We start from the raw sequence: 72089 nt of genomic DNA, 5'->3' as shown, positions 1-72089 counted from the left end.
GGGAAGGATATTCACCAACCCTACATCTGATAGAGGGCTAATATCCAATATATACAAAGACTGCTGATTTTTTTTTTCTGAGACAGGGTTTCTCTGTGTAGCACTGGCTGTCCTGGAACTCACTCTGTAGACCAGGCTGTCCTCAAACTCAGAAATCTGCCTGCCTCTGCCTTCCAAGTACTGGGATTAAAGGCATGCACCACCACCACCCTGCTGATCTTTCTATAGTATTGCCCTCCTCCTCAGTTTCTTTCTGCCTTCCCTAATTCAACCACAGAGGTCTGCAACATCTGTCCATTGGTTGGCTACAAATACCTGCATTTGACACCTTCAGCTGCTTGTTGGGTCTTCCAGATTATGGTCATGATAGGTCCCTTTTGTGAGCATCCCATAGCCTCAGTAATAGTGTCAGGCCTTGGGACCTCCTTTTGACCTGGATCCTACTTTGGGCCTTTTCCTGAGGCGTCTCTTTATTTTCACCCTTGTAGTTCTTTCAGACAGGAATAATTATAGGTCAGAATATTAACTGTGAGATGGCTCACCTCTTTCTCATTTGAAGCCCTGACCTCCTGCTGCAGGTGGGGTCTATAAGTTGCCTCTTCTTACTGTCAGGGATTTTAACAAAGGCCCCTCCCTTTGAGTCATGAGAGTGTGCCAGGCCTCTGGTAAATTCTGGAGGGTGCCTGGAACCTCCTTCCTCCCGAGGTTGCCTGTTTCTATTCTTTCTCCTGGTCCCCAGGGCTTTAGTTCTTTTCTGTCACCCAATACCAGATCAGATTCCCCTCTCTCACCACCACCCGCACTCACTTTCCCTCCCAATTCCCTCCCTCCTTCCTCCATTCCCTCCCTACTTGTGGTTCCTTTCTTCTCCCTCCTAAGTGGGACTGAGACATCCTCACTTGGGCCCTTCAGCTTGTTGACCTTTTAGAGATCTGTGGGATGTATCTTGAGAATTCTGTAAAATTCTGAATTATTATTAGTAGTAGTAGTATTAGTATTTTTTAATTAATATCCACTTATCAGTCAGTACATCCTGTACCTGTCCTTGTGGGTCAGAGTTACCTCGCTCAGGATATTTTCTAGTTCCGTCCATTTGCCTGAAAAACTCAGGATGTTCTTGTCCTTAATAGCTGAGTAGACTCGGGACCCATCACTCAACAAATCCCCAGCACTCCCAAATACACTCCCCTTCTGCCCAGTCCTTTCAGCTCCAGCAGACTCCTAGCTAGTCTGCTCCTGTGAAGATACCACATCCTGATCCATCCTAGAGGATCCACTGCACTCAAAGCCATTGACAAGAAGCTCACACCCCCTCCACGTCCCAGAGTTGCCTCTGGGAGCCTGGTGAACTCAGGACCCATCACTTGCCAAAATCTCTGCCCTCCAGAATGCCACTCCCCTTAAGCCCTGTCTGCCCAGTCCTTTCTGCTAGGGCAGACTCCTAGAAAATCTGCTCATTTGAGCACACTATATCCTGACCAATCCTAGAGGATCCACTGTACTCAGAGCAGCTGAGGATTGGCTGCACTCAAAGCAGCTGACTACTAGCTAGTCTGCTCCCAGGAAGACACCATATATTGAGCCACTCTTTAGGATCTGCTGCACTCAGAGCAGTTGACACCATAGCTTGGAAGCATGCAGAGCAACTGATCTGACAGACTGAAAGCCTCCCTAGAGTTCTGTTGCACAGGGAAACGAAACCACAAACTGTACCGCCCATAGAATATCTTCACACAGGACAATAGCTTGACTGCTCCACTGAAGTCCCAAATGTCGGAAGGACTGCCCTCCCACCCCCTGGAGATCTACTGTAACAAAAGAGACAGACTCCAGATAGAGTCACCCAGACCAACAAACATGAGGGATATTCAGATGGCGAGAGGCAAGCACAAGAGCAGAAGCAACAGAAGGCCATATATGTGGGCATCTTCAGAACCCAGTTCTCCCACTACAACAAGTCCACTACAACAAGATACCAACACATCTAAAAATCAAGAATCTGTCCTAAAAATCCTATCTCATGAAGATAGTAGAGTCCTTTAAGGGAAATATCAATAACTTACCTAAAGAAATATAGGAAAACCCAGGTAAACATGGGAAGGAATTGAATAAAGCAATCCAATACTTAAAAGTGGAAATAGAAACAATAAAGAAAACACAAATGGAGGCAAATGTAGAAATGGAAAGCCTAGGGAAGAGATCAGGAATTACAGATGTAAATATCACCAACAGAATTTACGAGACAGAAGAGAGCATCTCAGTTGAAAATCTTTTAAGACTTAAAATTTTTCAGCCAGGTCAATGTAAACTGAAACTTGGCAGGTAGCATGTTAAATCTTTTACTACTTAGAGCTCCAAAATTGCATTTTGATTTTCTCAAAGCCAAGCCAAGTAGGAAATGAGGACTCTTTTCATGAACACACAGAAAATATTTACAAGCTATCCACAGGATCCTACTTTACCTAAACAATTACCTAAAACATAGGAGAGAACACAAAACAGATCATGTATTTCCCTTTGTGTCTATTACCAAGGAAGACACCTTTGTGTCTTCAACCAAATCCAAACTCACTTAGACTTTCAAATGTTTTACTAGATATTGTCATTTTCACATAGTGCATTTAGATCTATCATTCATTTTTCCTCTTTTTGCAAAAATTTCAATAATGTAATATTTTAGTTGAACTGTATTAGTGGCTTTTATACTTTACTTTTTGTCACATATACAATCTATATATGTATATAATTTAAAGTCCTGTGTATTAAATATGGGTATAGAGGAAAGTAAATGAATTTGTATATTGAAATATAATCTTTTGATCATATTGACACATGTAAAATTATAGATTTTATGTACATTTATATTTATATATAAAATTTGTGTATATTTAAATATATTACATGTAAATTTGTTTAAATTAAGATGTTTTCTTTATGTTTGTTTATTATATCATATATGTATGTGAGTGTTTTGCCTGCATGTATATAATATTTCTTATTATCTGTGGAGATTGGAGTTACAGCCAAGTGTGTGCCTTATGGGTGCTGGCAATCAAACCTGGGGTCTCTGTAAGTGCAAGGAGTAGTCTCAACCACCAAGTAATCTCTGTAGCCACAGATTATATGAGTTTTTATTCTTACTTTGTAATCTGTACACCTTCAACTGATTTCATTCTTGTTTATCATATCCTAGATATAATTTCCATATTCATTTGACTAGGAATGGTAAGAATTAACTCTTCTGTTACTAGTAGAAAATTTAGTTCATGGCAGAGTGTTTGCCTAACATACAAATATTCCTGGTCTGAATTCTCAGTACACACACACACACACACACACATACACACACACACATTCACAAATATACAGAAGGAGAGAGAAACACATTTTTGTAGATAACCCTTATCAAATATATAAAAAGTGCATTTTACTTCTAGTCTGCTGATAGATTTCATAGTGAAAGGTTATTAAATTGTACATTCTTATATTTAAGGATAGATTGATGTCACTGTACTTCTCTTCAAGCTTTCATGTTACATTTTTCATTTCTTTACAGTTTCATGTTTTTGAATAATGAATAATGTTTAGTTATTTTCATACACTGCCGCTTCCTCTCTGTCATCCTCTTCCCTTGCCATTTGAGCATTTCTTCCCAGGAAGTTCTTCTATTTTCATGTCATTTATGTGTGTGACCCCCCTAAGTTTAATAAGAATTATGAGCCTGAATATAGGTGGGGTGTTATTTAGCAGACTGAAAGAAACATATCCGTGGTACTGTGATACTCCTTTTCCAAAAACTACTATCCTTCAGTAGACTCTCCTCAGAGGGGGAGTCTGCCTGGACCTCTTCTTCATGACAGGATGATGACTAGTAAATATTGTTTATGTTTACTAACTGAGGTTAGTTCTTAGGTATAATGGCTATATTATGTCCAGAAAGATGATTTTCTTTAAAAGTTAATCAATTTTTATAACTGGAATGTTTTGATAATTTAATACCTCATACTTGATCATAATATTTATTTATCTATCTTCAGTGCTAGATTCAGTTTAATAATATCAAGTTTGATGTGCTCATTTTCATTGTTTGAATGAATCAGCATATTCGATGTTTTTGAACATTAGTTGCCAAAGCAGCAATACTAAAAGTGGTCTTTTGAGAATGATTGGATCACTAGAGCAATGCCCTTTGGGAAAGTATTAATGATGCTATGAAAGCAATAGGTTGGATATAAAAGTTCCTGATAAAAAGCTGACTTCTATCTCTTGTTCCTTTACTTCTTCTTCATGACCTTCTTCTACCTTAGCAAGAGTAAATGAAGCTCTTGCTAAGTACTGGTCCCATGATTTCTGATATCACAGCCCCCAGGACCTTGAGGCAAATAACTCTGTTGGACTTCTCCATATGGTACATAGAAAGATAGAAGAGGGATTAGAGACATACTGGTTTGTGCATTTTCTGCTCTTTCTCCACATGGATCAAGATTGTTGCTAAGATAGCACTGCCCCTGTAGAGTAATTTATCAAGTAATCCTTTTGTGCCAGTTTTCTAAAAAATATTCCTGAATGTCTGATATTATTTCTACTATCTTTTTTTTAGTGTTTGTTAGAGTTTGTCTGCCTGGTTATAAGTACCTGACGCTTTATTTTGTCAGAGTTTTGAAACTTAAACTTATTAACTGAATAACTTCTCCTTCTCCTCTTTTCTCCTTCTCCTTCTCTCTTCTTTCTCGTCCTCTTTCTTCTCCTCTTTCTTCTCCTCCTCCTCCTCTTCCTCTTTATTCTCCTTCCTCTCCCTCTTCTTCAATATAGGTTTATCTTTGTAGCTATGTCAGTTATAGAACTCCCCCTCCAGATGAGAATGGCTTCAAGGGCAGATATTCAACTGCCTTTGCCTCGCTTCTTAGAGAGAGATCAGTATATCATCTCTACATTTTTGTATGTGAACATAGTTGTATCTTGGGATTTGGAGAAATTAGTCAATATGATATAAAGTGTGAGACCGAAGACCATTCTTTTAAGTATTAATTTCTTATAGCCATTTTTTTGATTCATCAAATCACACAAAATACATTGTGCAGAAATAATTATTTCATAAAAAGGAAATAACTTTGACATGTACACTTTCAAAGTCAATTTATTGACATATGCAAGAAAAACTAAAACATAAGAATTATATATAGTTATAATTCCAGTGTTTTAGCATATTTCTATGTTTAATTAATACAGCAATTATTCAGGCATTCATTAATATACATAATTTTAATAACACCTAGAATATGCAATATAACAACATAATGCATTGCCCTCTGGAGCTTTCAAGAGATAAACATTGGAAATGACAGTTTTGCAAAGTATAGGAGAAACTTTCACTTAAAAATATAGGAGTTATGTAGAATTTGTTGCCTGGCCTCAGTGGACTAAAAGTAGAAATCAGTTTCAAAATGATAGCTAGAAAATGTCCCAAGATATTTAAAAACAAATCCACATATAAACATAACACAAATAAGGACATTTTCAAAGATATTTACAATATTGTATCGAAATGGAAATGAAAATGTCCATGTGGATTCCCTGTTTTTCTGAATTCCTGAGTTCTGTTGTTTTTAGATATTGCTTTGCAGACTGACTCTTTGTCTTGCAGTTTTTTTCAAGCGTAATATATTGTCATACCAGGACTTTACTGGTATCTACAGCAGATGTGATATAAGGAAAAGTCTCTGATTTTATCAGAGACCTTTTGGGAATCCTATTTTGAAGACCTACTGTTCTATACACAGTTTTTATCCACATACACATAGCAACCCCATCCCATTCATACTCCCATTTATAATGGCTTCATCCATTTGATTTAAAGCCTTGCTCCTCTTGCCTGATAATAACTTACTATTCTAGATTCTACATAATGGGACAGTGAAAAATTTGATAGATGAACAAACTAATGAAATCATGAGGTTTTCCTTATTCAGATTCCTGACAGTTCTTAACCTTAGACTGGTCTATTTTGATCTCCAATAATTATTAATTCATATCTTAAATGCTGGTGATTCCATCACTGTATTGATATTTCTAAGAACTACTTGCTTTTTAGGTATTTTTGACATTGTAAAGATGAAGCTGATGATTCTATTATTTTTAAGAGCATGATACTTGAAGTTGAACCTTACTTCAATATAAACATTTTACAGGAATGTATGTAAGTTTTTATTTATCCTTTTTATTTTTATACTTGTACATGCATGGATTTCTTATTTTTGTTATCTGTTTGTAGTAACATTTTGTTAAATACAGTAAATCAATGGGGTTATTCTAGTTCTGTTTTTGGTCTGTATTTTCTGCCCATATTGTCTAAATATGGTACTATATTTCATATATGTATATATTTTAAGTAACTTGTCAGATTTTAATACACTCTTTCCATTTATTCTTTCTCTTAAAATGTGTATGGCTTCTTTTGGACAGATAAAACATTATATTTCACTCATGTATTATTTGTGTTCTAGAGATTGTATTTTAGATATCTCAGTCATTCTGTAAAATTACTATACCACTAATCTACACTTTCAGATGGTAATACTTTATATGTATAATCATCAGAAAAGTAAAACTTAATGAATCTAAGTGTTTTGTTTCTTATAACTACACATATTCTTTAAAAATATTTTTCTCATAAATTCAGATTAGATACTTACAATTTTTAATTGTGGTAGTTCAAGTTATGATGACCCATCTGTAGACAAGTGCTTGCATATGTGTTCCCCAGTAACTACTTTGGAAGCTTTAAGTTGTGTGACCTTGTTTAAGAAGGTGTGTTACTAAAACAATGCTTTGAGCATTTAAAAGACTACTGAGATTCCTATTGTGTTATCTGCCTTCTGCTTGTGAGACATGAGCTCTCAGATGCTCTCCTCTTACATGCTGTCATGTCTTCTCATGATGTATATGAGAGAAGACTCATCATGGACTTTAACATTTGGGAATTTAAAACTCAAATAAACCATTTCTTTCATAAGTAGGCTTGGTCATCGTGTTTTCTCACAGAAATAGAAACTTAAGAAATACACTTATAGAAATAATATATATCCCATCTATATATCATTATACTTAAAATTTATTCCTTGTTTAATCATGAATGATGAAATTATTTTATTCATGTATAGTGATTTTCCTGTCCATAATCTACTTTAAGAGTTAAGTTTTAGTTACTCATATATAATGGACTATTTAGTAATTTCTTTTAAATTCATGGTTTTATCAGTGACTTGGTAACTTTTACATAGTATATCTGTGTCACATATCTTGGTCAGATGTATTTTTACATAAAATACAGAACTACTTGAGCTTGGATAGGCTTTGCACTGAAACAAATTTGTCTATGATGTGAATCAGTGTGTTCATCTCCAGTATGTCACAAAATATATGTTTTATTATCATGATAACAAAACATAGTTTCCCCATTATCTCTAGTCTTTCAGGATGTACTCAGTTTTTTGTCTTTCACCAGAAAAGAGAATCAGAGACCCACTTGTTCCGATACTCATGATTCCCACAAAAAGTAATATGTCATCGATTATAATACATATTCAAAGAACCTGATACATATTCATGTATGCTGCTTGGTCTCTCTAAGTTCTACAAGGCTTGCTCTGTTGATTCAGGGGGCCTTATACTCCTGGTGTTCTTCATCCACTCTCACTTTAACATTCTTTCTACCTCTTCTTTCACTGAGTTCTCTAAACTCTGAGAAGAAGAATTTGAAGATGACATGTTCTTTTCCCCCCCTCCCTCCCTTTCTCTCTCCATGAAGTGTCTTGTTGTGAGTCTATGCTCATTCTCCTCTGTGGCAGGAGAAAGCTTCTCTGATGGATATTAAATTAGGTACATATCTATGAGTCATAATTTTGACACATTTAAAAAAAAATCTAGTAGTGTTTGTTTTTATGCTAGGCCTCGGGGATGGCCCTTGGCTACTCAAACAGTGTTGAGTTTGTATTCCATCTAGTGGAAAGTCAATTCAGACATTTTTCAGATAGTCCCACAAATTATATGTTTGAGCACATCTAGGAGGCAAGACAGATTATAGATTGAAGTGGAAATCTCTGGTTTCTTTAGCAACTCAGTTGTGTCACATGATGTTTTTCCAGAAGCTGTCTTGTTAGAGGGCATGTGATGTTTTACTGAAAACAGACACTTGGGAGGATATGTGTTGTTCAGAAAGAAAATAAATAGAACCCCACAAATATAGAGAGTATGGTTCTGCAAAACTATGCCATGCAACACTTCACTGATCTTTTCTGGGTTTTACTAGTCTGCATTGGTCTTTACTTCATGCCAAAGAACGTCTCCCGGCATTCCTAATGGTTCTGGCTGCTTGTGCCGACTCCTGTGAATGTGGGGAAGCCTTGTTATTTCCTTTGGATTGAGCTACTGCTACTGATTCCTCTTTGGTGTTTGCTATTGAACTGAACTGCTAGTATTTTGACAATGAAGAGTGGACACACCCCCAAAACTACTGAACAGTTCCACAGTCAATCTCCTTTTCACATTAACTTTCTTTCTCCCCTATCTCTGGTTGGTGAACAGTAAGTTTTATAACAATCTAATCCTATAGTAGATTGAGTGGTTCATAGCCAGGGAGGTGCTCAGAGTTGATTTTCTGTTTCCTACAGAGTACCTTCTTGAATCCAAAAAACTAGAAGATAATGGTGAAATTTCCATGCAGGAACCAGCTCAATATCTATATGTTTAATGATATGTTTGGACAATATCCTCTCTAATGGGGCTCAGAGATAATTTTCTGAAGAAGAGCCTTTTGTGTTACCATCTGCTTAGGTTGTTTGGGGATTTCCATAGGAACACCTTGGCCAACAACTCAATTAAATGTACTCTAGACCCATCACTACCTACCACAAAGGGCTAGATGAGACAACCTATCCTCCAGTTTTAAAAGTCTTTATTAGGATTGCTTTCATAGAGCTGAGGATATTTTCACTGCACTAAGTTTCCAAAACTCATTCCAAGTGCCTCTGCCCATTCCATCTATCTTTCTCTGTACCTTTTCCCTCCATCATATCTCCCCATACCCCTGGTTCCCTCAATTCCTCTTTCCATCTGTTCCCCAGTCCACCTATATAATATATTCTACTTCCCCTTCTATGAATCCTCCAAGACTCTTCCTGTTTACCTATCCTCTTTAGGTCTTCAGATTATAGCTTGATTATCATTTACTTAACAATAATATCACTTATAAATTAATATATACCACATCAGTTTTTATGGGAGTGGGTTTTTACATTTGAAATGAATTATTTAGTTCTGTCCCCAATTTCTCTTCTATTAGATTCAGTAGATCTGGTTTTATGTTAAGGTCCTTAAACCACTTGGACTTGAGCTTTGTACAAGGTGATAAATATGGACCAATTTGCATTCTTCTACAGTCACACTACCTGTTAGACCAGCACTATTTGTTGAAGATGCACTTTCCCCCCCCCCCCCCGCTCTAAAATTTTGGCTTTTTTGTCAATGATCAAGTGTCCATAGGCGTGTCAGATTATTTCTGGCTCTTCAATTATATTCAAGTGACTGACCTGTCTGTCTCTGTACCAATACCATGCAGGTTTTTCATTGTTATTGGTCTGTAGTATAGCTTGAGGTCATGGAATGGTGATTCCCCCAGAAATTATTTTATTGTAGAGATTTTTTTCATAATCCAGTGATTATTGTTGGTCAATATGTAGTTGAAAATTGCTTTTCCCATGTCTGTGAAGAATTGTGTTGGAATTTTGATCAGGATTGCATTGAATCTGAAGATTCTTTTAGTAAGGTAACTACTTTTATTATGTTAATCCTACCAATCCAAGAACATTGGGGACCTTTTCATCTTCTGAGGTCTTCTTTGAATTCTTTCTTCTGGGACTTGAAGTTCTTATCATACAGGTCTTTTACTTGCTTCATTAGAGTTACAAGATATGAGTGGTTAATATCCAAAATATATGCAGAACTAAAATGTTAGTCTACAAAGTAAAAATTAACTCAATTATGAAGTGGAGTACACAGTTAAACAGAGAAATCACAACAATAGAATCTCAAATTGCCAAGAAGCAATTAAGGAAAAGTTCAACATCCTTAGTCATCAAGGAAATACACATCAAAAAACCCTGAGATTCCACTTGACACCAATCAGAATGTCTAAGATCAAAAACTCAGATGAAAGCACAGGATGGTGATAATGTGGAGAAAGAGGAATATTCCTCCATTGCTGGTGGAACTGAAAACTGGTAGAATTACTCTGGAAATTAATCTGGCAGTTCCTCAGAAAACTGGAAAGAGTTTCCCCTAGAGATCTGGCTAAACTCCTTCCAGGAGAACTGGAAGCCACCCATATGTTTCTCAATGGAAGAATAGATACAGAAAATGTGTTTCATTTATACAATTAAAGGCTATTCCATCTTTGTTGGATCTTTGTGTGGTTTTGGGATCAGCGTAATCGTGGCTTCATAGAACAAGTTGGATAGTGTTCCTTCTGTTTCTATTTTGTGAAACAGTTTGAAGAGTATTGGTGTTAGGTCTTCTATGAAGGTCTGATAGAATTCTGCACTGAAGCCATCTGGTCCCGTGCTTTTTTTGGTTGGGAGACATTCTATGAACCTTTTTATTTCTTCAGGTGTTATGGGACTGTTTAGATGATCTATTTGATCCTGATTTAGTTTTGGTGTTGGATATCTGTCTAGGAAACTGTCCATTTCCTCCAGATTCTCCAGTTGTGTTGAGTACAGGCTTTTGTAGTAGGATCTAATGATTTTTTTAATTTCCTCAGTTTCTGTTGTTATATCTCCCTTTTCATTTCTATGTTTGTTAATCTGTATACTGTCTCTGTGCCCTTTGGTTAGTCTGGCTAAGGATTTATCTATCTTGTTGATTTTCTCAAAGAACCAGCTCCTGGCTTTGTTGATTCTTTGTATGGTTCTCTTTGTTTCTACTTGATTGATTTCGGCCCTGAGTTTGATGATTTCATGCCTTCTACTCCTCCTGGGTGAAATAGCTTTTTTTTTTTTGTTCCAGGGCTTTCAGGTGTGTCATTAAGCTGTTAGTGTATGCTCTCTCCATTTTCTTTTTGGAGGCATTTAGGGCTATGAGATTTTTCTCTTCCATCATTTGTATTGTGTTGGTATAATCACACCTTGCAGAACAATGAAACTTCTTTCCCACTAAGGAAGAGGAAGGGGATACAATGGCAGACAAAAGAGTCAGAGACAATCCCTGCTCCAATTTTTTAGGGGCCCACATGAAGACCAAGCAAAACCATCAGACACAAATGTAGGGAAAGAAAGGGTAGGTCCACTTCCTGTATGCACCTTGGTAACTCGTGATTCTATTTCTTTGGACACTCATGGGCATAGGATAGCCAACTCTGTTCTTTATCCCTCCTAGCATGGCCGTCTCCTAAGAGGCTTCACTCTGTAAAGGATGGAGTTAGATCCTGAGATCCATAGCCAAATATCAGCAGAGCTTCGAGAGTATGGTAGAAGATTAGAGGAAGGAAGAATTTATTATTATATATTCTTTGTTTACCATCCAAAAGCTTTTTCCTTTCCCAGTTCTCCCCTCCCCATATGTCCCATAAGTCTTCTTCTCTCCATCCATTCCCCTATCTTTCCCCCTCCCTTTTCTCTGTCCTGGTACTCCCCTACAATGCTGGATCAAGCCTTTCCAGGATTAGGGCCTTCTTCTTCCTTCTTCATGGGAATCATTTGATATGCTAATTGTATCTTCAGTGTTCAGAGCTTCAAGGCTACTTAATATCCGCTTATCAATGATTCCATTCCATGTGTATTCTTTTGTGATTGTGTTACCTCACTTAGGATGATATTTTCCAGCTCCATCCATTTGCCTAAAAATTTCATGAATTCATTGTTTTTCATTGCTGAATAGTACTACATTGTATATATATATACCACATTTTCTGTATCCATTCCTCCACTGAGGGATATCTGGGTTCTTTCAAGCTTCTGGCTATTATAAATAAGACTGTTATGAACATATTGGAGCATATGTCCTTATTGCATGCTGGGGAATCCTCTGGGTATATGCCCAGGAGAGGTATAGCAGGGTCTTCTGGAAGTGTCATGTACAGTTTTCTTAGGAACCTCCAGACTGATTTCCATAGTGGTTGTACCATCTTACAATCCCACCAGCAGTGAAGGAGTGTTCCTCTTTCTCCACATCCTCACCAACACCTGCTGTCTCCTGAGTTTTTAACCTTAGCCATTCTGACTGGTGTAAGGTGAAATCTCAGGGTTGTTTTGATTTGCATTTCCCTAATGGCTAATGATGTTGAGCATTTCTTAAGGTGCTTCTCGGCCATCCGAATTTCTTCAGGTGAAAATTCTTTGTTTAGGTCTGTACCCCATTTTTAATAGGGTTATTTGGTTCCCTGGGGTCTAACTTCTTGAGTTCTTTGTATATATTGGATATTAGCCCTCTATCGGATGTAGGATTGGTGAAGATCTTTTCCCAATTTGTTGATTGCCGTTTTGTCCTTTTGACAGTGCACTTTGCCTTACACTTTGGTTTCTCTAAGAAAGGGAACAAAATGCTCACAGAGCAATAAGGGAGACAATGTGTGGAGCAGAGACTGAAGTAAAGGACACCCAGAAACTGCCCTACCTAGGGATTCATCCTATAAACAGTCAACAAACCCTGACACTACTATGGACTTCAAGAAGTGTATACCAAAAGGATCATGGTTGTCTCTGGAGGGGCCCTGCCAGAGCCTCACAAATACAGAGGCAGATGTTAACAACCAACTACTGGACTGTGCATGGAGTCCCCAATTGAGACGCTAAAGAATAGTCCAGAGGAGCTGAAGGGGTTTACAGCCCCATGGGAAGAACAATGATTTCGGCCACCCAAATGCCCCAAGACTCCCAGGGACTAAACCATCAACTAAGAGGCACACATGGTTCCAGTCAAAAATGTGGCAGAAGAAGTCCTTATTGGGCATCAGTAGGAAGAATGGTCCTTGGTCAGGTAAAGGCTCAACAGAGGCCCAAACAAAGGGAAACCAAGGTGGTGGAGGGAGTGTGTTGGGTGGAGAGACATATAAGTGGAGGCAGGGGGAAGGAAGAAGGGGGTAGGGGTTGGTGTCTTAGGGGAGGGGGAATATTGGGAAAGGTTTTACCATTGGCAATGTATATGAAGACGATATTCAATAAAAACATAAATTAAAAAAAGATAAGAGATAAGAAAATAAAGCAATATGTGGAAAAAATAATCTACAAAAATACCACTGAGTTCATTTTGTATTAGCCATCTACTTATGGCCATGGAGCCTACACCTAGGTGTGGTTTTTATACCCAGAGTGACTCCACTGGGGAAAACTAAGTTTTCCTTTGTAATCAATTGTCATTTTGAGATACCTTCTTAGTAATGCATGTGGACACATTTTCTATTCCCTGTCTCAGCACTAGAACGAAGTCAGGCTTGAACCTAACAGGCCCATTATTTCAACTGTTAGGATTTCTTTTCAAGGACAAGCAAATGGTTTGGTAGATAAGAGCACTTGCTATCTGTATACCTATAAAACCTCCCATGGTAGGAGTAGAGAACCAGCTCATGCAAGTTGTCTTCTGACCTCTACATGACCCCCAACACAGACAAGTAAATTTAAAGACAATTTAACATTTATTTCATTATTTAGTAGTGATGTTTATTCAAAATCACAATCCAAATGGTATACTTTATGAAGTGTAACTTGGCTTTTATTCATGAAAACTGTGTTTACCTGGTTTCCAGTTTATAATCTCAAATAAGCCTCTCCATTCCTTGCTAGATGGAGTACTCAGAAACTGAAAAGAACTGTTTCCCAGTATAATAATAAGAAAAAATGTAAAGGGCTTCAGATATAATTCAAAAGTAGCATTTGCCTACCATAAGTGAGGCTTTAGGTTCTATCTTCCTGCCAAATAGAATTGTTGTCTTTATCTTGGCCAAGACTAAAAGGAAACCTCCGCTCCTTCTGAAGCAGAATTAGACTTAACACTTGCTTCTGCCCAGATAAGCTTTGTCATCACATGTGCACGAACAGCCTGTACACTGGAAGCACCAGGCCCTGTTTAGTCTTCTGTTCCCAATTCAATTTCAAATGTGTCCAAACATATCTTGCCTGCATTTCTTCAATAAACATATTTTCTGTTTCCTTATCTTTGTGTGTATTAATTCATACAATTCATCAAGGTCAGAGAAATCTTAAACATAAGACTCTCTTCATGCTATGAGTGATTTACATACATTCAAAACCCTGGTAAATAACATACAAACTTGGCAGAAGTTCTTTCATGGTATGGCTCTGAATTATTGGCTACCATTATATACCTTATAGATCATCATCATGTAACATATTGCCCACACTGGGAAATACCTTTTCAAAGTAAATGGTGTACTATTGGCAGGGTAAATAGGACATATCCTCATCCAGCCCTCTTGTGACTATTCCAAACTCAGCAAAGTCTCTCACAGGTTTTGCAAGTAATATCTGCCTTTTCCTTTCCTGAATATTTAAATCCAGTAATGCCACCGTCCAGGAGACAATTTCATCTATTGTTCTCCCTACATCCCCACATTACTTTAATTTTGCCTTTTTTTTCATGAGACTTGCTTTATTCTTCTAAAGGACACAGCATTTCCCTCCCTCTCCCATCTCTGGCCTCACAATTTCTATCATACACTCTGCATTGTATAAGGGACCTGGGTGCTTCCTGCTCACTGCTCTTGATGCTAAGAAACCTGACCACAGCTTCTTAATCTTTTCTTCATTTTCCTAAAACCAATCAACAGAGCAAAATTGCATAACATGCAAAATATTTAACAAATATTTATGGCAAAGTGCAGTTACCAGTTGTTTGCTAACATAATTCAAAATTCTTTGTGTGTACATCTATCTATAAGATTTCATAAAGTATAGGAAGCATTAAAGTGTCCTAATATGAGAGTACATTTTCATGTTGCTTTACAAAAGACTTTTAGATCTTTATTTAGTTCCTACTGCATACAATTATTGTTGTATCATATGAGTTAAGCAATTAAATTAGTCAAACAAATGAAACCTTCCCATTACCCATCTTTCATCATTCTATGAAACTGATAATCTTGAATAATGTTTCATTTTTCATTTTGCTTTTACAGAGAGTACAATTATGCATCTGATGCTACCTATTAGCTAATAATAGATAAGGTGGGTGATAGGAACTGACATACATTGCATTTCCCTTACACTTTTCCTTTTCTCATTCTTTGTTTTTGTTTTTTGGCTTTTTTGTTTTTGTTTTTGTTTTTTTGTTTTTTTGTTTTGCTTGTTTTTGAAGTAAGCTCTTACTATGTAGCTCTGGCTGGCCTATATAATCCAGGCTGACTTGGAACTCATTGAAATCTGTCTGACTCTGTTTTCTATGTTCTGGGATTAAAGTTGTGCATCATCACACACGGTAAGAGTACTTCTTCAATTTTAAGTTATACAATAAAATATACAGTATTTGGAATACAGAATTAATGAAGTTTAGCTTCATTCAAGTAAATAAATTTCTATTCTATATTTTGTCTCCAGGTTCAGGTTCCTTTTAGCAATGTAAGCATATTATCAATTGTGATTGCCTTTAATAGCTGCTAAATAGTATTTACTTGAGACTCATCCAAAAAGCATAATTAGATTTGTACAGAAAAGATAAGCATAATTATCAAAATTCTGCCATTTTATCCTGGCTTTGTGGCACATTTCTGGAATACCAGACATTTGGTAAGAAAAGGCACAAGACTATTTCTTTAGCACATTTGTTTTGGTTTCCCATGTCTAGGGTTTTTCTTGTTCTATGGTGGGTATCCTATACCGAAACATATAGGTTTATTATCCTCTAGGTTCTTTCTGAGAATACTGAATGTTAAAATTCAAATATTTTCTAAACTACTTCTGTGAATTTTCTCCTTTGGAATTAGTTATTTTTTTTTTTGATTTGTGTTGCAGTCCTACATAATTGTACTATTGGTTTTCTTTAATCTCAATAAGCCACGACTATTGATATTTAATTATGATTGCCAGGCCAGGCTAATTGAGAAAGATTACCAATAGAGGTCTTTTTCTTTGCTCAGGATGGATGGATATGAACTTATGACTTGACTGTTTTTCCTGACTATGACGGCTTCTATGTGCTAGGCCGAGGTAGTGGCACTATTAGGAGGTGTAGCCTTGTTGGAGTAGGTGATGACTGTGGGCATGGGTTTGAGACTCTAATCCTAGCTACCTGGAAGCCAGTATTTTGCTATCTCCCTTCAGAACAAGAGGTGGAACTCTCAGCTCCTCCATCTCCACATCTGCCTGGATGCTGCCATGCCCCTGCCTTGATGATAATGGACTGAACCTCTGATTCTGTAAGCCAGCCCCAATTAAATGACATCCTTATAAGAGTTGCCTTGACCCTTCACAATAGCCACAAACAATGTAAAGTACCTTGTTGTGACTCTGACCAAACAAGTGAAAGACCTGTATGACAAGAACTTCACGTCTCTGAAGAAGGAAATGGAAGAAGAACTCAGAAAATGGAAAAAATCTGCCATGCTCAGAGATTGGCAGGGTTCATATAGTTAAAATGGCCATCTTGCCAAAAGCTATATACAAATCTAATGCAATACCAATCAAAATCCCAACTCAGTTCTTCATAGAGTTAGAGAATTTGTCAAATTAATCTGGAATAACAAAAAACTCAGGATAGCTAAAACTATTCTCAACAACAAAAGAAATTCTGGGGGAACCAGTATCCCGGACCTCAAGCAATACTACCTAGCAATAGTGTTAAAAATTGCATGGTATTGGTACAGTGACAGGCAGGCGGATCAATGGAATAGGATTGAAGATTCAGAAATGAACAAACACACCTATGGCCACTTGATCTTCGACAAAGGACCTGAAAACATCCAGTAGAAAAAAAAGATAGGTTTTTCAACAAATCATGCTGGTTCAACTGGAGGTCAGCATGCAGAAGAATGAGAATTGATCCTTACTTATCTTCTTGTACTAAGCTCAACTCCAAGTGGATCAAGGACCTCCACATAAAGCCAGACACACAGAAACAAATAGAAAAAAACTGTTGAAGTCCCTTTAGGACATCGGTACAGGGGAAATGTTCCTGAACAGAACAACAATAGTTTATGCTCGAAAATCAAGAATCAACGAATGGGACCTCATAAAATTACAAAGTTTCTGTAAGGCAAAGGACACCACCAAAAGGACAAATTGGCAACCAACAAATTGGGAAAAGATCTTCAACAATCCTATATCTGACAGAGGGTTAATATCCAATATATACAACGAACTCAAGAAGTTAGACCCTAGAAAACCAAATAACCCTATTAAAAATGGGGAGCTGAAAGGGGTTATAGCTCAATGAAGAAAAATGATTTTGACCACCCAGCCACCCCAAGACTCCAAAGGACTGAACCATCAACCAAGGTGCACATGTGGTTCCAACCAAAAACGTGGCAGAGAAAGGGCTTGTTGGGCATCAGTGGGAGGAATGGCCCTTGGTCAGGTAAAGGCTCCACAAAGGCCCCAACCAAGGGGGCCTAAACCAAGGGGGGTTAGGTGGGAGTGTGTCAAGTAGAGTAGCATATATGTGGAGGCACAGGGAGGGCGGAGGGGTCGGGTGTCTTTGGGGAGGGGAAAAATCGAGAAAGGTTTTACCATTGGCAATCTAAATGAAGACGATATTCAATAAACAATAATAAATAAAGAAAAGAAAAAAACGAGCAAGGTGGAGGGGTTAAGAACCTGAACATTTGTGACAGACTTGCAGCCTGGTCTTCAGGTAGGTCATATGACTCCGTCTAAGTAGATAGGGAGCTGGTAAGGAGGATAGGAATTGTGAGGAAGAGACTGGGAAGAAAGGAGGAGATACTGTAATTGAGGTGCAAAGTAAATAAAAAGTATGAAAAAATTACAAGAATCTGAATTACTGGTTGAAGGAATGCTTTAATTGTTAAGAGGGCTTACTGTCCTTCCACAGGACCTTGATTTGGTTCTCAGAATCCATATTTGATGGTTTACAACACCCTATAACTGTAGTGCAAATATCCTCTGCAGGCACCTGCACTCACATGATACACATACAGACAAACAAACCTGAATTTGTAGGCATAAAGAAAAATAATTCTTAAAAATATTAAAAAAATAACAAATGATCTGCCTTTTATTAATGAACCTATGCATGAGAGATGGAATATTCTAACTATCCAAATCTGTCCAACATACTAAAGAAAAGAGACAACAGTGGGGGTAATAGTTGAGTAGGAATAAAAAGAAAAGGGATCAGAAATAAGACAAAGTACTTTTTGAATATCAAATGCAGTTGCCCAAAGAAAATGCTTGCTTTTACCTCATTATCCTATTTTACCTCATTATGTTTTACCTGCATTATCCTGAGACAAGTTATTGTATATTGGGTATATTATATTCTAGACACATTACTTCTAATTTCCCTGTACAGATGCTGAATTCAGAGAAAGCAGATGATTTTTTACTAATATTCATACGTGAAATAATCATCCTGATCTTGGAATTTATGTCTGATGTTAATATTAGAATATTGGTCATGTACATTGTATTCTAATTTCTGAGAAGTCTGGCACACATGCTAATGCCTAGTACTGAGTCTTTTCCATTGTATAATTTTATCTGAAGCAAATCTTCAGCAAGTGATAGCTACAATAAAATACAATTGGAATCACCTGCCTGTAGAGTCATCTCATCTTTCATTTGCTGCAGTCATAGAATTGCATGTGGAGTCTCCAGAGTTATGTGTCAACCTGGATATAATCCAATACCCAGTGACTTAATAAAACACTAGTTTAGATGCTTCTTTGTTGGGAATTTGTCAATAGGACTAACATGCTTTTCTCTGTTAACGTTAATCATGGTTGATTTTGAGTAATGACTATTGCCCTCTAATGTCAAGAGTATTTTTGGTAGATTTGATATTCAATAAGTGAATGCTATTTGTGATTTCCACTAACATATTATTCTCAATACTTTAAGTCAGTCATATCCAAACAGATAACTTCTTAAAAGAACAAAAAACAGAGATAAAGTTATAATATTTATAAATGTATTGTTTCAATATATTGAGTAACAAAAAGGGGTATTCCATTTCAAGTGTGAATAGAAATATTATTATAGACTGTGATGAAAGTGAGGGAATATTTTATTGAGTTAATGAAAAAATTTGAGTAATAAACATTATTATTATTCTTTTAACAGCTAAGAGATTCTTCATAAAATAGGTAATAGATGAATGGTAAAAAATATCTTTCCACCTAATAACTATTTTCTTAATTAATTTAAAAATGAATTTACTGAATGCTGCATATCTGTTTTGACTAGTAGTATTAAGTGTACAATAGTCACATAATTGGTTCAATTAAAAAAAATCACCAGCCAGGTAGCATACATGAGCTGGACTGAGGCCTCTGGCACATGTATAGTTGAAGACTGGATGGCCTAGGATCAGTGGGTAAAGATCCTGAAGAGACTTGAGGCCCCAGGGAAGGGGATGTCTGGTGTGTGTGGGGGGAGGCTCTCAAAGGAAAAGAGAAGTGTGTGGGTGGACCCTCTCAGAGGAAAAGGGGAGGAAGAATGGGGTAAGAAATTGTGGTATGGGTAATGGGATAGGAAAAGGCTGGGATGTAAATTAACAAAATAATTTAAAATTTTTTCAAGAGAATTTTAATATGAACCATGTAACTGGTAAACACTAGCATTATAGAGTAAAAAGCTTCTCAATATTATTATTATTGGGTATCTCTTACTACTTAATTCAATGTAATTTTACATATGACTGATCAAATGAGGTTATTGAAATGAAGACTTTCTTGTTTCAACCTAAGAAAGTTTTAATAGCATTCATTCATGATAACATTGCATCAGTGTAAGAGTATATTTGATTTAATTTAGGCATATAAGAAAAATTAATATCCTCAAAGCTACATGGCTGAAAAATCAGACTTAAAATCTAAGCTATTTAGTTATATATTCACATATTTATTTCTACCTCAGTGCAATGATAAATGTAAATTCATCAAAATTACTAGTGGAAAAGCAGAGAAGACATAATATCATTATCCACACTATCCCATTTATCTTCATTTAGCAAATGATATCAAAATGCTGACAAAGCACATGTTATTTTTAAAAGTATCACAGTACACAGAAAAAGCATGGTTCTCTTTATAGAGAGAGTAAGAAAAAAGGATTTTTAGAAGATCATTTGAATTAAACTTGTATACATTATAGCAGTCTGAGATTTATCTATTCCTTCTACTACTCTATCTCTTTGGTGCTTTAGTCACAGAGTGGATTAGAGCTAGAATCACAAGATAAATTAAATCACACCTGTGATAAAATGAAAGTCACAGATATTATGGAGGAAACGAATAGAAAGACTGTCCCTAGAGAGTCTCTGAATTGCTTGCCTGAGACTGCCTTCTTGTGTATGAGTATGCTTATTGCTGTCTTTCTTTTATTCTGTAGATTTCTGACCTGTGAGAATCACACTTGCAGATACAGTCATTAAAATATTCAAGGAAAAAAAGATGTTCAAATGAATAAATGGAATTCATAATTAAACTTTTATGATTATCCTAAAATCTTCCTCCAGCATACATCCAATCTCATTATTCTACTTTGTGGCTGACTGTCAATTAATGAATTCAAAATTTTCTGCATGGCTGACTGTTGGGAGATTACAGAACAACATACCACTCAGTATACTGCACTATCATATATTTGTATGGATCAATATAGGGCTCAACGATCAAAAGGGCTCTTTTACGACATTTATTATACTGCCTAAAATAAATGATATACTAAAGTTGTATATATATATAAGTTGTATTTTTCTTTAGAATTCACCTTTCGTAAAATCACAAAATGGAATTCTTCATTCCCTTTCTTACCTGTATCTTCTTTTGTCTCATTTTTTTCCTTTTTCTCACATATAAATCCTTGTTTGAGACTGTCAAGAAAAGGGAACCATAGTCAGGTATTATGCCTCATGCCTTTGAATTTTACTGCTCAGAAGGCAGGAATTTGTTCCCTCAATGAGGGCACATATAGCTTGTTCTAAACAATGAGTAATAGGACATTCTGAGTATAAACCGAGATCTTGTCCAGAAAGAAACAGATAAACAGAGAGGGGCAGAGAGAGGATGGAGGGAGGGAAAGAAGGAAAGAGGGATGAAGAGGCAGAGGGAGGAGAGAAAAACAGACAGACAGACAGACAGACAGACAGAGAAGCAGAGATAGAGACAGAGACAGAAAGAAACAGGGAAATTAGCCACTATAATGTGAAAAGGTCATTTTTCTGTGACCATATATATATATATATATATATATATATATATATATATATATATATATATATATATATATATATATATATATATATGCTTACATCAAATACATTTGTATTTTAGTTTATTTGTAAAATTAGTTATAAGTTCTGTGGTGTGAGCAAATGGGACCAAGTCCAAAGAGTTGAATGTGTGACCTCTCCCCTAAGAAACAGTGATAATACTGGTAACAACTGTCAAATTTTGACAATTTGGAGAGCCTTAGAAGTAATAAAAAACTTAGGAATCAAATGAGAGTGACTTAAGAAAGGTGGCACTCATAAGCGATATGAATTCTGTGCATTTAGGTTACCTTATCCATGTTCTTATATTTTCAGCTCTTTGTCAGAGTAGGACATAAATGTCTTAGAATGCAGATAACCTAAGATAACCAAAATCCAGCAGACCCAGAAGTAGAAAATATACCTGATCTAAGGGATATTTATAAATAAACCATTTAGCATATCATATATTTAGGTGAGGAATCCAATTGTTTCCTTGATCTTGGAGAGATGTCCAGCATTGTTTCTAGCACACTTGTTAGCAGCAATAAGCATCAACTCTTGACTATCACTCCGTTACTTAAGCAGCAACACCAATTAGAGATAGAAATAGTTAGCTGACCTACCTTCATTATATACATATTTGGAGAAGACTTGGTAAAGCACTAACATATCTTGGGGTTAGCAAGGACACACACATTTGTGCTCATGCATAGATAAAACATGACCTAGAGGACATGTTCAAGCAAACACATTCAGAATTGTAAATTCTCTGTTGTAACACTATGGTTAATGACTGAGCCAGGTTTAGTGACCTGAACACCTATAATCCCAGCATTTCTCAAGCTGAGGCAGGATGATTGCTCTGTGTTTATGGCCAGCCCGGATCCTATAGTAACAAGGTGAGTTAAAGACTGGCCTCTCCCTCTCCCTCTCCCTCTCCCTCTCCCTCTCCCTCTCCCTCTCCCTCTCCCTCTCCCTCTCCCTCTCTCCCTCTCCCTCTCTCCCTCTCCCTCTCTCCCTCTCCTTGCCCTCCTACTCCTCCTTCTCCTCCCACTCCCCCATCCCTACCCCTCTCCCTCTCCTTCACTTTCTGTCTTTTACTGTTTTTTGTTACTATACAACAAAAGAAAAAGAACGACCAGGCTGCTCTTCAGGAAAGATTCAGCAAAAAGAATTGTTTCCTAAACTCTTTGAACCTCGGTTTTCACCCATCTTACTTTCTCCCTATAATTTCCTTGTCTGAATACTTGGAAATCGGAGATAACATTAACTTAATACTCTCCCCATGCAAATGAAACATAACTTCCTAATCGTTCTACTTCTCAGAAAGAAAACAAGAACATATTATATAACCACCAAAATTAAAACAAAACAAAGAAAAAAATTACAACATGAAGTTCATTTTGTCATGATCAACTACTTCTGAGTCTGAGGCCTACCTTGGGTTGTTGTTGATGCACCTAGTGACACTCTATTGTAGAAGATTGATATTCCCCTTTTGAGAAACAGTCTTTTGCAAATAGCTTCTTGATTTGGACTGAGACTTTGTGTTCACCCTGCTCTCAGTGCTGGGAAATTTGAATGATTTAAACCTCTGTAGATCTTGTGCATGTTTAGAGAGGTGCAGAGGTCATATGTGTATCCTTAAATTTATATCAAATATGCTTGTTTTTAAATCTATCACTACTCTTTATTAAGTTATACTAATGGCAAGCCTATCTATAAGTTTCTGTATACAGACATGTTCACTGTCTAAAGACATAGTTGTGATAAATAATATTAAATCACTATAAATTTTGTTAGGGGTAGGCTAAAGCAGCTTGTGTTATAAACATCCAGTAGAAATTGACTAAAAGGAGCCTAAAAAGAGCTACAGTTGTATTATACACAAAAACATTGATACAATAAAGGGCAGAAAAGTATAAATGAAACTAAAATAAAATGAGCTAAATATTTAGTGTGTGTAAGAATAACTAGAAAACTGGTACAATAGATATTCTCTGATGCTTTGTCAAATGGGAATTCATATTCAGAGAAGTAGATGAAGCTTCAGAATGGACAAATTTGTTTCATAATCCCCATAACCCAAAGCTATGGTATTTGTCTGATGATAGTCCTCAAGTAAGGCATGAAAGTGTTGATTCTTTCATTCAGTCTTCATTCACTTTCTGCTCACATATATAGACAAAGTATACTTTAATCGCCTTGTAAGAGAAGATGAAGGTTATCATAAAACAGAATCCAACAACAACTGCACTCCAATATAACTTGGAGCTCTTTTCCCACTAGTCAGGAAATGGAAATAATTCACTTACCCTTAATATTGTGGAAGGATTTTAAAAATGAAGGAATTGAATGATGGGCTCCTATTTACACATAAAGTAATAAAATTTTATCATTGGTGACACTACTATGTACTGGATATTATTATTGTTAATATTATGTGAAATAATCAGGGCAGAGAGGGACAAAGTATTGTATGCTTTCTTTTGTATTATTTATTAACTAATTAAAATAGATTCTTCTCTCATATAATACATCTCAACCATAGTTTCCCTTCTGTCACTCCTTCCAACTTCTCCCAAATAACTTCTCCCCCTGGTCAAAATATAACCAAATTAATTGTAAAGATGTTCAAAATATAATGGTAGCTAGTAAGTGTTGTAGAAATTTTAAATCTCAATTCAGAGTTTTCTACCCCATATGTATCATTCAGTTCCTCCATAAAAGATACACAACTTTTACTATTTATAATAAACCTCAAACAGCACAAGAGCTGGGCAGATATCTGCTCTCTGTGCCATTAGAATCTACTGTCTTATCAATAATTCTGGGTTATTGCTTACTATGCTTTATCTGGCCTCTCTTAACTCCAGTTGGCCACCCTTCAGGACCATGTTTTCATGTTTCACCTAACCCATGGCAGCTTCTCCTCCAATTCATCTTCTTTTCCTCCTCATGGTTCTGGTCTTATCCACCTCAATCTTGGGAAGCCAAACACAAGTAACCCCACCTATAGCTCTTCTGCCTACCTATTGGCTGTCAACATCCTTATCCACTAATCAGAAATAACTTGGGGTCAAGGTCATATAATGTCCCTTGGGTCTACTTGTAGACTGTCTTCTCTCTGGGATAACCAGGTCCTGAAGAACCAGTATTAGCTGTTAGCGTTAGAATACAATAGGCCCACCCATTACAAGCAAGTGCATGGAGACTCAGAGGAAAAGATGGCTAATTAGTTCTAAATTATAGCTAGATGGAATTAAGACATTCCAGTGTGTGAGTTTAAATGACAACTGTGTGCTGCACATTTAAAAACTAGAATAATAGATATTTGTAGATGTTCATCACAAATAAATACTAAATGCTTATGCAAATAGACATGATTAGCATGCTGTAAATACTACAGAACGTTTCTTATAATGAAAATAAATTATCAATTAATGTTTATAAATTATCAATTAATTTCATATTTTAATTATTTAATTTATATTTTTAACTATTTAGAAATAAAAATCCATAAATGAAGAAAAATGGCCATCAGTTCCTTCTTCATTCTTCTTTCAATCTTTCCTCTTTTACTGAGTTTGACAAGTGTCAGCGATGATAATGAACAATAATCTTTTAGATGCTGGTGAATTTTTTTAAAAAATATTAAATGATGGAAACAAATACACCTAACAGTGAAGCTTCTAGGAAAACCATTTGTTCTTCCATGTCTTGTATCACTTATCAACCTTGACCTTGGCCTCTTGTCTGGCCTTGAGTTTTAAGCTTAAATCTCAAACACATCCTTGTTGTAAATGGTTTTGTCAAAGGGGATATCAACAGAGTATCTTGTGAGCCTGAGAGGGCTGCCGTTATTAACTTTCACAAAGAACTTGCAGCTGTCACTTTTCAGGAATATTGGTCAGTTCCAGACAACAGGACATAGCTGTAAGGGCCCTCTGAGATGCTATCCTCAGTATTCTTCACAATAAAGGCTTTGCATCTGGAGTAGCATCCACGAGGACAGCATGACTTCCCCAGGCTTAATGAACTTGTCTATTTCTGCAGAGAACAAAGACAAGGAGCCACTCAGAAGTATGTCAAATAGAAGGCCCCCGAACCCACTTTAAAATGCTTGTCCCATCACAGACCCTGTGACTTTAGATTGCTCCTTGCTGAATAGGCCACACAGTCTGGAGGCTCTGCTTAGAAGCTGAAGTAGAAATAACCCAGCAATGTGACCGCAGGGCAACGATGGAGGAGGATTGCAAGACCCTCTGTCCTCTACTCCAAAGCATGTGATCTTGTAAGTAAGAAGTTACTTTGCTATAAATCCATCTTAACTAGCGATAGTAGACAAACGTTTTGGCGAAGAATTTTGACATAGAAATTTAGATAGTTAACAGGAGTCTGGACACAGGAGATTACAATTACATAAATCCTTATAATGAGCTGAATTGAGTAAGAAAGCCTTTAGAGTTCAGGACTATCAGTCATTTTCAGAAGCTGAAGTCTGAAAACAGACAGTGAGAGGAAATGGACATAGCAAATTGGGGCATCATTAATGTTGTAACTTAGGAGTCACTGAGGAATGTTCAACCCAGAAAGTAACTGAATGTAATAGTTTCAAGTCTTCTCCAGGGAGGAGTCACCTAATTGGTTACCAAATTCCAGGTGGGCAGCCCTAATATGCATGTATCTGTATGTGTGTGTCTGTATGTCTGTGTGTGTACACATAATGCAACATTAAATGGACATAATGTGTCATATATGTGCACATATGTATATACAAGTACACATATATAGAGAGTGGTAGAGAAAAGAGACAGAGAGATGACATGAATTTTAAGGGAGATAAACAAAAGAGTAAGTGATGTAATTATATTTAATGTTAAGCAAGTATTTCAAAATAATTAAATTTTAATAAATATATCTTTTTTAAGTTTACATTTTTTATTAATTATTTTTATGCAGTCCATATTTTATTTCCCACCCTGCCAACTCCTGTCTACCTTCTGACTGTTCCACTTTCCATACCCACTCTCTTCCCTTGTCTCCATGTGGGTATTCCTATCCCCCACCCCACCTGACCTCTAAACTCCCTGGGACTTCTAGTCTCTTGAGGGTTAGGTACATCATCTCTGAATGAACACAGATCTGGCAGTCCTCTATTGTATGTGTGTTAGGGGCCTCATATCAACTGGTGTATGCTGCCTCTTTGGTGGTACAGTGTTTGAGAGATCCCAGGGATCCAGATTAATTAAGACTGCTGGTCCTCCTACAGGGTGGCCCTCTGCTTCATTCAGCCTTCTCTAATTCAGCAGCAGGTCTCAGCTGCTTCTGTCCATTGGTTTGGTGCAAATAGCTGCATCGAACACTTTCATCTTCTTGTTGGTTCTTCCAGAGTGCTGTCATGCTAGGTCTCTTTTGGTGAGCATCCCATAGCCCTTGATCTGGATCCCACTTTAGGTCTGTCACTGGACCTTCTTTTCCTTGAGCTTCTCCCCATTTCCACCCCTGTAATTCTTTCATATAGGAACAATTATTGGTCAGAGTTATGACTGTGGGATGGCTCCCCTCTCCCTCATTTGAAGCCCTGTCTTTCCACTGGAGGTAGGCTCTCTAAGTTCCCTCTACCTACTCTTAGGCATTTCATCTAAGGTCCCTCTCTTTGAGTCCTGAGAGTTTCTCATCTCCCAGGGCTCTGGTTCATTCTAGAGGGTCTCCCCAACCTCCTATTTCATGAGGTTGACTGTTTCCATTCTTTCTGCTGGCCCTCAGAACTTCAGTCCTTTTCCTTCCCCCAAGATCAGATCAGGTTTCTCTCTTGCCCCTCACTGCCCCACTCTGTACACTTTCCCTACCAGGTCCCTCCCTCCCTCCCCACTTGTGATTGCTTTCTTCTCCCTAGAAAGTCGGACTGAAGTGTCCTCAACTTGGGCACTTAAGCTTGTTGACTTTTTAGAGTTCTGTGGACAGTCTCCTGGGTATTCTCTACTTTATTTTTTTGACTAGTATCCACATATTAGTGAGTATATCATGCATGTTCTTTTGGGTCTGATTTTCCTCACCAAGATGATGTTTTCTAGTTCCATCCATTTTCCTGCAAAACTCAGTGTTTCCTTATTCTTTTTTTTTTTATTTAGTGATGATATCTTTATTGTGCTAGTTCTGAGTAACAATTAATTAAACATTATAAAAAGCACAACAGTACCTCAGGACATGTTGAAGGGAAAAATGTTACATACATAGAACCAATGTTTTGGAGAGAACTGTCTTAGCTCTGATTCATGAACTAATGTACACAACAGCCACAAGCTCTTATTTGTAACTAAATTTAATTTTAAGTTAATTAAGATAGAGTAGATGGTAGCTAACACTCATGCATCCAAGAGAGTTGACAGCTCATGAATGAGAATCCAGAGCAAAGAAAGAAGGTAGTAGAGTAGACATGGCTAGGGACTGAACCATGAGAGAAGACACAGGGAGAGAAAAAAAAGGAGGACCAAGAGAGAGAGACCAAGAGGACCAACAGCCAAGAGCCAGGAGATGACTAAAAGCTCGCATGGCTGAAATGGGAGGGTTATGCAAGAATGAGAAGCAGAAGGAAGGGAAGGCAAATAGCTGAAGTTTAGGGCAGGAAGCAAAGTGAGAAGAGCTAAGGGGAACGGCAGATATTGAGTGGCCTAGAAGCCAGCATGTGCATTGACATGCTGAAAAGCACCACAGTTATCCGTTTGTCTTCAGCTGTTTTGTTCATGACACTGAGGCTAAGTAGTAAAGAATGAAAGAAAAATTTAGAAATCAAAGCAAAAAGTGACCAGAGTCCATTCCTGAAGGCCACGTGCTCTTCCCCCAGTGCAGAATAAAAAAAACTGAAAAAAAGTGGGAACCAAAGCTTAAAAAACAACAACCCCCCCAAAACAGTGTCTAGTTAGTTATGTGTCTGTACTAGTAGATGAGAGGTAGGAAGAAAGGGAGGGAGGGAGAGATGGAGAAACAGAGAAACAGAGGAACAGAGGGAGGGAGTGAACAAGATATAAAATCTGACTCACACATCCTGTTCCTCTGCATGAAGAGGAAACTGTGGAAACCAAAGGTGTCAGGAATGAGACAGAAACTAAAACCACAATCAACAGCAGATGCATTCTTAAGAAATTGATAATTCAACTAGATAAGAATTCTAGAGTCCATACATCATAAAGGAAATTCTCACTTGTCATCAGTAAATTTTCCACTTGTCAACAATTACCTGCATCTGTGACAAGAAGACATTAAAAAAAAAAAACCCCAAACATATGCTGAGTCAGTAGCTAGGTATCTTTATAGGCAATAGTTCCTGAGTGGCTCATTCCTGAGACCTAGCACAAGTATCATTTGACTTCTGAAACCTGGTCTTTAGAATACCTCTAGGTAAAAAGAAGAAAATTTTTGAGCTAGAATCTCACAGTGAAACATAATATGGATGACCTAAATATTCAGCTGCAGCAGAACACACAGAAGAGAATTTCAGACCAATCTCGCTAATGAATATCAATGCAAAAACACTCAATAAAATTCTTACAAACTGAATCCAAGAACACATTAAAACTATCATTCACCATGATCAAGTAGGCTTCATTCCAGGGATGCAAGGTTGGTTTAATGTACAAAAATCCATTAACATAATCCACTGTAAGACAAAAATCAAAGAAAAATCACATGATCATCGCCTTAGATGCAGAAAAAGCATTTGAGAAAATACAGCCCCCCTTCATGTTAAAAGTATTGGAGAGATCAGGAACTCAAGGCCCATAGCTAAACATAATAAAAACAATTTCCTGCAAACCAACAAATTAAATGGAGACATACTTAGGGTAATCTCACTGAAATCAGTGACAAGACAAGGATACCTACTCTCCACATGTCTATTCAATATAGTAGTCAAAGTACTAGCTAGAACAAACATTAAGACAATAAATAAATGTTAAGGAATAAAAAAAATCAAATTTCTTAAAATGTAAATTATCTCAATGAAGATATAAATCATGCTAATGTACATTGCTACAGTTTGCATTCACATTCTTCAGAACCCTATAAACATTGTGTACATGTTGGTTTATCTGGTTTGTCACCAAATAGCTTTTATGAAAAATCGCCAGAGAGTTGTTCTCTTCTAAAAGAAATCTTAAAAATCATGGATTAACTTTCACGAATTGCTCTTATTGATGACGTTTCTTTGCTTTAAATAGAGTATAAATACATAATTTCTCAAAAATAGGCTTTAAATTTGGTGATGTTGCCCCAGACACATCTGCAGCAGAGGGTGATCTTGTTGGACACCAAATGGAGGAGAGGCCCTTGTCCTGGAAAGACTTGATACCATAGTGTAGTGGATTACCAGGACAGGGAAGTGGGGGTAGGTTGATTAGGGAAGGGGAGATAGATGGCTTACAGGATTTTCAGGGGAGGGGGAAACCAGGAAAGAGGATAACATTTGAAGTGTAAATAAAGAATATACCTAATTAAAAAATAAAAAAGAACTCTATTGATTTTTATTACTGTGTAAATATCTTCAGTAGTTCCGCTGTATCCTACCACAGTGGTGACTTTTTATGGTGTAAGGTACTGCCTACCTAGAGGTTAGATGTGAAAAAAGTAAAAGAAAAAGAAAAGAAAAATAATCACTGAGTAGTCCTTCAAATTGCTACATAGTCATAAACACACATTTTACTGCAAGATCTATGTGAATAACACTCAGTTTGATGCTTTATCTTTGTTCTTTCCTAAATGAGAGAGAGATTTGGAATTTCACCTGCTTAAAAGGCTGTTTTTAAAGGAACTAGTACTTTACTCATATGCTTCACTAACTTTGAATAATGGCAGGGAAGAATTTAAAATGTTGGGAAGAAAAGCTCAGCAGGAAATAATAACAGGAGGCAAACCATATGAAAGACTTGTATGAGCAGCCAGTGGGATATAATTATTAGCAGTATTGTTGTGGTAGGTAGGTTATGTTAGAAAGAGCTAACATGTCATAGTGGGACAGCCAATGACACCACAGGCTCACAGAGCTCCTGGAAAACATTGTACACTTTGCACTAGTTACTAGAGCATTGAAACAGAATATAAACAGCCTGTTTCACAGATGCCAGGTTTGCTTTAATATAATAGCTACAATTTTAATTTTCCATTAAAAAGAGGTTAAAATATACTTGAAGTATGAATGATGTCTTTGGTTTTATCAATGATAGGTGATCCATTTGTTTTAAATGTAGAAGATAGAAAGCTATGATTTACACAGCTAAAATATCTAAAATGTTAGATACTTTAAAATGTGTTGTGAAGCACACTGCAAATAAGAATAACCATTTTTATCTTTGGAATGGAAGCATGAGGCTATCAAACAGAGTAGTCACATTAAAAGCAGGTTTCTGTATTAATAATTGTTACAAATTATACATGATCAGCATAAAGAAGAATAGAATTTAGTGAGATAATTGAAGGCCTAAAACACAGTAGAAAGTGTAGAATAGCAAAACCAGGAGAGGTCTGTTTTGACAAAACACACATGTTGTAAGACCCAAGCTAAGAAAATTGCAAAAAGATATTTCAGCTATTTATGAGTGATAGAAATTATGGTGATTGTGACAATGATTATTGTTATAGACATGTGTTAAATCTTATTGAGTACTATGTTCAAAAATGATATCATGGGCATGTCAATTACAGTTCAGTAGTGCTATCATTAATATATTTATTGGGTAAAGATGAATAATTTTATGTATATTTATGTATATACACAGCCATCCCTAGTGTAACTACAGAGAAAGATCTCAAAAAGTGAGACAAATTACGAACACAAGTCAAAACACATAACTCTTCAAATAACATTTAAAATCAAGAATCTAACATACAATATCTTAAAAAGAGGCACAGACTTTAAATTCACAGATAAGAAGATGTTGAAAATAAAAGACTGAAAGAGGAATGTCTGGTAAACAGAGACCATAGAAAGTTGGAAGGCCTGTATTTACAATGTATCTTTCAGGAAGACAAAACTCTATGAACCAAAAAAGAAATCTTTAATGAAAACAATCACCTTTTAACCTGCATCCAGAGCAGACCTGGGGTGCTGACTCTGCACTGGGGTACTCCTACAACATACAGAGGAAGCTCGACACCAAGTTCTGAAATGCCCAGCATCATAGGTGAGGCCAAAACATCTGCCACATCACTCTGAGTAATGGGGATCGCCAGGATCCAGGGACTCAGGAACCACTACCCAGCCATGGCACTGGTTCCTTCCAGTTTGAATTTGCACCCAGAGCAGATTTAGGACACTGGCTTTGCAGTCACTTCTATAACACACAAAGGGAGACCAAATCCCAGGTGCTCTAACACACCCTGGATCAGAGGATCAAAGAGGATCACAGGGTCAAAGGATCACAAATATCACAGGACCACAGGTTTTCTGATATGCTTAGGATCACAGGAACACAGGATTTTAGAGGAAGCTAGACTCACAGAAGATTGGACACATCCATAATTACTGGGACTCTGACACACTCAAGATCACAGTTGAGGACACATCTTTCCTGACTTCCAGACTAACTGGGGAAACACAAACCCTGACCTGTCAGAGGCATGGGCTCCTTCTAGCTTGCAACTGTGCTTGGGCAGACCCAGAGCTCTGACTTCCCACCCACTCTTGCAACAGCCAGAGAAAGCTTCCCAGGAGTGCTGATGCAACAGGATATCAGGAGTTTGGTCACATCAGGATTTCAGGATCCTGGGGGGAGCATGACTACCAGGACTTCTGACATACAGAGAATCTCAGGATTGTAGGATCCCAAAATCAGAACATCACAAAGACAGAGGGACTCCAAGGAGTTCTGACACAAACAGGAAAACAGGAAGGATAGGCTCCAATCAGAAACATCAACGATAGGAAGCACTAGAGCTAGCCAGATGGCAAGAGGCAAGCACAAGAACATAAGCAACAGAAACCAAGACAACTTGGCATCATCAAAACCAAGTTCTCCTATTATAGCAAGTCCTAGATATCCAAACACATCTGAAAAGCAAGGTTTCTGATTTAAAATAACATCTCATGATGATGATAGAGGACATTAAGAATGACATAAATAACTCCCTTAAAGAAATACTGGAGAATACAGGTAAACAGGTAGAAGCCCTTAAAGAGGAAACACAAAAATCCCTGAAAGAATTACAGTAAAACAAAACCAAACAGGTGAAGGAATTGAACAAACCTATCTAGTATATAAAATGAAAATAGAAACTAAAGAAATCACAAAGGGAGACAACCCAGGAGATAGAAAACCTAGGAAAGAGATCAGGAGCCATAGACGCAAACATCACCAACAGAACACAAGAGGTAGAAGAGAGAATCTCAGGTGCAGAAGATACAGTAGAAAACATTAACACAACAGTCAAAGAAAATGCAAAATTCAAGAAGCTCCTGACCCAAAACATCCAGGAAATCCAGAACAAAATGAGAAGATCAAACATAAGGATCATAGGTGTAGAAGAGAGTGAATATTTCCAACTTAAAGGGACAGTAAATGTCTTCAACAAAATTACAAAAGAAAACTTCCCTAACCTAAATAAAGAGATGACCATGAACATGCAAACAAGCTATAGAACTCCAAATAGACTGGAACAGAAAAAAATTCCACCTATCACATAATAATCAAAACGCCAAATACACAAAACAGAAAGAATATTAAAAGCAGTAAGGGAAAAAAGTCAAGTAACATAGAATGGCAGAGCTATCAATTATACCAGACTTCTTACTATAGACTATCAAATTCAGAAGATCCTGGGCAAATGTCATACAGAACCTAAGAGAACACAAATTCCTGACCAGGCTACTATACCTAGCCAAATTCTCACTGAATATAGATGGAAAACTAAGATATTCCATTACAAAACAAATTTGCACAATATCTTTCCAAAAATCCAGACCTATAAAGGAAAATAGATGGAAAACTGCAACACAAGGAAGGAAACTATAATCTATAAAAAGTAAGAAAGTAATCTAATTTCAACAAACCCAAGAGAAGATATTCATACAAACATAATTCCACCTCTATCAACATATATAACAGGATGTAACAATCACTTTTCCTTAATACCTTTTAACACCAATGTATTCAATTCCCTAAATAAAAGACATAAAATAATGGACTGGATATGTAAACAGGTCAAAACATTTTGCTGCGTACAGGAAATGCACCTCAGTGACAAAGACAGACACTACTTCAAAGCAAAATGGTGGGAAACAATTTTCCAAGCAAATAGTACCAAGAAACAAGTTGGAATATTTAATGTCGATTAAAGTCGACCTTCAACCTAAACTTATCAAAAAAGATAAAGAAGGATACTTCATACTCATCAAAGGAAAAAATCTACCAAGAAGAATTCTCAATTCTGAACAGCTATGCTCCAAATGGAAGGGTACCCACATTCATAAAAGAAATTTTACTAAAGCTCAAAGCACATTTTGCACTCCACACAATAATAGTCAGTGACTTCAACACACCACTCTTATCAATGGGCAGATCATTGAAACACAAACTAAACAGAGAAGCAGTGAAACTTACAGAAGTTATGAAACAAATGGATTTAACACATATTTATAGAAAATTTCATCCTAAAACTAATTACCTTCTCAGCACCTCATGGTACCTTCTCAAAAGTAGGCCATATAAGAACTCACAAAACAGGGCTCAACAGATATAAGAAGATTGATATAATCCCATGCATCCTATCAGATTACCACTGATTAAGACTGGTCCTCAAAAACAAAAACAACAGAGCACCCACATAAACATGGAAGGTGTAAAATGCTCTACTCAATGATATCTTGGTCAAGGAAGCAATAAAGAAATTAAAGACTTAATAATTTATTGAAAATGAAGGCACAACAAACCCAAACTTATGAGAAACAGTGAAAGCAGTGTTAAGGGGCAAACTCATAGCTCTGAGTGGCTCCAAAAAGAAACTGGAGACAGCGTACACTAGCAGCTTGACAGCACACCTGAAAGCTCTAGAACAAAAAGGAACAAATACACTCAAGAGGAGTAGATTTCAGGAAATAATCAAACTAAGTGCTGAAATCAACAAACTAGAAACACAAAGAAATATACAAAGAATCAACCAAATGAGGAGCTGGTTTTTGAGAAACTCAAAAGAATTTATAAAAATCTTAATCATAATAGCCAGAGTGCAGAGGCAATATACAAATTAATAAAAACTGGATTTGAAAAGGGAGACATAACAGAAACTGAGAAAAATTAAAAAAATCATCAGATCCTACTACAAAAGCCTATACTCAACAAAATTGGAAAATCTGGATGAAATGGACAATTTTGTAGACAGATACCCAGACAAAAGTTAAATCAGTATCAGATAAACCAACTAAACTGCTCCATAATCCCTAAAAATATAGAAGCACTTGCTAAACAGCTCCCAACCAAAAAATAGTCTTGGACCAGTTGGGTTTAGTGCAGAATTTTATCAGACATTCAAAGAAGACCTAATACCAATACTTTCAAACTATTTCACAGAATAGAAACAGAAGGAATACTACCGAATTCATTCTATGAAGCACCAGTTACACTGAAAACAAAACCACAAAAAGCACCAACAAAGAAAGAGGACTTCAGTCCAATTTCCCTTATGAATATCTATGCAAAAATATTCAAATTCTCCAAAATCAAATCTAAGAACACATCAAAACTATAATCAATCATGATCCAGTGGGATTCATCCCAGGAATACAGGGATGGTTCAAGATACAGAAATCGAGCAACATAATCCACTATATAAATATACTCAAAAAAATCACATGAGCATCTCATTAAAAGATGAGAAAGCATTTTTCAATATTTAACACCCATTCATGAAAAAAAACTTGGAAAGAGCAGGAATTCAAGCCTCAAAACTAAACATAATAAAAGTAATCCATAGCAAACCAGTAAACAACATCAAACTTAGAGGAAAGAAACTTGAAGCAATCCCACTAAAATCAGGGACTGGACAAGGCTGCCCATTTTCTCCCTATCTATTCAAACTATTACTCCTTGTCCTAGACAGAGCATCAGACAACAAATAGAAGTCAAAGGGATCCAAATTGGAAAGAAAAAGTCAAAATATTACTATTTGCAGATGATATGATAGTATACTTGAGTGACCCCAGAACTCAACCAGAGAACTCCTACAGCTGATAAAAAAAACTTTAGCAAAGTGGCTGTATACAAAATTAACTCATACAAACCAGTAGCCTTTCTCTACTCAAAGGATAAGTGGCCTGAGAAAGAAATTAGTGACAGGAAACCCTTCTTAATAGTAAAAAACAAACAAACAAACAAACAAAATAAATAAAATGTCTTGGTGTGACTCTACCCAATGGAATGAAATATCTGTGTGACAAGAACTTCAAGTCACTGAAGAAAGAAATTGAAGAAGAATATCTCAGAACATGTAAAGATCTCCCATGCTCATTGATTGCCAGGATTATTATGTTTAAAATGGCCATCTTACTGAAAGGAATGTACAGATTCAATAGAACCCCATTAAAATTACAACTCAATTCTTCATAGAGTTAGAAAGAACACTTCTAACGTTCATTTGGAACACCAAAACAAAGGATAGTGAAATTATTCTCAGCAATAAAAGGATTTATGGTGGAATCACCATCCCATACCTCAAGCAGTACTACAGAGCAATACTGCTAAAAACTGCATGGTATTGGTACAGTGACAGGCAAGTACATCAATGAAATAGAATTGAAGACCCAGAAATGAACCCACACACCTATGGTCACTTGATCTTTGACAAAGGAACTACAAATATCCAGTGGACAAAAGACACCCTTTTCAACAAAGGTGCTTGTTCAACTGGCAGTTAGTATGCAGAAGAATGCAAATCGATCCATTCTTATCTCCTTGTACAATGCTTAAGTCCTAATAAATCAAGGACCTCCACATAAAACCAGATACACTGAATCTAACCAAAGAGAAACTGGGGAAGAGCCTTGAAAATATGGGCACAGAGTAAAACTTCCTGAACAGAACACCAATGCCTTATGCTCTAAGGTCAACAGTAGACAAAAGTGACCTCATTAAAATTGCATAGTTTCTGTAAGGCAAAGGACACTGTCAATAGGATAAGCAGCAAGCAACAGATTGGCAAACGATTTTTACCAATCCTACATCCATAGAGGGCTAATATCCAATATATACAAAGAACTCAAGAAGTAGACTCCAGAGAACCAAATAACCCTATTAAAAATGGAGTTCAGGCTAAACAAAGAATTCTCAACTGTGGAATATTTAATGGCCAACAATGACCTAAAGAAATGTTCAACATCTTTAGTCATCAGGGAAATACAAATCAAAACAACCCTGAGATTCTACCTCACACCAGTTAGAATGGCTAAGATAAAACTCTCAGGTAACAGCAGATGCTGTAAAGGTTGCAGAGAAAGAGAAACCCATATACCCAAAAGATTCCCCAACATATAACAGGAACACATGCTCCACTATGTTCATAGCAGTATTATTTAAAATAGCCAGAAGCTGGAAAGATCCCAAATGTCCTTCAACAGTTGAATGGACACAGAAATTGTGTTACATTTACACAATGGAGTACTACTCAGCTATTAAAAAAATGACTTTATGAAATTTTCAGGCAAATGGATGGAACTAAAAAATATCATCCTGAGTGAGGTAACCCAATCACAAAAGAACACACATTGCATGCACTCACTGATATTTGGATATTTTCTCCAAATCTAGGAATACTCAAGATACAATTCACAGACCACATGAAGCTCAAGAAGTAGGATGACCAAATTGTGGATGCTTCAATCCTTCTTAGAAGTGGGAACAAAGTACTCATGAGAGGAAATAAGGAGACAGAGTATGGAGCAGAGACTGAAGAAAAGGCCATCCTGAGATTGCCTGAAGAACCATTCCACATACAGACACCAAACCCAGACATTATTGCTGATGCCAAGAAGTAGTTGACAGTAGTCTGATAGATCTGTCTCCTAAGAGTCTGCCAGAGCCTGACAAATACAGAGGCAGATGCTAGCAGCCAATCATTGGACTGAGCACACGTTCCCCAGTGGTGAAGTTAGAGAAATGACTGAAGGAGCTGAAGCACCATAATTGCCAGATGAGATTATGGAGCATAAGGAAATATTTTGCCCCAGTCCAGTCAATTTTTAATAAATCAAAAGGGAGGAATTGTGTCCTTCCCCCTCAGCCTTCTGAGGGGCAATTTTCCGGACCTCAGTGCTAACCACAAGTCTTCCACCAGGGTGGAGCACTTGGACCAAGGTGAAGCCCATTGTTCTTCCAGACCTGCAGTTTCTTGTGAGGCACTAGCCACCTACTGGGTGAACCAATTCTCCAAGAGTTCCAGCCTTGGGGAAAGCCCCCCCCTCCCCCCCCAGTTTCCGGAGCCTATCTATTTGGAGACGCCCATTATACTTCGAGCCTTGATCAGGGAACTTGTCTTGGCTTCATGTTCCTCTTGCCACCCTTTTCTCCCCCAGCTTTCCTTCTAAGTGACCCGGTTCAATGGAGCTGCAGACAGCTACAGTTTGCAACCTCCCAGATCTCCCAGTGACTAAACCTTCTACTAAAGAATATACATGGAGCAACCCATGAGTCCAGCCACATTTGTAGCAGAGGATGGCCTTGTTGGGCATCAGTGGGAAAAGTGGCCTCTGAACTCTCAATGCATCAGTGTAAGGAAATTCCAGGGCAGGTCGGTGGGAGTGGGTAGGTGGGAGAGTACCCTCATAGAAGCAGAGGGTGATGGGATAGGAGGTTTTCGGATATGAAAATGGGAAAGAGGTTAATATTTGAAATGGAAATAAATAAAAAAATCCAATAAAGAATGTGAAAAAACGGAAATAGTCATCAGGTTATGAATGATTAAGCTTTTAATGTTTAATTACCTAGGAACACATCCATGTACTAATAATAAAAATGGATAAAATTGAGATGGACCATTTATCAATAATTCTGTACTTAAATGTCCTATTATCAAAAATTACAGATAAATTTGAAAGGAAGCAACAACATAATTTATTACTGGAAGTTTCACATGCTTTGAAGCATTCTTTTCTTCGCACATATGTAAATGTGGTTCTCATTGTAGAATTTTGGAAATTCATAGGAAGCACATTAGTTTTGCAAGCATAGACATTTATGATTTTCTAACATAAATTATAGAACCGGAACCACCCAGGTGAACACATGATGCAGAGCTGCCTTATGGGAATGTCTAACGTGTTATTTATTTAGATCCTGAAACCATCCAGAGATGAAAATAGTCTACACATCAAGTAAAAGAAATCTTTCTTAAGAGTAAAATTACTCATTCATAAGATTTCATGAACTCAGCACAAGATAAAATTTCCCCCCTTTTTTGTTATTGGTCTTTTCTAGAAAAATATTACAACAATGGAGAAATGTGATAAATAATAATATAAAATTATAATTTTAATGGAGTACTTAGGACATTACTCTTTGCTACAAAAATGATACTTTGTTTATTTAACTTTCAATTATGTTTTGTAAAAATATACCAGAAATAAACATGAATATATCACTGCCATGACTTATAAGAGAATGAACAAATGTAAAGAAAATTAAGTATAAACAAAATTCAGCTCTTTATTATATTCAAGGAGTTTATTGATTTAGTCAGAAATATAATTTGAGAAAATTTGTAAAAATGTACCACAAAACAAATTCCAGTGTGTTTTCATGATTCTTAAGGGATGTAGAAGCCTATTATATTGAATGCATGCCTTAAGATATCTCTCAAGGTTTATTTTCCAAAATATTCTTAAATTGATTTTAATTCATTATTTATCTCTCAGAATTTTGTGTGGAAAAACAGGTAGGATCATAATAAAATAAAAAAATTTAATTTTCTAAACTTCATTCATATCCCTGAGGACCTCAACTGAAAGGTAAGAGCAAATCACTCCATGTACCTGCATTAATCATATACTTTGGGTCTGAAATATCTGCTTTTATTTGTTGTATGACAGTGTCTTAAATTGATCCTTCTATTTAGCTTTCAGAATTGCACCAACTGAATATTAAGATTATGTGTTTCAGCTACTATTAAAGACTATTAGTCAAATATGAGTAACATAACAGTATCCTTGTACTGGTAGGAAGGCCAGTCTGGATCCTATGTGAGCTCTATATATGTGGAGAAGGATGCTCCCTGTCCTTGCTGTACATTCTACATACTCAGTTTTACTAAGTGTCTGCAAGGTATGTCCCATTACAGTGGATGATAGAAGCAAATACACAAACATAAGACCATCCAATTCATGAGAAACATGTCAGCTACAGAACTCAAAATGTTAAGGTGTGATATAATTAGCTATTTCTGAAAACTTAAGAAACAAATCTTACCAGCCTCATTCTAAACAGAGATTTATTTCTCTTAGCTCTTTTGGAAGAATTGTATCTGTTCCAAATGTCACTGAAGCAAAAATAATAATGTCTAATATAAGATTTGAATTAACTTTTATGGTAAATGATTAATTTTAAATACTACTCATTTTCTACAATTTTAAATTGGTTCATAGCTCTGTTAATATGTACACTGTCATCTTAAATTAATTTACTTTTAATTAATTAGAGGCCCTGAAGCTATGTAGCTATGTATAACAATTTTATGATTTAAGCATAGATCAAGCAGCTCATCATATATATATATATATATATATATATATATATATATATATATATATATATATATATATATATGCTGATTTTACCATATTATAATTAAGTAGGCACTCTTAATATGAAAAACAGAATGAAGAAGTTGGGAGTTTCCTCATTAATTTGCACTGGAAATATCTGGACTCCTATATTAACTCATGGCTTTTGATTAAGAGGAAAATACTAGTCTTTGCATAACAATGATTATAACAGGCAAAATAGAATTTGCTGCATTCAATTATTTTTAGCTATCTTGTTCCTGATATTACAGGTCTTGACTGCTCCTTCAGGAGTTCAAAATTCCATGTTTCTTATATTCAAATTCTTTATGTGCTCTCAGATCTGCTTTTGGTGTTAGCTAACTCATCAATTAGACTTCTGACAAAAATTGACATATAATGTCTCTAACTTGCTTTCAAGTTCAAAATGACATATTCTTATTTTTCCAAACTGCTCCTTCCCTCCAAATGTTTCCTTATTATATCAAAATTTGATTAAAATATTTTCTCAGAAGAATAATTGATAAAGATTTTATTTTTATCACTTTTATTACATGTGATATTTTATCTTAGTTGTTAGTTTTACTGGATAGATAAGAGACTAAGGAATTAGTAAAGTACAATTTTGAATTCATTAGAAGGAATATATAGATGTTTTTCTAAGTCTATACTGTTGTACTGTATATTATTTTTCTCTAAATCAAGAAGATTATAAGAATGGCAAAACATTAAAAAAAAACTGGCACATGTCTATCCTGTAGTTAATTTTCTCTAGTATATCATAAGCAATTTTTAGGATAGGCATTGTGACATATATTGCTTTACTTCATTATTTGCATAGTGTAAAATTTTGCTTTTATATTTCTTTCAAGAGATTGTATTAATGCTTCATATCAGTCAATTTGATGAAATTTAAATTAACATAATGCCAATTCCCAACTACCAAGAGAAAAAATTCACCTCAGATTTGTCTCCCAGAGCTTTAAATAAACACACAGATAAACAGACCTCCACCCACCCATACACACACATACATACATACATGTATTATGCATTTGCATATATATGCATATATGTGTTCATGCGTGTGTGTTTGTGTGTGTGTGTGTGTGTGTGTGCGTGCAAGAAAGCAATGGCATTGATTATGTCCCTAAAAAAATCTGTCAGTGGTCTGTGAATTATATCTTGGGTATTCCAACCTTCCGTGCTATTACCCACTTATTAGGGAGTACATATAATGTGTTTTCTTTTGTGATTGGGTTACCTCACTAAGGATGATATTTTCTAGTTCTAACCATTTGCCTAAGAATTCTTTAGTCTCTTATCTATCCAATAAAACTAACAACTAAGATAAAATATCACATGTAATAAAAGGGATACAAATAAAATCTTTATCAATTATTTTCATTGTTTTTAATAGCTGAGTAGTACTGAATTTATAAATGCACCACGTTTTCTGTATCCCTTTCTCTGTTGAGGGATATATGGGTTCTTTCCAGCCTCTGGCTATTATTAATAAGGGTGATATGAACATAATGGAGCATGTACCCTTATTATATGTTGGAGCATCTTCTGGGTATATGCGCATGAATGATATTGCTGGGTCCTTTGGAAAGGCTATGTCCAATTTTCTGATGTTCTGCCAAACTGATTTCCAGCGTGGTTTTACCAGCTTGCAATTCCACCAACAATGGAGGAGTGTTCCTCTTTCTCCAGCATCTGCTGCTACATGAAGCTTAAGAAGGAAGATCAAAGTGTGGATACTTTGTTACTTCTTAGATAGGGTACAAAATACCCATGGGAGAAAAGACAGAGACAAAGTGTGGAGCAGAGTCTGAAAGAACAACTATGCAGAAACTTCCCCACCTGGAGATACATCCCACAGACTTAACAAACCCAGACACTATTGTGGATGCCAACAAGTGCTTTCTGACAGGAGCCTGATTAACTGTTTCAAGAGAGGTCCTGCCAGTGCCTGACAAATACATAGGGGGATGTTCTCAGCCAACCATTAAACTGAGCACAGTTTTCTGAGGAACTGCCAGATTGATTTCCAGAGTGGTTGTACCAATTTGCAACCCCACCAGCAGTGGAGGAGTGTTCCTCTTTCTCCACATCCTCGCCAACACCTGCTGTCTCCTGAGTTTTTAATCTTAGCCATTCTGACTGGTGTAAGGTGAATCTCAGGGTTGTTTTGATTTGCATTTCCCTAATGACTAATGATGTTGAGGATTTTTTAAGATGCTTCTCAGCCATCCGAAGTTCTTCGGGTGAAAATTCTTTGTTTAGCTCTGTACCCCATTTTTAAATAGGGTTATTTGGTTTTCTGAGGTCTAACTTCTTGAGTTCTCTGTATATATTGGATATTAGCCCTCTGTCAGATATAGGGTTGGTGAAGATCTTTTCCCAATTTGTTGGTTGCCGATTATACCACTCCTGGGCATATACCCAGAGGATTCCCCAGCAGGTAATAAGGATACGTGCTCCACTATGTTCATAGCAGCCCAATTTATAATAGCCAGAAGCTGGAAAGAACCCAGGTATTCCTCAACAGAGGAATGGATACAAAAAATGTGGTACATATACACAATGGAGTACTATTCAGCAGTTAGAAACAATGAATTCATGAAATTCTTAGACAAGTGGATGGAGCTGGAGAACATCATACTAAGTGAGGTAACCCAGTCTCAAAAGATCAATCATGGTATGCACTCACTAATAAGTGGATATTAGCCTAGAAAATTGGAATACCCAAAACATAATCCACACATCAAATGATGTCCAAGAAGAACAGAGGAGTGGCCCCTTGTTATGGAAAGACTCAGTGTAGCAGTATAGGGCAATACCAGAACAGGGAAGTGGGAAGGGGTAGATGGAGGAAGAGGGAGAGGGAAGAGGGCTTATGGGACTTTTGGGGAGTGGGAAGCCAGAAAAGGGGAAATCATTTGAAATGTAAATAAAATATATATCGAATAAAAAAAAACTTAAAAAAAAAACTGGAATACCCAAACATAATCCACACATCAAATGAGGTACAAGAAGAACGGAGGAGTGGCCTGTGGTTCTGGAAAGACTCAGTGTAGCAGTATAAGACAAAACCAGAACAGGGAAGTGGGATTGGATGGGTTCGGAAAACAGAGGGAGGGAAGGGGGCTTATGTGACTTTCGGGGAGTGGGGGACCAGAAAAGGGGAAATCATTTGAAATGTAAATAAAAAATATATTGAATAAAATTTAAAAAAAAAAACTGGGCACAGAGTCCCCAACGCAGGAGCTAGAGAAAGGACCCAAGGACCTGAAGGTGTTTACAGCTTATGGGGGAACAACAATATAAGACTTCCAGTACTCCCAGAGCTCCTAGGAACTAAACCACCAAACAAAGAGTACACATGGAGGGACCCTTGGTTCCAGATGCATGTGCAGCAGAGGATGGCCCTGTTGGACAGCTTTGGAGAGAAAAGGCCCTTGGGGAGGAGAAGGCTAGATGCCCCAGTATAGGGGAACGCCAGGACAGGGAAGTGGGAGTGGGTGGATTGGTGAGCAGGGTGAGGCGGAATGGTTTATGAGATTTTTTTGGGGGGGGGGGAGAACAGGAAATAGGACATTTGAAATGTAAATAAAGAATATATCTAATAAACAAACAAACAAAAAACAAGACAACTGAAGTCCAGAATGTACTTTGACAAAATGTTGGAAGAACCATGTAGTAGACTTTGAATGACATCTTGTACTGTTACCTTTACCTCTGCTGAGTCAGATGTTCCTACTCTTCATCTTTGTGATGTAAGAAGATTAAGGTGAAGTATGACAGATGGCTTTTAAAAGTAAGCCTCATTTGATGTGTAGATTATGTTTTGGGTAATCCAGGTTTCTAGGTTAATATCCATTTATTAGTGAGTGCATACCATGATTCATCTTTTGAGTCTGGGTTACCTCACTTAGTATGATGTTCTCTACATAATCTACACATCAAATGAGGTACAAGAAGAAAGGAAGAGTGGCCCCTTGTTCTGGAAAGACTCAATGAAGCAGTATTCAGCAAAACCAGAACGGGGAAGTGGGAAGGGGTGGGTGGGAAGACAGGGGGAGAGAAGGGGGCTTACGGGACTTTCTGGGAGTGGGGGGGGGGCTAGGAAAGGGGGAATCATTTGAAATGTAAATAAAAAATATATCGAATAAAAAAAATAAAGTGAATCATTTGTTTTTACAAAAAAAAAAAAAGTAAGCCTCTTTCCATCTGGCTTCAAGTGGGAATATGAATGTCACCCATAAATCTTCAACTAAATATCACATTGATAAGATTCTCAAAAGTGAACTGGACCCTTGACAATCTTATATCATTCTCATGGTCCAGGCTTTTAGTTGTTCCCAAATAAGAAATAAGAAATTTTATGTACAAAAATTAGCCTCAGAAATCTCAATAAACACTTTGTCAATTATGTGGTTAACATTTCAGTGAACTCTCTGCTTTCTTCCAATTGTGGCAATCTCTTAGGTGAAGGTTTTATTTATTGATAACACCTGTTGTACAAATAACAAAAAATGCCATTCCTACTTCATTATGGATGCAATTATAAATATGTATTATAACCCAAAATGAAAAATTCTCAATAATTAGTTTACTTTATTAAGAAATGTTAAGAATAGTTTCATAATTCAAAACATTTCTAATATGTTGAATTTTCCCATATATATGGGTACTCAATTAAATAGCAGAGAAAAAAATTTGATTAAAGGTCATTGGTGTTTATGCAATTTTGCATTAAGAAGGAGATGCTCTTTAATTGCAAACGTTTTATGGGAATAATAATCAGAATATATTAGAGCTCATACAAAAATTAGAAAAAATGTACTTATGGTAATTATGCAAGATAGAAAAAATTTTGTCCTTGTCATAATATTTCTACATTTCATCCCAAATTTTATATAATCACAAACTAAAAGGGGAAATATTAGTTTAATATTAATACCAGATTTATAGTAATACCATAGTGAACATATAAATATAATAGTGAACATATAAAGATTAATACTTATTCAAAGAAAATTTGAACTTCCTTCACTTATTCATATAAAATTCACTTATAATTCATGTATGAATCTGTGACAGAAATAAGTTAAAATATTTCGTTGTGCTTTTAGTTAAAATTAATAATATTTATATTTAAAAAACTAATTCAGCTACATATGTTTCTTGGAAAAAGAATATAAGGTTATGATCAATATATTATGTACTTACACGGCTTTTTGTTGGGTGTATAAAGTTTTATAAAATAAATATCTTTAATGTTTTTACTACAGTAATTTTTGTACAGAGCCATATTGGGGCAGTCTTGCACTTGGTCAGAGTTTGACTTTGGTCAAGGTTAACTTCTCCCAGTTAGCCAGGATCCTGCTCCACCTAGGGTGGAGTGCACGTAGTAAAGGTTAAGTTCATTGTTCTTCCTGGTATAGGGATTCCTGAATTAAACAGGTGACCCACCCAGCTGCCGGAGCAGTCAAGACGAAGACCTCCAAGAGAAGCTAGACAACTTCCACCGGAACTCAGCCTGGAGTCTGGGGGAAGGGTTTGCCCGAACTGTTAAAAGGTCCGGCGCCATTAAAGTTTACGGCTTTGATCAGTGAACATTGACTTAGCCGTACTTTCTTTTCGCCGCTCTTCCCTATGACCCCAAAATTCTCTCAACAGGTAACCCGGTTTACATGTAGCTGCTGGCGGCTACATAGTGGCGCCTGAACGTGGGAAGACCTGGCACGAGAGAATTTCTTGAGGTAGCCCTATCCAGCGAAGCTTCGCAGAAAAAGGTGAAAATTAATGGTGTCCGCACGGTAAGCAACATAGAGGGCAAAACTAGCGCTAGTGAATTCGTGTCTATGGTTGTGAGTGCAGGAATGGATACAGTTTTTCAAGCATACTGCGTGGACCCAGCGCAGGACTGCTTGGGTTGATAAGATAGGGAAATATGGGGAAGGAATTTGGTAGGCATTTGCCCAAAGCTCGTAAGAGCTGATTTCGGCGAAAAGAAAGGGGTTTTTAAAAATAGGCATATGTCCACAGCTTCTAAGAGCTGTTTAAAGAGGAAAATGGATGCAATTGCTTAACAAGCACGCTTAACTTTCTGTGTATCTTTCCGTGTTTGTCCCGGTGCACCGACTGTCTATGTGTATGTTTATGTCCTCTCTGTGTCTTTGTGTGAATGACTGTTTCATGTTAAAAAGGAAAATTGGTAAAGATTTCATCTGCTGGCAACCTCTTGAGCTAGCCACAGTTTGTGTGGGGATTGATTCAAAGCCACGCTGCAGCAGCGTAGCTCACTCACCCAAGACAGAAACATGGCTGGGGAAAAAGCCGCTCTTAAAAGCCCAGAAACCTCGAGATTTGGGAAGACCTTGGTTTGGCTTGTGAAATTCATGTAGTCGCTTTATACATGTTTCTAATTGGTTTTAATGATATAAGGCTTTACATTTCTTGACTAAAGAGTTATAAATTAATTGGTTATTATGTAAAAGGTATAGTGTTATTAAGAAAAGGTTAGTTTAAAAACTGGTGATTCAGTGTTAGAGCTATCTTAACTAACTACACGTGGCCTAACGCCACTCATGCTTTGTTCTTGTTTATAATTGGATTTAAAGGTATATTTTGCATGTCTTGACTATAGAGTATTGGCTTAAGTCACTGCACATGATTTAAAAGGTATAATGTTATTAACAAAAGTTAGGTTAAGGCTGGTAGTTTAGGGTAGTCGCCATTTTGAACACGTGGCATGATGGTTAAGGCTGGTAGTTTAGGGTAGTCGCCATTTTGAACACCACGTGGCATGACGCAATCCAGGAAATACAGGCCTTTGGGACGCTCCTAAATTGGCATGGTGTTTCATGTGAATCTTGGCCTGGAGATTAGACTTAATGAAGATTAAGATTTAAAATATTGTCTCTTTAATAAGTTACACTGTTATACACTTGAACATAAGAACTGGCATACAAACCTTGTGCTGTAAATATGTGTTTGCCATTAATTTTAAAGAAAATAGATTGTTTAAAATTGAGATTTGCTTCCAAAATTACAATTGTGCTCTAATATTGCAAGAAAACATTGAGTTACAATAAAAATCAGTGTGTCATTAGCTACAGTTTTCAGTTTGCAGGCTCGTAATTGTTAACATTTTGTAATTAAGATAATTTTAAGAGTGATACTGCTGTCTCCAAAATTAAAAAGGAGATCTCAGTGAAAATGTATTTGATATCAAGTAGGTTCCTTTGACCATGAAATTACAGGCTTCTTTTGTTTAATCCTCAACTTCCTTGTAGGTTTGGTTCTGGTCTTAGATAAAAGGCTCAGATTAGAAGATATTTACATTTGAGGAATCTCATACAATGTCCTTGCCAAGGACTCAGGGTGGATCCTAGGGCAGAATTTTTACATTTGAGTTAATGCAAAGCTTAGAACTGCCTCAGGGGAAGCTAGTGAGGAAGTTTTGAGAAATTGTTTCTGCCTTACAGGCCCCACCTAGGGAGTGTTTGGCTTTAAAAAAAAAAAAAAAAAAAAAAAAAAAGGTTTTTGACTTATCCAGGTGTGGGTTAAAATGCAGTTCAAATCTATGAAAGGTCAAGGAGGCTATAAAAGCATTAACATTTGGCCTGTCTACTCCCTATAAAATTATTGTAAATTTAAAGGGTTGGTTTTTTGCTTTACATTCTGATAGTTATAAAAGCATTTGCTTCTAATTTTAAAGAAACAACAAAACAATGTCATTAGAAAGTTTTTGCCTCAAGGAATGGCTAACAGCCTTACGTCCTGTGAGGAAAAAATGTTTGTCTCTCTTTCAATACAGAAGTTAAGATCTTAAAAATTTCAGTGTATAATGTTCATAGAATGTTTGTTACAGGCCCTTGCTCCTATAGACTTTTAGAATTTTTAGGTAAATGGCTTTCAAAGGTTGTTAAGATATATTAATTGGCTTTATCTTATTTACCTCATTTTAAGCTTGCCACAGAAGGTCTTAAACCTCTGTTTTCAAGGTAGGAAACATTTGTTCCTTGCTTCAAGCAACAATCAAATTTATTATTAATGGTTGGTCTATTACATGGCAAGCATTTTTAGGCAAAATTAATAATTGTTATCCAAAAGATAATTTGTACTATCAGATCACATGTTTATTCCTTTAAGTTTCTCCCTGCTTCAACACAGATACCTGAATTGGGTGCTATAGCAGCTATTTTTAAGATGTTAAAGGTCAAGCTTTTAATAATAGTAGATATACATAGCTCATGGTTTATAATTGCTTAAAATTGGTCCATTTTTAATACTGCTAATTCTTAATTTCTACAGTTTATACAAATGTGATTCAAATTTCTAAGAACAAAGGATATGTTCTCTAAATGACTGTCCTTTAGGTATTTGAAATAATTTTATATTTTGTGCACATCAAATTGTAAAGATTTGTTCTTGATGTCCTCAATTTCTACCTCTACCACGTAATGGTGTTAATTCTAGAGGACTTAGTTATTACAGATAAATGATATTCATATTTCTAATTTAGAAGATTAAAAAATATGTACATGTGACTAATGATTCATTTTTAGGCTGTCTAGTTGCAACTGCTCTAACAGAAAAAGCAACTATATTTTATATAATTACATAGTTATTGCCTATGTTATGGTTTATACTTTGTGTTCCAACTTAAATTAATAAAACAATATCTTCTTGGAAGAAAGAAGAGAGGGGAAATTGTGTCCCTGTGCATATAATTTAAATTATGCTTGCATGTTTAAAAAAAAAAAAAAATTTTAAAATTTAGATGCCAAGAAACTCCTTGCTAAATGTATATGACATCTTGTAATTAGACATATTGATGTCTAGGTGAAATGAAGGAATTCACTTACTAACATATGCCATGATCCTGATTTAATATTGGGGGAGAAGGCATGTCCTCTGTTTTTTCCACAGAATGCTGCAGAAGATATGCTGACTGTGTGCTTGCTGAATGCCCAGACCATGGTAACATAAGAGCTATATTGGATATATGTTCTTGACTTACCTCAATTGTTAAATGTCCCAGGTTAGATAAATTGCCTAGCTTCAAGCTTTTAGACTTTGTGGGACAGAACATGGAGACTGTTATGCTAGCTTAGGAAAAATTAATTAAGAAGAGTTAAAATGACTCTTCTCCTTATTGTGCTCAGCTGACTCAACCATAGACTGGTCTAGAAATAATTCCAATATTGAAGATTCCAATTTTGAAGATGGCTAACAATCTTCAGCCAGCTGTGTTAATTTAACATATAGTCTCCACTTTTCCTGAGAAGTAACAGCTTAATTCTTGATTCACAAGGCTACCTCTCCCACCTCAGAGGCCAAGCCTTGGGTCCTTAAAGTTGTTAATTTACAACTGAATTGGATACTTCTGGGACAAGTTAATCCTATTCCACCTTTAACTCTTGACCTTGTCTGTTAAGCAGACTGGCTGTCTCCACCCAGGCTCACCTGGATGGAGAGATTACATGTCTGTTAAAGACACTTGCAGACCCCCCTGGCTTCAAAACTTACACAAGTGGATCTCCAAAGAGGGAGCCACATAGAACTCAGATCTATGTGTGTTTGTTTTTGAACAAACATGGGTACCAGCGAGACGTGCGAGGCAAAGCACTGCATGGGGAGGTGAATTTCTGCTTCTGAGTCCCCAGGAAGTACACCTAATTGCATAGGGGTTAACGTCGAGAGGCTGTCCTTAAAATAATAAGGGAGCCTATTACCCCTCCTCTGAAAAAGACGTTATACAATATTTAAGAGGAATTACGGTCAATGCTTCCCCTCCTGGTTAAGGCCCGCCTTCTTATGAAGGATATTTATCCACTTGTTTTCTACCTCCTCGTGTTCAAATTAATAAAAAAAGGGAGGACATGTACAGAGCCATATTGGGGCAGTCTTGCACTTGGTCAGAGTTTGACTTTGGTCAAGGTTAACTTCTCCCAGTTAGCCAGGATCCTGCTCCACCTAGGGTGGAGTGCACGTAGTAAAGGTTAAGTTCATTGTTCTTCCTGGTATAGGGATTCCTGAATTAAACAGGTGACCCACCCAGCTGCCGGAGCAGTCAAGACGAAGACCTCCAAGAGAAGCTAGACAACTTCCACCGGAACTCAGCCTGGAGTCTGGGGGAAGGGTTTGCCCGAACTGTTAAAAGGTCCGGCGCCATTAAAGTTTACGGCTTTGATCAGTGAACATTGACTTAGCCGTACTTTCTTTTCGCCGCTCTTCCCTATGACCCCAAAATTCTCTCAACAGGTAACCCGGTTTACATGTAGCTGCTGGCGGCTACAAATTTTTGAGGTTTATTAAAATCTGATTACTTGGGACCTGGAGAGTTGTCTCACTGGCTAAGAATGTTTTTTTCTTTTTCAGAAGATCTGGGTTCAATACTCAGGAAACACATATGGCTTACAACCATCTCTAACTCCAATTCTCAATTGACACACTTTTTTTGACTTCTTATACACCAGGCACTTAAGTAGTACTCAGACATATACTGAGACAAATCACCTATATATATAAAGCAATAGTGAGTAAGACAGCATTTAGAAATTGATCTATAGCAGTGTTATAGGTTTATATCTTTCAAAACCTATTTAATAAGTGTACTTAAATGTTTTCACCTCATTCTAGCCTACCAGAGGTAGTGGAAAGGAAGGGTTAATAGGGCAAAGGAGGATGTGTTTTAGAAACAGTTCTTTGGGAAATTAAATCTGTCTTGTCAGGATAGCATCAGTTCTCTTCACACATTTCAGTAGCAGTAGTTTTATCTACTTGCAAACCCCAATCAGCAATGACAATTAGATTAAGAAAAAAACCACTAAGTTTGGCCCATTAGACCAAGTTCAGAGAAGTGGCAAGGAGCTGGTGGAACACACCAGAAGTTCTTTGATGCATTTTTCTCTATGCAGACATTAAAATGATGATCAGCAAAAAAGGCAAAGCACAACAGTAACACAGTGTCATCAGTGAGGATGAGAGTAAGGAAAGCCCAAGAAAAGACCAGCAAAATGTGGCAAGGTGAGACAATATTACACAGCACCGTCCACTGTCTGTTGAGTTATATTTATATTTTTTCCAAACATTACATCTTCTCTCAAGCGTTTGCTCTAACAAAACATTTTACATACAGCTTCCAGAAAAACACTTGTTTGTTCTCAGCAAAACATCCTTCCAAGTGTGCTTCAGCAAAAACATCTTCTCACAAGACAGTTTCCAGAAAAAATATCAGATGACAAACTTGATTCTCCACAGAAACCAGAAATTTCTATTTCAAATATTGGTACTTGAGAATTGAGATAGGTTAAAATGAAATTCAACAGAGGAAGAATTAGCAGTTGGACAGACACACAAAGATGAACCTTAACATGTTTACAACTCTACAAAAGTTCACTCCAAATGCTAATTAAATCTAAAATTGGAAACACAATCCTTAGGCATTAAAAAATAAAATGTAATAACTTTTAAGAAAGCAAAAGTTTCTTATGCATGAGAGAAAAAACAAATAGAAAAGTATGGTTTTACAAAAATACTAAAAATATCAAGATAGGCATTAGTGCCATTACGCACTTTAAGAAGCTACTTGCATGAATAATGATGAACTGAATTAACAGCAGTGCTGCTAAACACCTACTGGGATGGCTATAACACACAAAGCCTATAACATAAAGGGCTGGACACAAGGTAAAGTCTTCTCCATAACTTTTGTCAACAGTTTTGCTATTAATTTTATAATGATGAACATACTACTGACTGGGCTAAATAAAAAAGAAATGAAATTATTATGAGGTTTGTGCATATACTAAAATATACTAAATCTTAGTCAATAAAGCAAATGTATTTACCACACACACACACACACACACACACACACATATATATATATATATATATATATATATATATATATATATATATATATATATATATATGAAATCCTCAGCTATAAAAATGAGCATACATATTACCTATGAACTAGTGAAGAACACATGGGAATAAAATAGGGGGTTCATTAGATAATAGGTTATACTTGATCCTGGAAAGAAGACAAGGCACAAATCCAAGGCAGAAACCTGGGTAAGAAACTGAAGCAGATACCTGAGAGGAACCCTGCTTCTGTCATTATCAAAATATAAACTCAATAAGTTTATATTAATAGCTTATTTCAATTCCATATTGAAGCAGAGTTTATCAGTTTTTTTTCTGTTCTTTTATTTTTACTTAATAAACCCTTACACTGAATGAATGAAAAACAAACTGTAGTTCACTGTACTATACAAAGCTGCTGAGAAACAGAAAGAAATAAAGTATTCCTGCTGAACATCTAAATGAGTTTTAAGTATACTACACTAAATAAACTGGACACAAATGATTTCTGATTTTATGTCCTGCGCATTATACTTCTATGAAGACTTGGATCATATTACCCGATATGCTCACATGAATTTTGTCTAATAGGTGCATAGGCATATGTCATGTCTTAAATTCTTCATTTTATTCCCAAGAATCTTTGTAACAAATGACATTTTTTTACTGAAATCATCTTAGAATACACATTTTTCATTTAAAAAAATATATTTCCCTAGTCTGCTTCTCTGTTGCTTTGATGAATACTGATTAAAAACATTTTGGAGGAGACAAGTTATTTCGTTTTGATTTTTGTTTTGTTTTGTTTTTCAAGACAGGATTTCTCTCTGTTGTCCAACTTCCCAGGAACTCACTCTGTCCTCAAACTCAAGAGTGATCTACCTTCCTCTGCATCCTGAGTGCTGGGATTAAAGATATGAGCCACCACTGCACAGCTAGGCTACCTTTTCTAAATTGTGAAGGTAACTGACTCCCAGTAACCAAATAGGAGGCCTTTATTTTTTTTCAACTCTCATGTTGAAAGAGATTCAGTATAGAAGAGCTTAAGGGTCAGGAAACCCGTACATATAAATAGCTAATGTTTACAAATTGAGTCATTTCACTATTGTCGCTAACCCTTAAGAATCCCATATTTGTCTTCTTACTGAACTGATGTTCTGCTTCCCCTCTAGGTTGATGCTATTGCTTAAACCATGTCACGACAGAAGGTTCTTTCTTCTTAGCAATCCCCATTATAGTGACAGCGCATTTTGTTTATTTATTTTGATTGTCCATCTCTCTCTCTCCCTTCCTCCCTGCCCCCTCCCTCCATCCCTCCCTCCCTCTCCTTTCCCTCTCCCTCTCCCTTTCCATTTCCCTCCCCCCTCTCTCTTGGGGGGTAAGGTCATTTCTGTATGTATTCTTGAAACTTGCTCTATACTCTTAATATGAAAAATTCTCTAAAAATTTAAAGGAACAGTAACTTTCTGAGATTAGTGGACCTCTTGTAGCTGGTCCAGAAAGGAGACTGGCAGTGAAGAAATTTCATAATTACTTTCAAAAAGACCAAAGAATAAAATTAATATATCACAGAGTAAATCTACATCTACAGATATCAATTGGAAAGAAAAGGAAAATTGAAGAGTAGACCGACACTGGATAGAATAAAATAGATTTTGTAAGAATTTAACTATATACTGTATTATGATATTTAATAATCCAGTTAGTTTAGTTAAGCAGTAGAAAAAGCCCTCTTCCTTCATGACTAAGAAAATTATGTAAAGCTAACTCAGGTTGCTTGAGGGACAATCTCCCTGGAGTTCATTAGACAGAGAATAACAATATTCTGAATTAGGTAATTTAGTTATTCACCTGTTTTAAAGAAAAAGGCAAAGTTTGATAAACTATTAGTATCTGTGTTATTAGTGAGGATGGAACAAAGAATCTAAGTAGAATTCTTACAAAAGAATAAGGCTCCACTTTATGTGGCAGCGGATTGATTTTAAATGTAATGTTTTATTTTCAGTTATAGACATGAAAATGTTAGGGTTCAATAGGGTTCAATGTTAGGAATAAAACTCAGAGATTATATTCTGCCAGGAAGATTCCTAGTATTTCTAGAATTTCTCTGTACATGGTCCTTGTCATCTGGATGTGTTTGTTTAAAATTAAAATTTGTTGATTTTATATGATAGCCAAGAATAATGTGAACACTCCAATTTAAATTTGTAGATGGCATTTATTGCAGCAGCTGTGGATAGAGCCCATACTTTTATTCTTTAAACAGATGGTTGAATATGCATTTTATGATAATATGGCTGTGTTGTTACAGGAAGGGGATCATCAAAATTGAATGAGGACTGTTTTCCTGGTCTCTCAAGTTGAGCAGATTACACAGTTTTCTTCTGTATTTGGCTTATTCTTCTCTTTGCTTCCTGTTGTTTTTTTCTTATTTGGAATACAATACAATGCAATTACAGCTTCTTTTTTCGGTTTACATTCTGTTAAAGTATAAACAATGATAGAGAAGTAAATCAAAAGCTTGACCTAATATTGCTAGTTAAAAAGAAAAAAAAACTGAACTTAAAAAAGGCAGATCAGTCATCAATCACCATTTAGTTTATTTTATATTTTGTCTGTATGTATTTAATATGAAATCAAATACAATTGTATAAGATAAAGTAGCTTCAGTGTGGAAATAATTTGTTTCAAGGTGTTCTTCCTTTCATAGGAATAAACAACAAATATAAATACCATTTGAAAGAAATAAAAAGTATCAGAAGATGTATACATCTATAGCTTGCCACATTATTAGAACCTTTCTATTCTCCTAAATGGTTTTGTTTTATTTTGTTAATATATCAGTCCAGAATAACAATTTCTTATTACACAACACAGAGAGTGGATTGTCTTGTACATTAACCAAATATTCTCAAATGTCAAAAAATTAAGTATATTATAGTGTATTAAAATTAATATTAATTATAATTAAATCAATAATAATATTTATTAATTAATTAATAAAATCAATATTATGAAATTAATATTAATACTGATATTATAATAAAATTAATATTAAACAATATTAATAATATTAATATTATTTAATATAAAATTAATATTAATATTAAAATTAATATTATAACATTTATTAAAAGATATACCTTCTCCAGAATGAATATTTCTTTTTTTTTATTGGATATTTTCTTTTTTTTTTCAACTTTTTTTTTATTCAATATAATTTATTTACATTTCAGATGATTTCCCCTTTTCTAGCCCCCCCCACTCCCCGAAAGTCCCGTTAGCCCCCTTCTCTTCCCCTGTCCTCCCTCCCACCCCTTCCCAGTTCCCCGTTCTGGTTTTGCCAAATACTGTTTCACTGAGTCTTTCCAGAACCAGGGACCACTCCTGCTTTCTTCTTGTATCTCATTTGATGTGTGGATTATGTTTTGGGTATTCCAGTTTTCTAGGTTAATAACCACTTATTAGTGAGTGCATACCATGATTCACCTTTTGAGTCTGGGTTACCTCACTTAGTATGATGTTCTCTAGCTCCATCCATTTGCCTAAGAATTTCATGAATTCATTGTTTCTAATGGCTGAATAGTACTCCATTGTGTAGATATACCACATTTTTTGCATCCACTCTTCTGTTGAGGGATACCTGGGTTCTTTCCAGCATCTGGCAATTACAAATAGGGCTGCTATGAACATAGTAGAGCATGTATCCTTATTACATGGTGGGGAATCCTCTGGGTATATGCCCAGGAGTGGTATAGCAGGATCTTCTGGAAGTGAGGTGCCCAGTTTTTGGAGGAACCGCCAAACTGATTTCCAGAGTGGTTGTACCAATTTGTAACCCCACCAGCAGTGGAGGAGTGTTCCTCTTTCTCCGCACCCTCTCCAACACCTGCTGTCTCCTGAATTTTTAATCTTAGCCATTCTGACTGGTGTAAGATGAAATCTTAGGGTTGTTTTGATTTGCATTTCCCTAATGACTAAGGAAGTTGAGCATTTTTTAAGATGCTTCTCCGCCATCCGAAGTTCTTCAGGTGAGAATTCTTTGTTTAACTCTGTACCCCATTTTTTAATAGGGATGTTCGGTTTTCTGGAGTCTAACTTCTTGAGTTCTTTATATATATTGGATATTAGCCCTCTATCTGATGTAGGATTGGTGAAGATCTTTTCCCAATTTGTTGGTTGCCGATCTGTCCTCTTGATGGTGTCCTTTGCCTTACAGAAACTCTGTAACCTTATGAGGTCCCATTTGTCAATTCTTGCTCTTAGAGCATACGCTATTGGTGTTCTGTTCAGAAACTTTCTCCCTGTACCGATGTCCTCAAGGGTCTTCCCCAGTTTCTTTTCTATTAGCTTCAGAGTGTCTGGCTTTATGTGGAGGTCCTTGATCCATTTGGATTTGAGCTTAGTACAAGGAGACCAGGATGGATCAATTTGCATTCATCTGCATGCTGACCTCCAGTTGAACCAGCACCATTTGTTGAAAAGGCTATCTTTTTTCCATTGGATGTTTTCAGCCTCTTTGTCGAGGATCAAGTGGCCATAGGTGTGTGGGTTCATTTCTGGATCTTCAATCCTGTTCCATTGATCCTCCTGCCTGTCACTATACCAATACCATGCAGTTTTTAACACTATTGCTCTGTAGTATTGCTTGAGGTCAGGGATACTGATTCCCCCAGATTTTCTTTTGTTGCTGAGAATAGTTTTAGCTATCCTGGGTTTTTTGTTGTTCCAGATGAATTTGATAATTGCTCTTTCTAACTCTGTGAAGAATTGAGTTGGGATTTTGATGGGTATTGCATTGAATCTGTATAGTGCTTTAGGCAAAATGGCCATTTTAACTATATTGATTCTACCGATCCATGAGCATGGGAGGTTTTCCCATTTTTTGAGGTCTTCTTCCATTTCCTTCTTCAGAGTCTTGAAGTTCTTGTCATACAGATCTTTCACATGTTTGGTAAGAGTCACCCCAAGATACTTTATACTGTTTGTGGCTATTGTGAAGGGGGTCATTTCCCTAATTTCTTTCTCAGCCTGCTTATCCTTTGAGTATAGGAAGGCCACTGATTTGCTTGAGTTGATTTTATAACCTGCCACTTTGCTGAAGTTGTTTATCAGCTGTAGGAGCTCTCTAGTGGAGTTTTTTGGGTCACTTAGGTAGACTATCATGTCGTCTGCAAATAATGATAGTTTGACTTCCTCCTTTCCAATTTGTATCCCTTTGACCTCCTTATGTTGTCGAATTGCCCGAGCTAGTACCTCAAGTACAATATTGAAAAGATAAGGAGAAAGGGGGCAGCCTTGTCTGGTCCCTGATTTCAGTGGGATTGCTTCAAGTTTCTCTCCATTTAGTTTGATGCTGGCTACCGGTTTGCTGTATATTGCTTTTACTATGTTTAGGTATGGGCCTTGAATTCTTGTTCTTTCCAAGACTTTAAGCATGAAAGGATGCTGAATTTTGTCAAATGCTTTTTCAGCATCCAATGAAATGACCATGTGGTTTTGTTCTTTGAGTTTGTTTATGTAGTGGATTGTATTGATGGATTTCCGTATATTGAACCAACCCTGCATTCCCGGGATAAAGCCTACTTGATCATGGTGGATGATCGTTTTGATGTGTTCTTGGATTCGGTTGGCAAGAATTTTATTGAGTATTTTTGCATCGATGTTCATAAGGGAAATTGGTCTGAAGTTCTCTTTCTTTGTTGGATCTTTGTGTGGCTTTGGTATCAGCGTAATTGTGGCTTTGTAGAAGGAATTGGGTAGTGTTCCTTCTGTTTCTATTTTGTGGAATAGTTTGAAGAGTATTGATGTTAACTCTTCTTTGAAGGTCTAGTAGAATTCTGCACTGAAACCATCTGGTCCTGTGCTTTTTTTGGTTGGAAAACTTTCTATGACTCGTTCTATTTCTTTAGGCTTTATGGGACTGTTCAGATGGTCTAGTTGGTCCTGATTTAATTTTGGTATTTGGTATCTGTCAAGGAAATTGTCCATTTCCTCCAGATTCTCCAGTTGTGTTGAGTACAGGCTCTTGTAGTAGGATCTGATGATTTTTTGGATTTCCTCGGTTTCCGTTGTTATGTCTCCCTTTTCATTTCTAAGTTTGTTAATTTGGATACTTTCTCTGTGCCCTTTCGTCAGTCTGGCTAAGGGTTTATCTATCTTGTTGATTTTCTCAAAGAACCAGCTCCTGGTTTTGTTGATTTTTTGTATGGTTCTCTTTGTTTCTACTTGATTGATTTCGGCCCTGAGTTTGATGATTTCCTGCCTTCTACTCCTCCTGGGTGAAATAGCTTCTTTTTGTTCTAGGGCTTTCAGGTGTGTCATTAAGTTGGTAATGTATGCTCTCTCCATTTTCTTTTTGGAGGCACTCAGGGCTATGAGTTTTCCTCTTAGCACTGCTTTCATTGCGTCCCATAGATTTGGGTATGTTGTGTTTTCATTTTCATTGTGTTCTAAAAAGTCTTTAATTTCTTTCTTTATTTCTTCCTTGACCAAGGTAACATTGAGTAGAGTATTGTTCAATTTCCACGTGTATGTGGGTTTTCTATTGTTTCTGTTGCTATTGAAGACCACTTTTATTCCATAGTGATCAGATAGGAGGCATGGGATTAGTTCTATCTTCTTATATTTGTTGAGGTCTGTCTTGTGACCAATTATATGGTCGATTTTGGAGAAGGTACCATGAGGTGCTGAAAAAAAGGTATATTCTTTTGTTTTAGGATAGAATGTTCTATATATATCAGTTAAATCTAATTGGTCCAAAGCTTCAATTAGTTTCATTGTGTCCTTGTTTAGTTTCTGTTTTCCTGATCGGTCCATTGAGGAAAGTGCAGTGTTGAAGTCACCCACAATTATTGTGTTAGGTGCAATGTGTGCTTTGAGTTTTAATAAAGTTTCTTTTATGAAAGAGGGTGCCCTTGCATTTGGAGCATAGATGTTCAGGATTGAGAGTTCTTCTTGTTGTATTTTTCCTTTGACCAGCAAGAAGTGTCCCTCAGAGTCTCTTTTGATGACTTTGGGTTGAAAATCAATTTTATCTGATATGAAAATGGCTACTCCAGCTTGTTTCCTGAGACCATTTGCTTGTAAAATTGTCTTCCAGCCTTTTACTCTAAGGTAGTGTTTGTCTTTGACCCTGAGGTGTGTTTCCTGTAAGCAGCAAAATTTAGGGTCCTGTTTACGTATCCAGTCAGTTAGTCTGTGTCTTTTTATTGGGGCATTGAGTCCATTGATGTTAAGAGATATTAAGGAATAGTGATTGTTACTTCCTATCATTTTTGACGTTATTTTTTAAATTTGATTGCTTAACTTCTTTTGGGTTTGATGAAAGGTTACTATCTTGCTTTTTTCAGGGTGAAGTTTCCCTCCTTGTATTGGTGTTGTCCTCCTATTATCCTTTTTAGGGCTGGGTTTGTGGATAGATATTGGGTGAACTTGGTTTTGTCGTGAAATATCTTAGTTTCTCCATCTATGGTGATTGAGAGTTTTGCTGGATATAGTAGTTTTGGTTGGCATTTGTGTTCTCTTAGAGTCTGCATGAGATCTGCCCAGGACCTTCTAACCTTCATAGTCTCAGGTGAAAAGTCTGCTGTGATTCTGATAGGTCTTCCTTTATATGTTACTTGGCCTTTTTCTTTTACTGCCTTTAATATTCTTTCTTTGTTTAGAACACTTCGTGTTTTGATTATTATGTGACGGGAAGTATTTCTGTTCTGGTCCAGTCTGTTTGGAGTTCTGTAGGCTTCTTGTATATTCATGGGCATCTCTCTCTTTAGGTTAGGGAAGTTTTCTTCCATAATTTTATTGAAGATATATGCTGGCCCTTTAAGTTGTAAATCTTCACTCCCATCTATGCCTATAATCCTTAGGTTTGGTCTTCTCATTGTGTCCTGGATTTCCTGGATATTTTGGGTTACAAGCTTTTTGCATTTTGCATTTTCTTTAACTGTTGAGTCCATGGTTTCTATGGAATCTTCAGCATCTGAGATTCTTTCTTCTATTTCTTGTATTCTGTTGTTGATATTTGCATCTCTGTCCCCTGATTTCTTCCCAAGGCTTTCTATCTCCAAAGTTGTCTCCTCTTGAGTTTTCTTAGTTGTTTCTACTTCTGATTTTAGATCCTGGATGGTTTTGCTTAGCTCCTTCACTTGCTTGTTTGTGCTTTCCTGTAATTCTTTAAGAGATTTTGTGTTTTTTCTTTCATGACCTCAGCCTGTTGACCAAGGTTCTCCTGTATTTCTTTAAGAGATTTTTGTGTTTCGTCTTTCATGACCTCAGCCTGTTGACCAAAGTTCTCCTGTATTTCTTTAAGTGTTTTTTGCATTTCCTCCTTGTTGGCTTTTGTATTCTCCTGGATTTCTTTCAATGATTTTTATGTTTCCCTTGCAAGGGCTTCTAACTTTTGATCCATCTTCTCCTGCATTTCTTTAAGTACGTCCTTCATGTGTTCCTGTACCAGCATCATGACCAGTGATTTTAAATCCAAATCTTGTTTTACTGGTGTGATGTGGTATCCAGGACATGCTGGTAGAGGAGAATTGGGTTCAGATGTTGCCATATTGCCTTGATTTCTGTTAGTGACGTTCCTGCGTTTGCCTTTTGCCATCTAACTCTCACTGGTGTTACTTGGTCTTGTCAGTGCTGGACTCACCAGTGCAAGCTGCCCCTTCCCCGTTGGCCTCTGGTGCACAGCTTACACCCTGCACTGCCTGTAGACAGGGTGCTGCTGTCCAGGCTGTTCAGATCCCGAAGCAGGCACCTGAAGGCTCCCGCTGGGGCCCGCAGGATTTATTGGAGCACACCGACTTCTCCCAGCTGGCTGCCCGGAAGCCCCCACTAGCCTCTTGAGGGACCTGGAGATGTGGTGCGGCCGCCCAGGCTGATCTGAAGCGGAGAGAGTTGACCTGAGGGCTTCCGCCTGAGGCCTTGCCCCAGATTGTGTCTGTGGACCAGATGGAACCCGTGTGCACTCCCAGGGAGCTCCGAAGGTGTATGCTGCTGTGACCTCCCCTGTGTTCCGCTCACTCCGCTGGGCAGCTGATTTCCCCAACCGTGCTGGCGCACACTAGGTTAGCCTTGTCGCCCAGGCCCTGAGTCCAGGCAAAAGCCTGGGAGGCCAAGGTCTGAGCAAAGTTCTCCTAGGGCTATGACTGTTAATTGGATCCACCAGGTGACCCGGATGGCGGGCGTGCGTGTCCGCGCTCCCCGAAAGCACCGGGAGAGTCTGTTGTGCTAATAACCTCCTGGGCGGGTTGACACACAGATGGCCCACCAAGCCGCCCAGTTCTTGGGGTCAGTCCTGTGCCTTTTGGGGTCTAGACCCCCATTTTGTTAGCCTCAGGCTAAGCTTGTTAGCCGTCTCTGCCCTCCCGAGCACTCTGGGTCCTGTAGGCAAAATGGCGGCGCGTGCGCTGGCCAGGGCAAAAAAAACTCCTGGCTGGGTTGGCGCCCCGATGGCCACTCGAACAGCCCAGGGCCTGGGTGCAGGCCAACGCCCGTCAGGCTCAGACCCCTGCGGTGTTGGGCCTAGGATTATGTTTGTGTACCTCAGTCTGTCTGATCTCTGGAGCCCGGAATCAAGATGGAGGTGAGTCTCTCCCGACTGGCGGGAAGCCGAGTTCTGAAGTGGCTTCCGTGCAGCGAAAGGCTCCGCAGAACCGCAGCTGCTTGCCGCCCGGCTGGTCAGCGAAGGTCAGTGGTCGTGGGCGCAGGGCCTAACTGGACCCTGTGTCGCCTTGGTTCCACCGCTGATGGCCCTTCAGCTGGACCAGCTACTGCTCAGGATATTTTCTTTCTTTACATTTCAAATGTTTTCCCCTTTCCAGGTCTCCTCTTCAGAAAGCCCCTATTGAATCCTCCTCTATCTGCCTCTATGAGGTCTGCTCCTCCACCCACCCACTCCTGATTCCTTCCCTGGCATCCCCCCACACTGGGGCATTGAATACCCTCAGGCCCAAGGGCCGCTCCTTCCACTCATGTCCAACAGGCTATCCTCTGCCACATATGCAGCTGGAGGCGAGGGTCGCTCCATGTGTACTCCTTGGTTGGTGATCCAGTCCCCAGGAACTCTGGGGTTTGGGGCCTATTGACAGGGTTGCTCCCTCCATGGGGCTGCAAACCCCCTCAGCTCCTTCAGTCCTTTCACCAAGTCCTCCATGGGCTACCCCATGCTCAGTCCAATGGTTGGCTGCAAGCATCCACCTCTATATTTGTCAGGCTCTGACAGATTCTATCAGGAGAGAGCTATATAGCTCCTGTCCATTGATGAGAGTGGCATATTGATGTCTCCCACTATTATTGTGTGAAATGCAGTATGTGCTTTGAACTTTAGTAAAGTTTCTTTTATGAATGTGGGTATTCTTGCATTTGGAGCATAGATATTCAGAATTGAGACTTCTTCTTGGTAGATTTTTCCTTTGGTGAGTATGAAGTGTCCTTCCTTATCCTTTTTTGATAACTTTTGATTGAAAGTTGATTTTATTCTATATTAGAATGGCTACCTCATCTTGTTTCTTGAGACCATTGGCTTGGAAACTTGTATTCCAGCCGATCACTCTGAGGTAGTGTTTGTCTTTGACACGGAGGTTTGTTTCATGTATGCAGCAAAATGCTAGGTCCTGATTAGGTGCCCAGCCTGTTAGTATATGTCTTTTTATTGGGGCATTGAGTCCACTGACGTTAGTGATATTATAGAATAGTGATTATTGCTTTCTGGGTTTTTTTTTTTTTTGGTGTTATATTTATGTAGGGCTGTATTTGGGGAAAGCTATTGTGCAAATTTCGTTTTGGCATAGAATATCTTGGTTTCTCCATCTATAGTAATTGAAAGTTTTGCTGGGTATAGTAGCCTAGGCTGGGATTTATGTTCTCTTAGGGTCTGTATGACATTTTCCCAGAATCTTTTAGCTGTTATACACTCTGATGAGAAGTCTGGTATAATTCTGATAGGTCTGCTTTTATATGTTACTTGACTTTTTCCCATTAGTGCTTTTAATATTATTTCTTTGTTTTTGTGCATTTGGTATATTGACTCTCATGTGACAGCAGAATTTATTTACTGGTCCAATCTATTTGGAGTTCTGTAGGCTTCTTCTATATTTATGGGTATCTCTTTCTTTAGGTTAGGGTAGTTTTCTTCTATAATTCTGTTGAAGATATTTCCTGGCCCTTTTATTTGGGAATTCTCACTTTCTATTATCCTTAGGTTTGGTCTTCTCATTGTGTCCTGGAATTCCAACATGTTTTGAGTTAAGAGTTCTTTGCATTTTGTATTTTCTTTGTCTGTTGGGTCAATGTTTTCTATGGTATCTTCAGCACCTGACATTCTTTCTTCCATCTCTTGTATTCTATATGTGATGTTTGCATCTATGATTCCTGATCTCTTTTTTAGGTTTTCTATCTCAAGGATTGAAATCATTTGTAATTTTTTTTATTGTTTATATTAGATCCTGGATGGTTTTGTTCAAATTTCACCTGTTTGTTTTGTGTTTTCCCATAATTCTTTAAGGGAATTTTGTGTTTCCTCTTTAAGGGCTTCTACGTGTTTACTTGTGTTTTCCTGTATTTCTTTAAGGGAGTTGTTTATGTCCTTTTTAAAGTCCTCTATTATCATCATGAGATGTAATTGTAAATCAGAGTTTTGCTTTTCTGGTGTTTTGGGGTATCCAGGGTTCTCTGTGGTGGGAGTACTGGGTTCTAATGATGCCAAGTAGGTTTGTTTTCTGTTGCTTATATTTTTGCCCTTGCCTCCGGCCATCAGTTTGTCTCTTGTGTTAGCTGGTCTTGCTGTCTCTGACTGTGGCTTATCCCTCCTGTAAGCCCGTGTGTAGTACTCCTGGGAGACCAGTTCTTTCAGGGAGGAACGTGAGTAAGGAGAGCTGTTGCAAAGGGTCAGCTTAGGACTGTGGAAGAAAATGAGAAGGTTCATGTTCCAGGCTGCTCCTAGTTTCCTATGTCCTGGGATCTTGGAGTAGAAGTGGTGGACTTACCTTTTCTCACATGCACATCCACACTCCTGGGAGACCAGCTCTCTACTGGAAGCATTTGGGTATGGAGCACTGTGGCACAGAATCAGCTCTGGGTGCTATGTCACAGGAGTAGCTTTTGGCACAGATCTTTTCTTTCTTTCTTTCTTTCTTTCTTTCTTTCTTTCTTTCTTTCTTTCTTTCTTTCTTTCTTTCCATTTTTTCTTTATTTGTTCATTCATGCCCTCATTAATTCATGCATTCATTTGTTATCTTTATTTGTTTGTTTATATCCCATATGCTGCCCACCTCCTATGTTTTACCTCACCCATTGCCTCCCTCTACCCCCTTACCATTTTCCTCTGAGAGGATGCTCCTTCCCCATTCTTCCCCCACCCCTACAACTCTCTACAGGATTAGTTTAGGTGCATTCTCTCCCACTGAGGCTAGACAAGGCAATAATTTTGGAGTATGGGAAACAATTCCAATGTCAGCATACAGTTTTAGGGAAAGCCCCCACTCTAGTTTTTAGGGAACCCACATGAAGATTGCAGTTTATGTCTGCTATTTGTGTTCCATGAGCCTCAGTCCACGCTATGTATACATTTTGGTTGTTAGCTCAGTCTCTGATAGCTCCCAGGGGGTCTATGTTAGTTGACTCTGTTGATCTTTCTGTGGAGTTCCTATCCTCTTCAGTGTCTTAAATCCGTGCCCCAACTATGGCATAAGAGTCCCTAACCTAACCAGTGTCCACTGTTTTGTGTGAGTGTCTGCATCTGTTTCAGCCAGATGTAGTATGAAACCTCTCAGAAGACAGTTATGGCAGTCTCTTGTCTGCAAGCAAAACAGAGTATCATTAATCATGTCAGGAATAGGTGGTTGCTCATAGAATGTGTCTCAATTTGGGCCTCTTATTGTTTTGCCATTCCTTCACTCTCTCTTCCATCTTTGTCCCTTCATTACTTTTAGTTTAGTTTAGTTTAGTCAGTTCTACCTTTGTGTCAAAAGTGTTGTTGGTGGGTTGCTGTCCTTATCACTATAATGGGTGATCTATTCAAGTTCCATGGCCCCATTCTTAGGCAACTGAGCTGACTTTACCTGCAAAGACTCCTGTAAGTTTCCCCAATCCATGGTCCCTGAGACTTACAAAAGAGTTCCTTACTCCTCAACCCCAAGCAGCTGAAGATTTCCATCCATTCACCTTCCTTTCTTGTCCTCTCTTGTCTCCCCAAGCCTGATATTGATCCTCCCATTCCCCTCCACATCCCCTTCCATACCCATTTCTCTTACTCCTACAACAATTTTATTCCCTCTTCTAAATGATATTCAAACATCCTCACTTGGGCCTTTCTTCTTGTTCCACTTTTTAGAGTCTGTTGGGTATATCATGGGTATTTTGTACTTTCTGTCTACTATCCACTTATCCGGGAGTATATACAATACATGTTTTGGGCTCTGGATTATCTCACTCAGAGTGATATTTTCTTGTTCTATTCATTTGTCTGCAAAATTTGTGATGTCCTTGTTATTAGTAACTAAATAGTATTCCATTGTACATGAACCACATTTTCTCTATCTACTTTTCACTTGAAGGACATCTGTATTATTTCCAGTTTCCGACTATTATGAATAAAGCTGCTATGAACACAGGAGATCACATATACTTATGGTATCATACAGTATCTTTTGGGGTATATCCCCAGGAGCGGTATGGCTGAGTCTTCAAGTAGAACTTATTTCCAATTTTCTGAAAAACTGCAAGATTGAGTACCAGAGTGGCTGTCCAAGTTCTCAGTCTTACCAGCAATGGCGGAATGTCCCACTTTCTTCACATCCTAGCCAGTATGTGCTTTTGCTTGAGTTTTTGATCTTAGCTATTCTGGTTGGTGTAAGGAAACTCAGGGTCATTTTGATTTGCATTTTCTTGATGACTAAGAATTTTGAACATCTCTTAAAGTGCTTCTCAGGTATTCAAGATTAATTTGTTGAACATTCTCTCTTTAGTTCTGTACCCTAATTTTTCCTTGGATAGTTTGGCTTGTTGGAATCTAAATTCTTGAGTTGTTTATATTTTTTGAATTTTAGTCCTCTGTCAGATGTAGGGTTAGTGAAAATCTTTTCAAATCTGTATGTAGATTGCTGTTTTACCATTGAGAGTATCTTTTATGTTACAAAAGTTTTCTAATTTTATGTGGTCCCATTTATTACTTCTAGATCTTACATCCTGAAATATGGGTGTTCTGTTCAGGATATAATCTTCTGTATTATTGGTTTATAAGCTAAGTTATTCTATTTCTTTTAAAAGAATGGAACATTCAACATGTCCCAACTATATAACTGTGTTTCAGAAGAAAATCTTATTCTGTCTCTCCCTCTCCCCCTTCTCTTTGTGTGTGTGTGTGTGTGTGTGTGTGTGTGTGTGTGTGCATGTATGTTTGTGAGAGTGGTTGGAGGTGTATGTAGGTACATGGTATCATTACCTTTAATTGTCAGCTTGAACAATCTAGCATTACCTATGAAAAGACTGAACAAGAAGTTTTGTAGATTTGATTTTCCTATATGTCTTTCTGTGAAAGACTATTTTGATAATATTAATTGAAACAGGATATCTTGTCCACTGTGGATGGTACTATTATATTGGACAGGCACCATGGGTGATACAAGAGTGTAAAATGTCAGTCTAGTGCTGCAATTCATGCATAAATTCATTGTTCTCTCCACTCAACTGTAGCCAGTTCTCTCATATTCCTGCTGTTCTGCCTTCCCATAATGAAAAAAAATATTGATCCAAATAAATCGTGTCTTAAGTTATTTTAGTCAGGATATTTACTCCAGCAATAGGAAATAAAGCTAAAACAATATGTGTATTTTAAATGTACTTAGACTCATAAGGGCCATTTTAAGTCTCTGGATTTAAATTTGCTGGGCCATCTAATCTTACATATCTTTGTGTGGGTTTCATTTTTTTTTACCTTACGTTTCCTATTCTATAGTAACATCTCAACATTGTTTTTCAGAATTCTTCTTAATAAATTTAGCCTTATTATATGCAGTTTCTAAGAGTAAATTAGGTAGTCTATAAGACAACATTCTTCCTTCTGATAAGTGCTTTATCATTCTGTCCAAAGGGACTACACTTTGGATTGTCTGTGTCTTGAAACCCATTAACTTATTCACCTCATTTTCTGGTGAAATTTGAGATGTGAAAGTAATGTTAGCAGGAGAAAAAAATAATTCCTCTTTGTGGGTAAGATTAAAAGCAGGCTCTTTTAGAAAGTCAAATGTAGTCAATATCATTAATGGTTACATGAATTTAGTTACCTTGTTTGCAAATCTGTCACTATTTTGACTTCCAATTATTCCATTCTTAGCACTGTTAGATCTTAGAGTACAGGAAAACAATTCCAGGATTTTGGGTGGTCAAATCTTCGGTGAAAAAGCTACTCAATAATAAAAAATATTATAAAATGACAATTAAAAATGAAGTATGAAGATAAATATCCATTCAGAATGAATTTTTTTCCTCCACAGAATTTGTGAATGAAGGTCCACATAGTATAAAAATTAGCATCTCAGATGGCAGTGGTGACTGATACCTTTAACACCAGCACTCAACAGGCAAAGGCAGGTGGATCTTCATGTATCTGGGGACAGTTTGGACTACAGAGTCAGTTCTAGGACAGCCAGGGCTAAACAGAGAAACCCTATCTCTGAAAAAAAAAAGCCAAAAAAAAAAGCTAGAACAGTATCTACTGGTATTCAACTTTGTGATCTGCCTTTATATAGAGTTCCCATTGTAAACTCTGTACTTTTTAAAGTTTTATACATATTTGTGTTTTACCTGAATGTCTGTCTCTGTACTAGATTCATGCAGTGCCCGTAGAGGCCAGAATAAGGAATTGCATTTCTGGGAACTGGGGTTATAGTTGGTTGTAAGCAACCATATGTATCCTATGAATCAAGCATGGGTTTTCTTGAAGAGCAGCCAGATTCTAAACACTCAAAGTAAGGGTTGTCTCACTTTTAAAAGCATCCTATTCTTGACTTAAGATATGCCGTAGTGATTAGGAGTACCATATGTTTTTCTGGAGAACCCAGTTTAGTTCCCATCATGTAAATGGCAGCTAATACACATCTGTAATTACTGTTGCATGGGAACTGATGGTCTAATTTTCTCCTCAGGGCACTGGGAATGCAGGTGGTTGATATGTTTAGATAAAAATAAATAAATCTTAGAAAAAATAACAAAACTAGCAACCTATCACATTTTTTACCCTAATCAATCTGTTTTACTTTTGCTTCTCAACCTCTGAGTCCTGCTTCTTTGTCTTCCTGAGTGTCCCTTTGTTGCCCATGTGTCTTTTGAATTTTCTCTATTGCTAAGGCCTTTGTATATACTGGTGGCATTGTGTAATAAGTATTTCTATTTGGCCAAACATGGAAATAATTTTACTGTATTCATAGTTTATCCTAAGTAAAATTCATTGATGTGGAGTTTCCTCTGGTAGAAAGTTACCACTTCTATTTTTTAATTTCCCTGAACTTGGTTATTTAGCTTTCTTACACATTGCAAAGTAGTGCCTCAAGAGTAATTTGCCTAATTTACTCTCCCTGTAGCTCACACCAAAGCATTAGTACTTCATTGTGGTTATGCATATTTATGGTTTAAATCTTAACTTACTATTTTTATTAAAAAATGTGTGAAAAATATTAAGGTCTTATAAAGCATGCCATTTGAATCATGTATTATATCTCTATAGTAACTCTTGAGAATTCAGTGTTTGTGGATAAGTATGTGAGCATATGTTTGATTGTTTCATTGTAAACTTACTCTAGGTAGTATATAGAAAATATGAGATATAATTTTTAAAATAATGAAGATATAATATATATGTATGTGTAATTCTTAAAGAATATTTGGTAATAACATGACTAGAATTTTTCTCACTTCCAAACAAAAGTCATTATGTGAAAAAAAATAGAGTTTGTTGCAGAATCAGATACAGATTTCCTTGAAAAGACCATTAATCCAATTGTCTGATAAAAAAGAACACAGTGGGTCAGTGTGCTCTGGTGAGTCCAGCAGGTCCCAGCAGCGGGAGCCTTCAGGTTTGGGATATGAACAGCCTGGGCCACAGCAATGGGTCTCCAAGAAGTGCAGGAGACCTGGTGTGTACCCAGAAGCAGACTGGGAACGCACAACTTGTTCCAGAAGCAGGGAGCTTAGATTCCAGTCCTGAGGCCTCTGGCAGGAGCCCTTAGATCTCTGCTTCAGGATCCAGAACAGTCTGGGCTGCAAAGCCACATCTCCAGGTCCTGCAAGAGGCAAAAGGGGCATACAAAGGCTGGCTGGGAGGAATCAGTGTGCTCTGGTGAGTTCAGGAGGTCCCAGCACCAGGAGCCTTCAGGTGTCTGCTTCGGGATCTAAACAGCCTGGGCCACAGCACCCTGTCTTCAGGCAGTGCAGGAGGTCAGCTGTACACCGGAGACCACCTGGGAAGAGGCAGCTTGCACTGGTGAGTCCAGCATTGACAAGACCAACTAACACCAGTGAGAACTAGATAGCAAAAGGTAAATGCAGGAACGTCACTAACAGAAATCAAGGCAATATGGCAGCATCTGAACCCAATTCTCCTTTAACAACATGTCCTGAATACCCCAACACACCAGTAAAACAAGATTTGTATTTAAAATCACTGGTCATGATGCTGGTACAGGAACACATGAAGGACATACTTAAAGAAATTCAGGAGAAAATGGATCAAAAGTTAGAAGCCCTTACAAGGGAAACACAAAAATCATTGAAAGAAATCCAGGAAAATACAAAAGCCAATAAGGAGGAAACACAAAAATCACTTAAAGAAATACAGGAGAACTTTAATCAACAGGCTGAGGTCATGAAAGAGGAAACACAAAAAGCTCTTAAAGAATTACAGGAAAGCACAAACAAGCAAGTGAAGGAACTAAGCAAAACCATACAGGATCTAAAATCAGAAGTAGAAAGTACTAAGAAAACTCAAAGGGAGACAACTCAAAGGGAGATAGAAAACCTTGGGAAGAAATCAGGGGACATAGATGCAAATATCCACAACTGAATACAAGTGATAGAAGAATCTCAGATGCTGAAAATACCATAGAAACCATGGAATCAACAGTCAAAGAAAATGCAAAATGCAAAAAGTTTGTATCCCAGAACATCCAGGAAATCCAGGATACAATGAGAAGACCACACCTAAGGATTATAGGCATAGATGAGAGTGAATATTTACAACTTAAAGGGCCAGCAAATATCTTCAATAAAATTATGGAAGAAAACTCCCCTAACCTAAAGAGAGAGATGCCCATGAATATACAAGAAGCCTACAGAACTCCAAACAGACTGGACCAGAACAGAAATACCTCCTGTCACATAATACTCAAAACACCAAATGCACTAAACAAAGAAAGAATATTAAAGGCAGTAAGAGAAAAAGGCCAAGTAACATATAAAGGAAGACCTATCAGAATCACAGCAGATTTTCACCTGAGACTATGAAAGCTAGAAGATCCTGGGCATATCTCATGCAGACTCTAAGAGAACACAAATGCCAGCCAAAATTACTATACCCAAGAAAACTCTCAATCACCATAGATGGAGAAACTAAGATATTCCATGACAAAACCAAGTTTACCCAATATCTATACACAAACCCAGCCCTACAGAGGATAATAGGAGGAAAACACCAATACAAGGAGGGAAACTTTACCCTGGAAAAAGCAAGATAGTAACCTTCTCTCATCAAATCCAAAAGAAGTTAACCAATCAAATTTAAAAAAATAACGTCAAAAATGACAGGAAGTAACAATCACTATTCCTTAATATCTCTTAACATCAATGGACTCAATGCCCCAATAAAAAGACACAGACTAACTGATTGGATATGTAAACAGGACCCTACATTTTGCTGCATACAGGAAACATGCCTCAGGGTCAAAGACAAACACTACCTTAGAGTAAAAGGCTGGAAGACAATTTTACAAGCAAATGGTCTCAGGAAAAAAGCTGGAGTAGCCATTCTAATATCAGATAAAATTGACTTTCAACCCAAAGTCATCAAAAGAGGCTCTAAGGGACACTTCTTGCTGGTCAAAGGAAAAATAGAACAAAAAGAACTCTCAATCCTGAACATCTATGCTCCAAATGCAAGGGCACCCTCATTCATAAAAGAAACTTTATTAAAGCTCAAAGCACACATTGTACCTAACACAATAATTGTGGGTGACTTCAACACTGCACTTTCCTCAATGGACCGATCAGGAAAACAGAAACTGAACAAGGACACAATGAAACTAATTGAAGCTTTGGACCAATTAGATTTAACAGATATATATAGAACATTTTATCCTAAAGCAAAAGAATATACCTTTTTCTCAGCACTTCATGGTACCTTCTCCAAAATCAAAGATATAATTGGTAACAAGACAGACCTCAACAAATATAAGAAGATCGAACTAATCCCATGCCTCCTATCAGATCACTATGGAATAAAAGTGGTCTTCAATAGCAACAAAAACAACAGAAACCCACATACACGTGGAAAGTAAACAATATTCTACTCAATGATAACTTGGTCAAGGAAGAAATAAAGAAAGAAATTAAAGACTATTTAGAACTTAATGAAAATGAAGACACAACATACCCGAATCTATGGGACACAATGAAAGCAGTGCTAAGAGGAAAACCCATAGTGCTGAGTGCCTCCAAAAAGAAAATGGAGAGAGCATACATTACCAGCTTAATGACACACCTGAAAGCCCTAGAACAAAAAGAAGCTATTTCACCCAGGAGGAGTAGAAGGCAGGAAATCATCAAACTCAGGGCCGAAATCAATCAAGTAGAAACAAAGAGAACCATACAAAGAATCAACAAAACCAGGAGCTGATTCTTTGAGAAAATCAACAAGATAGATAATCCCTTAGCCAGACTAACCAAATGGCACAGAGGCAGTATCCAGATTAACAAACTTAGAAATGAAAAGGGAGATATAACAACAGAAACTGAG

At 37.2% G+C, this 72089-nt stretch overlaps 1 long non-coding RNA gene across 1 annotated transcript; it reads left to right on the top strand.

Moving 5' to 3' along the window:
* The first annotated feature begins 45505 nt into the window (after positions 1-45505).
* LOC127678397 (uncharacterized) lies at positions 45506-50410 on the top strand. Its single transcript, XR_007976557.1, has 2 exons — positions 45506-45758; positions 50351-50410. It is a non-coding gene; the product is annotated as an uncharacterized LOC127678397 (long non-coding RNA).
* The last annotated feature ends 21679 nt before the right edge of the window (positions 50411-72089 follow it).

Source organism: Apodemus sylvaticus, chromosome 2 (genome assembly GCF_947179515.1).
Source record: "Apodemus sylvaticus chromosome 2, mApoSyl1.1, whole genome shotgun sequence".
Classification (NCBI taxonomy): Eukaryota; Metazoa; Chordata; class Mammalia; order Rodentia; family Muridae; genus Apodemus; species Apodemus sylvaticus.
Note: the sequence above shows the minus strand (reverse complement) of the source record. Positions and strands in the feature narration are given on the sequence as shown.